The sequence below is a fragment of the Rattus rattus genome, chromosome 1 (genome assembly GCF_011064425.1).
Source record: "Rattus rattus isolate New Zealand chromosome 1, Rrattus_CSIRO_v1, whole genome shotgun sequence".
Lineage (NCBI taxonomy): Eukaryota > Metazoa > Chordata > Mammalia > Rodentia > Muridae > Rattus > Rattus rattus.
Genome location: NC_046154.1, coordinates 157,093,069 through 157,164,793, shown reverse-complemented (window position 1 = coordinate 157,164,793; position 71,725 = coordinate 157,093,069). Strand labels below are relative to the sequence as shown.

Sequence of the window (71,725 nt, the reverse complement as noted above, 5' to 3'; positions counted from 1 at the left end):
GAGTAGCTGTTGCACTACTCCAGAAAAGAATATTTGAAACTAATTTTAAGCTTCTAAGGATATGTTAATTGCCAAAGTACCTCACCTTACCAGAGGACTTAACTTTGTTATCCTCATTGGAGATAAAGCTTTTGTCGTATTAGTACAAAATTGTAGGCTAGAGTCATGAAAGTATTTTAAAAAGAAACCTGGTGAAACATATCTTATTCCAAACAAGAGTTAATTGGTTATTACAAAATACTGATATTTGGCCTATTACTTATACAAATTTTTCAGACAAAATTGATAATTTTACTCTTTACATGCTTTTGTACTTCCTACATATTTGTGCATACTACCCATAGGAAATGAGCTTACTATATTTATAGGTGGTTCATCTAATGAAAAGGCTACATGTATGATTGGATCACTTGTTTATTCTCTTGAGTTTCTGCTGCTTCAGCACAGATTATTAAATTACGTGTTGTAGCCACTGTTTAAAAAAAATAAAAATCAAGCTTTCAATTCATATACTGATAGCCAATGTATGGCTTATGGTTTACAGTTGATTAAAAAGTTTCCCTTTTTAGATACTACTAGCCCTCAAAATTTACAATTACTTAATGCTTTACTAGAGACACGTTTTCTACTTAAAATCAGTGAGTGATGATTTCAGTGTGAATGTCTGACAACTCACTGTCCTTTCAGTGCTCTGACTCAGACAACTAAACAAAACCATAGACCCAGCTCTTTGAAAATGATAATGGAGTTGATAACATTCCCTCACAAATAGAGGAAGACTCCAGTTGCTTACATTCAACGCCCAGCCTCACCCTGCCGGCTCAGGGATTTCTAGTAAGACTGAAGCTGGACAGTATTTATAGGATTTGGCATCTCTAATTAATGCTTATGTTTAGGTAAATAAAGCTGGTGAGGGGCTGGAGTGATGGCTTAGTGGTTAAGAGCACTAAGTACTGTTCCTTTATAGGCCATTTAAGAACTCAAACTGGATTGCCTGGACCCCTTAGCAAGGGAGGACAATGATACCAGGCAGATTATAGGCCTTATATAGAAACAGTTAGTCAAAAAATCTCATTCTTTATATATCCAAAACAATAATGCTGGAGACAATAATTTGGTATAAAAGTCAATTTATAGATACTCAGTGCTCAGTGTACTCAATTTAATCCTCAAGGACTTATCTTAATAAATAATATTTTAACAATATTTTAATAAATAAAAAAGGGGAGTTATCCCTGTATGCTAAAATATGCTCCTTTTATTTCAATTTTAAAATTTGGATGCCAAGGAACACTCTGAGTTTATGGCACCTACAACTAGGCATACTTCTGCCTAGGGTGAAATAGAAAGGTCACATATTGGCATGATCCTGTTCAGATATTTTATATGGGGAAGAGGGAATCTTTGTTTTTTCTACAGGATGCTACAAGAGTATGCCAGCTGCCTGAGTGGCTGGTGAGACATGCTGATCCTGGGAGCATGAAGATTCAGCTCTCCTGGTTCAGGTCCCTGGAGTCATTCCTGTGTCCTTGGAGGAATATGGAGGATTCCCACTCATCTTTTGTCATCACAGAAATTCCCATGTTGCTGCAGTCATTGTGTCCCATCCCACTGCTGCCTGCGCTCCAACCCTCTGTGCACTACTGCTTGTTCCAGAGAAGAATGACCGATCCTGAACTGTCCTGGGAAAGACCTTGGCACTTTCGGCTGCTATTGTAGCAGTTATTACTGCTGCAGCCATTGTGTCTGCAGTGTCTGGAGTTACCTGCCCCCCAATCTATTGTTAGGCAAGCACAGTGGATGAACTTTCTGGAGAAGTTACAACAATTGGGAATTCTAAATTTTATTACAGGAGAGGCTTGACTAGGCCCTTGGTGGTATGGCCATAGCAGCTGAGGAGAACCAGATGAGGTGCCCACTACTCGGAGAGGGCTCAACCTACAATCTCTTATATTAATGCCATCTGGCTCCTACTCTTTCGCCCCTGGGCTCAAGTAAGAGGAATGAGAAGATGATCCAATGTAGCTATCCTCAGGGACGGGCAACTTCCTCTGACCCTTGACCAATCTAAGACATGGTGCCTTGGGGCTACAAGGTGATCCTATGACAGATAAGGTTAGGTTCGAGAGGTCGATCCTAAGACAGAGGTGGCTACACCCGTTTAAATGTAATGGGCGGTCAAATGCTCCTCTGCCCAGTTTCTCCCCCAATAACACACACGTATATATAGCCCAGAACGGTGTGTTACAGCATAAGTTCATTCCTAGCCATTGGGGTGCAGTCCTAACTGCAAGAGTGGCTCGCCATGGCCGAGCTGGGCACTCTGTGAGGCATGTCTGATCTATCTCAGACCACTACTTCCACCTAATGGTCCTTTTTTTTTAATAAAAGAATAACGGGGGAGATGCAGTGAGCCGTATTGGATTTGGGCCTAGCCGCTTTGTGAATGCATAGCTCAAGGTGGCTACTTGACTCTGGGCTGCATGGCCACAGAGGTTTAACTTTGAATTGACTGCCATACAGACTTGAGATTGTTGAACTAAGAGCCTCTCCCAGGAAGACCCTGGGAGCAATGACAGGATGTTTCAGCCTGAGCAAAACACCGGATGTCCTGAGCAGATTCCCTGAGAAGGGTTGACCTTTTCAAAGAACTTGTCCCCGGAAGACTGTTGCCTCTTTGTTATAGGAGGATATCTTGCAGTGTAGTGATTCACCTTATATCCTTGGGCACTTCCCAAACTCCCCCACCCTAAGCTTCAGTTCCTGCTTCATTTCCTGCCTCAGAGCTTTAAATGCTGTACATTCCTCTCAATAAACGAGACCTTGACAACAGAACTCTTGCTTGGTCTCCTTCTTCTCTTCACCCCCATTTTGGCCCACAGGTAGAAAGCCTCTTCGGGACCCTGAATAACTGGGTCCCCGCTGGCGGGGACAAGTCTGATAATAAAAAGAAAAATACGAGGTAAAAGTAATAGTAAAATTAAAACTAAATATGTATCCATGAACATAGTATCATACAGAACAGTTTTCTTACCTAAATTAGTGCATTACTCTGTAGCCTTGTAAATGTGCTTTTCAGAACAGCATTGGGAAACATAGTTTTCCTTTCTCACATACCCCACGGTGATCAGGATTAACTTCCTCCATTCCCCAAAGAAAGAACCTGATGGCCTCAAGCTGACCGGTTGCTTTTCTATCTTCTGGTAAAAACCTCCACTGATGCAAGCATGTAATATTTATCTGATATGGATTGACTTGAATATTTCTGCATTGAAGAAAGAGATGCTAGACATTGTGATACCCTTCTAATCCCAGCACACAGGAAGCAATGCAGAAAGATCGGGAGTTCAAAGTCATCTCCAGTTATGTAGGCATTTCTCAAGGCCAGTCTGGATTACATGGGAACCTATGTTATAGAAAATAACAAATTATAGCAAATAAATAGAAAAAAATGTGCTTCTATACTTCTTGTGAAACAAACAACAACAACAAAACAAAGGGCCAAAACTCCCCCAATCCATGCACAGTTTTGATCATCCTGGTTTGAATACTCAATCTTTCAACTGAGATCTTTCCAGAAGATTCCATCATTTAGGATATAGCTCAGACATTGTTGCCTTGTCTTTGCTATCACCCAAAGACAATTGCTTTTCTCTACTGAACTGTACACTGTTGAGATCTATGTAATTTGCTTTCATGTGGAATGTCTAACAGTGTACCTTCAGATTACTTCCCCAAGATTACCATCATAGTCCACCATTTGACGTGGGGTGGTGGGTGGTCCATGTTTTATCATCCTGGCTGCTCTTTGTTTAAAAATTTCATTGCATAGATGAGATAATGGTAACCTGTGTAGCTAGTCTTTGCTACTTTGTGGGTTCATCTTCCCACCCTTTATCTCCTCCCCCTGCCCCCCCACCCCGTTTCACTCCCTAATGCTAGATAAGAGAGGAGGAGGAGGGGGAGGGGGAGGGGGAAAGGGAGAGGGAGGAGAGAGAGAGAGAGAGAGAGAGAGAGAGAGAGAGAATCCTTGAATCTAATGTTTTTCATTTTGTTTCTTCTTTGACCATTGCTACTAACAAACCACAACCCACCTCCCTAAATGACTAACAACACCAGGGTTCTAGCATTTATAGACATTTTGAAAAATTTCAAACTTTTATTCTAAATGTCACGCAATCACAGAAACATGCCACTGCTAGAGCATGAGACAAATCATAGTCAGCTGCTGCAGACAGTTCAAAGCAGCCTCACATCCCACGCCTGGGATTAAAATGAAAACACATTCTTATAATATTTGTGATTTTTATTATTTAATTTAATTAATATTTAAATTAACTAATATTTAAAGAGACCAAAATTTCAGAATTCTTGCCACAAACGTTTGAGTGTTTTGCAGATTTGGAAACACTTCTAAAAGATATACAGTGTACCTAAAGGAGTGGGGGTGGGAGAGCAAACAATACAAGGGGCAAGGGACAGGCTCAGTGGTAAAATTCTTGAAATATAATGTTCTGGTCAAATGCAATTGATAACTTACAAAGTTACTGAGAAAATTCTACAACAGTTAGTGTCAGTAAATGTAAAAGAGCTGTAGGTATTCTTAGGGCTCGTGGTATATCAGCAGGCTTTCATACCCCACATTGCCCAAGTTGCCTGTCCTTCACATTACTTGATAACGAGGAGGGCCATGTTGGATTGAGACAGAAGGTCTCAAGAGGCTTTTGAGGAGGCTAAGATCCTTGTGGGACAGGCTAAACAGTTGCATGCCCTATTATCCCCAGGTCCCTTTGGGTTAGAAGCTACCATACACTCAGAAAACTATAGTTGGGGGCTACTGGAGAAACAGCTTGAGCAAACAGTTCCAGTGGGAGTTTGATCTTGCTTATGGAAAGGAATAGAAGTTCAGGCTATAGAGCTAGAGCACGATTTCTAGCAGCATACAAACCATCACGAAAGGCAGAGAACCCTTCACTCGGAGTCCATGAAAGTAGCTTATTCAGTTAAGCTGAAGACCTTCTGACCAATTGCTCTCAGTGGCATCACAGAATCAAATTCTACAAAAGTGGCATGCATGTTAATCACAGAATGGTACGGTGTCTGCATATCCTGTCACCAATACCACATAGTGTATCCTGGAGCCAGTGTCATTTCAGCCACCAAATCCCTCCGGTAACTGAGTCAATAGCTAACCTAGATAAAGGATTAGAAGGGACATCGCCCATCCCCATAAATGCCCAGCATACAGATGACAAGGAAATCAAGAAGCAGATGCCCTTGCTAAAACATGGGTCATCGGTCCTCTGGTGCCACAAAGGCTGCTCACTGGGTTCATGAAAATCCTGGTCACGGGGGAGTCAACATGGGTTAGAAAACAGCGAGAGCCACTGGCATTCCTATAAAACATTTGGACAGTCTATAACCCATCCAGTTATCATGTCAAATTGTGGCCTCAGCAGGTGGATGTTATGACCAGGCGTTATTTAAATTGACTCGCCCTGTAAGTGATTCACAAATACTTTAGAGGGCCTATGGCTGTCACTGAAGGGTACAAATATTCCCTCTCCCTTGAGGGATGTAAATACCCCCTCATTCACCCATGTGGACACTGCCATAAATCTCTTACACATAGATTTTAGAGCAAGTGGGCAACAGGTAAAGCCACAGTCAAGGGGCTCATCCAAATCAGTATTATGCATGGATGCCTATGGAGAATTGATTGAGACAGGGCAGTCATTTCACTTACATGGATGTGCAGAACTGGGCTGCAGACAATCGTGTCCAGTGGTACCTTCACCCACTGTGCGAACCTAGTGGACATGGGCTAATTGAAAGAAAGAATGGGTTTTTTAAAAAAGGTTCCTCTAAGACAATTCAGGCTATTGATATTCCTCTTGTGCTTGTACCAGGACTTGATGGTACAGCTCCCCTGCTGAAGACTCAACTCACACTGGTCTCAAGACATGGAGAAATCAACTTACTATGGACCAGGAAGCTTTCTCTGTTATAGATTAGATATCACATACTGCAAGGTGGTCCATTGGTGCAATAGTGGCACAAGTGTTACGGAACATCCAACCACTTCCTGGCTGGATTTAAGTTCTGTTCTACAGAAGGAAACACATGCCTGGTACTGGAAATCTGGACAAGAACCCACAGTCGGGAACTCACAAATCTTAGATGCTGTCTTATTTACTGTTCTAATTCTGTGACGAGACACCATGACCAAGGCAACTCTTACAAAAGAAAGCATGTAACTGGGGACTTGCTCACAGTTTCAAAGGATTAGCCCATGGTTGTCATGTTGGGAAGCCGAGAGGCATGGCACTGGAGCAGTAGCTGAGACTTTTGGCCTGGCATGAGCTCTTGCAACCTCAAAGCCTATGGTCAGAGACATAGCCTCCAACACAGCCACCCCTCCTAATCCTTCCCATCAGTCTATCAACTGATGACTAAACCTTCAAATATCTGAGTGTCTTAGTTATGGTAACTATTGCTGCGATGAAACACCATGACTAAAGCAACTAAAGGATAAAAAAGGTTTGCTCAATTTATGCTTCCACATAATATAGTTTATGATCAAAAGAGGTCAGGACAGGAACTCAAGCAGGGCAGGAACCTGGAGGCGGGAGTTGATGCAGAGATCATTTGGAGTGTTGATTATTGGCTTGCTCAGCCTGCTTTCTTATTAAAAACCAGGACCACTAGCCTGGTCATGGGCCACCTGTAATGAGCTGGGCCCTCCCCTATGAGTCACTAATTAAGAAAATGCCCTATAGCCTGATCTGAGGAAAACATTTCCTTAATTGAGGACTCCTTTTCCCTGATTCCTCTGGCTTGTGTCAAATTCACATATTAACTAGTCAGTGCAATGAGCCTATAGAAGGCATTCTCATCCAAACCACCACAGAGGTCATCAGAGAATTTTCTTTGTGTATCGAATGCTGTTATTACAAAAACTCACCACTGTCAAAGTGCAAAGAATAAGTATCTGTGAAGTGCAGCCAGCCACAAATGGGACATCTATGCCCTGCCCCCTAGGCTCAGAGACATCATGGAAGAGGTGGTGGAGAGAATGTAAGAGCCAAAGGTTGTCAGTTTCCATTTCCACTGCAGCAGGGGCCGGAACGTCAGGGAAGGCGGAACACAGGCTAGGATAGGGATCCCAGTTGATGTTCTTCAGGGCAAGCGACAGTGAGTTCTGGGACAGGTGCTGTGGTTCTCAAACTCCCGTGTACCCAGAGGCCACTAGGGATCTCGAGGAGTTGGGAAAGGGGGTCTGAGGGTGGTCCCTGAGCCTGGGATAAGGTGGGATCCTGTTTAGTTCCCAAGTGAGTGCTAAAGTACAAAGGGGTTGGAAGGAGAAGCCTTCTATGGGACATGTAGGTGCTACTCTCTATGGCAAAGGCCTCTCCTGAACCCCTGTGGAGATCCTTGAGGAAGGAAACAGTCCTTGCTTGTCTGAACTGTTTTACTCATAGAGGATGAGAATGCATATGTCTTACTCAGGGTGTCTATATCCTTCTGGGTGTTGGGCCACCTACAATGGAGTCAGGGGACCTATTTAATGAAATTTAAAAAGAGGGTATGAAGCTTAGGGGGTAGGGGGTGGGATAGATCTGAGAAGAATTAAGAGAAGGAGTTGGGAGTTAATATGGTCAAAATGTATTGTATAAAACTTTCAAAGATGACGATGCCTGCACCATCAGGATACTGAGAACCGGGCGCAAGCCTGCGAGATTTAAGAAGAAACACACAGACTCCGGTCCCTCGCGTTTCGAGAAAATGAATGGCAAAGCTTTTACTGGGTTCACAGAATATATACCCCAACCACTGAGTGGAAGCCCAGTGGAGAAACAGAAAGTGAAACAAAAGCTGAGATCAAAAGATCTAGCATTCAGGTGCTGGCTACCCACTACGGCAGACAGGAAGGCCAAGATGTTCCTACAAGAGAACAAAGGCTTTCACATGCACCAGTGAGGCTCAGCAGGGGGCAAACACTGACAGAGTCCAGGGGGCCCAACACAGAGAATTAATGACTCTTACTAAAAATAAATGTTATATTTGCATCCTGAGTCACAGAGAGCAGGCAGAGATCAAAGTATATGCACCTCATTAGTAGAATAATTTTAATGGTTTACGCATTAAAAAGACATTTAATGAAAAATGCGAGGGGAGAGGAAACAACAAAAGAGCTTAAGCTCAGAGGTGCCCTGCATATGTGGGAGAGGTGGCTCCCAGAGGCCATTAAGTTGCTGAATGTAGGTAGCCCTCATCACCAGAGGTGGGCTACATCCCTATGAGTTATTGATCAGAGAGGCCCCAGAGCCCTATAGATTATCAAGACCATTATTACCATTGAGATTGGCTGCACGCAGAACTATGCAATACAGATACCAAAGGCTTTGATAAAGAAAAATAAAGCTGGGACTGACCTAGAAGCCCCCTCTCTACTGGATGGCTTTCATGGTGCCTGAAGGGTCTCTGTGAGCTGGTAAGGGAGCATTTTCCCCAGTAGTCCTGCTTAGCTCGGGGATTTTGGGGGTGAAGATACTGAAATGCCAGGCAGGGTGCACGTGTTTATGCAATAGTCCAGTTCAACAGCTTTCCAATTTAAGAACTGCCCGGAGTACTGAATTCACATCTGGTGCTATAAGGCAGGAACGACTCCGAGGTGAGGGGTCACATGTCGCAGGGGAAAGCCACTGCTTGCTATTGCTTACTTAATAGGTGGATGTGATGTGCCTTCCAGGTCGAAGCTGTCCTCGGCCTTGTCCAATCATCAAAAGACACTTGCTTTACAGTGAATTGTGCACAACAGAGACTCATAACTACTGATAACGCTCCTTAGTTGGGACTGCGAAAGGCATCTTGGTTCCTGGTTGAGAAAGTTTGAAACCCTGGTGACCCTGAAAGGGACGGTAGGCGTTTCACCTAACTCCTAGGAAACCAGGATGGTCACTAGCCGCAGCCCTCCATAGATTTGTAGCCATCAGTCACGTAAGGGCAGTGCCCCAAGCCCCTCTACAGGTAGGGGATGTGACCTGTGTCACGTAGGCTCAAGACAGATCTCTATTATAATGAGATACCCAAAGGCCTGGAGGTTTAGCCAATAACCTTTCCTTCCCAGGCACTCCTCCCTGCAAAAAGTATTTAATCTCAGGCCCACTCTGGGAAGTGGGGTACAGTTTTACTCATCCAGTTTTCACCATGACAATAAATTTTTTTTTCCGGAGCTGGGGACCGAACTCAGGGCCTTGCGCTCGCTAGGCAAGCGCTCTACCGCTGAGCTAAATCCTCAACCCGACAATAAATGTTTTAAAACCACAGACTGTCTCTTTTTATTGGGATCCGCCATGGGAGCTGTAGAGAAGCTCCTCACCTACAGAGCTGCCATCTAATCTCTTGTAGGAAGCCTCCTGAGCTTACAGCCACCTCCACCACCAAGCCTGCTGCCTGCCACCACAGTCCAGTCAAAGACTCTCCCTGTAAGACCAGCCAGAATCCTCCCCCTCCGTCCTGGGCTAGATCCAGCCCCGTGCGCCCCAACTCTGTTCTCAGCTCTTCCGTTGCATCCCAGCGATGCCTGGATGCCCAAGAACCTGAGAACCACACGGCCCTGGCCCCCTTGCAGGCACGAGGAACCCTGAGCCAGGTCAGGCTGTGTCCCCTGCTCAGACTGTGCTTCCCCACCCCCTGAGCGGAGTGGTGTCCGTGACTACTCATAGCCCCACACCAGCCCAGGGGAGTGGGGTAAGTACAGTCAACGTCCTGCATCCGGCCTGCCTGAGCCCTGTGGTGGAGCGGATACGGGCCCTACAATAACCCTACAACTGGCACCAGTTAATCCTACACCTGAGAACACGTGACTTCTGCTGTGGCACAGCGGCCCAATGATTAAACACAGATGGCTGTTGATATCACCCCCTCCAAGGCTCAGGGAAGCTCTCACTGTGAAAGAGACACAAAGAAGGTGACAGCAGGAAGAACAGGTGGAGAGACACATAACAGTTTCCTCTAAATTCAAACATCGCCTCCAGAAGAGAGGAGAAGGCTTGGGAGACTCTAGAGGAAACCAAAACATCACATATCTTGGAAAGTGGAAACTCGCGAGATTCTTAAGACCCCTCCCCAGTTGTATAGAGAGAAAAACAGCTATGGGAGAAGACGCTGACCAACTCTACTGATGAGAGCTGTTTGTCGGCCCCTGAAAGTTGTGCAGACGGCTCTAAGGTTGGGGCTTTCCTAAGTTGCCACTCGTGTCAGAGAGGGCTTTTCGGTGATGCAGCCACTTTTGAGTCATTCCGGCTACTGTAATGTGCCCTCTACCCATACTCTTGCTAGGAAGCCCGATAGAAACTCACTGATTCACTCAGTTGGACTTCGGTGCAGCCATTGCTCTGATCTTTTGAGGGCTCCCTTTCTGTGGCGAATAGACATGTATGTTCCGCATCTCCCCGGGAAAGGTCTGTCATGTAACAGCTGGTTTTTCTCTCCTCCCGTAGATATTCGTTAAGCACCTGCTGCATGTCAAATAGTATGCAGCCGCTGGAGAAACACTTAGAAATAAGCAAAATCCATTTAGCTTTACTCCCAGTCTGGGTCCACGCCTTTCTGTGTCTCTCCGTAGAAATGACCTAGAGGAAGCTCGATAAACAGAAGCACAAGTCATCTCATCTACTAAGCGTGAGTCAGCTCCTTCTGTGCACAAAACCTGTGCTCGGGGCTGCAGACGGGAAGCAGGTCAGAACCCATTCCCCGCTCTAGAGAAACCATCCCCCACTCTTCCCCCCTCCCCCCATATGCTTTGATTAGGGACTATGCAGATATTTCTGCTTCCTCAAAGGATCTCTAACACATGATCTTAAAAAAGTCTGGGGGCTGGGGATTTAGCTCAGTGGTAGAGGGCTTACCTAGGAAGCGCAAGGCCCTGGGTTGGGTCCCAGCTCCGAAAAAGAAAAAAAAAAAAAAAAAAAAAAAAAAAAAAAAAAGTCTGGAGAAGTTTCCAAGAACAAAATAAACACTACCAGTAATCGAAAATTATCATGTGTTTATGCATTTATTTCCCAAAATCTGAATGATGTCAATTTCTATGCTAGTTTGAATAATGGCTCCCATAGGCTCATGGATTTGAAATGCTTGGTCACCAGGGAGTGGCTCTACCTGAGAGAGATTAGGAGGTGTGGCCTTCTTGGAGCAAATTTGGCTTTGTTGGACCGAGAGTGGGCTTTGGGTTTCGAAAGCCCGAGATGGTTCCAGTGGCTCTCTCTTCCTGCTGTCCATAGATCCAGGTGTTGAACTCTAAACTACTTCTCTAGCATCACGTGGCGTCATGTTTCCCACCATGACAATAATGGGCCAAACCCCTGAAACGCTAAGCGAACCCCAATTAAATGTTTTCTTTCATATTAGTTGCTATGATCACTGTGTAGTTGCTATTGTAGAACTAGAGTTTTAAAAAGGTTACTCATTGTCAGAGTCCGGATGTGCAGGGCCGGAGGTGCCTGAGGGAGAGCCAGAGATAGGACTTGCCAAACCAGCTATCAGCCCCAAGGACATTGATCATCTGTAGCCACCCCCGCCCCTTCCTTCACCCCCCCCTGAGTGAGATGAGCCACCCTACCTGCCTGCCGAGCTGCTAGAGAGCACGTACTCCTTGCTGATGTAATTTCGCGCCGAAAGTAACTGTGCACCTTTTGAATTGACCAATCATGTGTAACCGCGCGAATGCCCCTAACCTCCCCTATATAAGCCCCCGAGTTTGGAAGCTCGGGGTCGATTCCTCTGTCTCCTGTGTGAGATACGTGTCGACCCGGGATCCCGCTAAGACCTGGGATCTCGTTAATAAAGCTACCTCGTGCTTTTACATCAAGAATGGCTACCCGTGGTTCTTGGGGGCACCCCATCCCACGATTGGAGCGAGAGACACGTCCCCCGTTTTGGGGTATGCTCTTTCATTTGGGGGCTCGTCCGGGATCGGAGCGTGACCCCCGGAACCCCGAATGCCACTTGGAGGTACGTTAGTGTGAGTGCTGGAAAGCAGCCGCTGTGTGTGAGTGTGTGTGAATTAAGTCCTGTAGTCTGTGTTTTTCGGTACCGGTTTAAGGTCTTAGTGCACTGTCTGGGCAGATGAAGGATTCCTGCCCTGTGCACAAGAGTCTTAGTGCACTGTCTGGGCAGATGAAGGATTCCTGCCCTGTGCACGGGTGGAAGAAGGATTCCCACCCCGTAGAAAGCTAGCTTGAGAGTGCACTGTCTGGGCAGAAGAAGGATTCCTGCCCTGTGCACGGGTGGAAGAAGGTTCCCCACCCCGAAATGGCGCCTGTGAGTAGATGAAGGATTCCTACTCCGAATAGTCTTTTTCTTTCTTTTTTCCTTTTTAGAAAGCGCACCGGGGGACGCCCCAATCGCGCAGGCTCTGGGACGTGTGAGAGACGTTCCGCGAGCCAGCCTTTGTCGGGAGGACCCGGCAACTGGCAGTCAAAAAGATCTGACTGTGACTTGACTTTGGAGGTCGCGTTCGACTGCCTATTCAAGTATAGGCATGGACAAGTGTGCTTAGATGTGTTAGTGTCTGTTGTCTGTATTCTGTTTCTGTGTTTGGTATCCCAGAAGCAGCTAAGGTTAAGCTGCAGTTTGGGCCAGGTACTGAAGGTACCAGGCATCTGTGGAAATTGGTTATAGGATGCTTTGTCTTGGTCTTGTTTGTCTGGATTGTTTTCTGTGGTATTGTCCAGTGTCTTTTTGACTTTTGTTTCGTGTTTGAATTTGGACTGACGACCGTGTTTAAAATCTTGAACCGACGACTGTGTTTGAAATCATGAAACTGTTTGCTTTGTTCGTCGAAGAGTTTTACTTGGTCCCCTTAATGCTTTGTGAGTAAGAAACTTAATCTTATGGACCCCGCTCTAGTGGTGGTGTGTTGGTTGATAGCCAAAGTTAATTTTTAAAACAGTGTTTTATCTGTGCTTGTGCCCGCAGCCAGCGGTGATGAGTAAAAAAAAAAAAAAAGGGACAGGCTGGACAGGCTGTTAGAAATGTTACAGGAGGAACTATCTGAAAAGGCTGAGAGCTAGGTGGGGCTATAAGGAAAACAAGAACAAGAAAGGAATTTCTGACATTTGCTCACAGCAGGAGAGCGCTCATTTAGAGAAGTTCCTTAAGGGAGCCTGCCTTATCAGACGGTGGCCAAGGTCAGGATTAATGTTTTCTTTTCCATGGGCCTTTAAACCCAGTGAGACAGTTTGGTAAAAGGGCTGCTACTGAGGTCCTGATAGCCCCAGGTGAACTGGTTACGATTCTTTTATCAGCCACCTGGCATCAAGCACCCAGGTTCTAACCATCTCTCCATCCTTTTGTTATTAGCTGTTACTAGAAGCCTAGTGTCATTTGGAGGCTGGTTCTCTTGAGAGGCAAAGCCACGGAGCTGATACTCCGTGAGGGAAAAATCTAAGTCTAGAGAAATAGTCGATAACAGATCTGCTGCCTCTCTGCTCACCTTTCCGTTTCATAGACAAAGCTTGTGCTTATTTGTACAATGACTTTTTGTCCAAGAAGGCCTCCTGGTTTAGCTGTGTGACTAAATGCTGTTTGCCCTCTTCACAAGATTCTCCTGTTTTCTCACCATCCCATTTGAGATGCTTGTTAGTAACTGTTACAGGTCTTCTTTACCACCGAGGAAAGATGGGATCCTACTAGAGGCAAGAAAAAATGTTCCAGACACGGATAGAAGGCCCTCACTTCTGCCTGTTCTCTTCAGACGCCTGAAGGTAGGGAGTGCTACAGGTCTGCCGCCAGGCTCCAAGGGTGGGTCTCTGAGGGGCTGGAAAATGCCCCACCAATCTGGCTAAGACAAGGAAAGGATATGAAGAGAAAGTTACAGAAACTTGAAGGGTTAAGCTAAGTCACTGAGAGAGTTATTGTAAGTTGCAGAGAAAATAAGTTGATGCGTGGTTCAGGGTCTGTGCAGATAAAAAGAGCAGGAAGCTAGAGAAGAAAAGAGACAAAAAGAAGAGGAAGTTAGAGAGCTAAAGAGAGATAAAAGATGAGAGAGAAACATATACTGGCCACAGTAGTTAGGGAACCTAGGAAGATAGTACCTGGCAACAGAAGAGAATTCCTGGCTAAAGATCAGTGTGCCTAATACAAAGAAAAAGGACATTGGGTCAGGGACTGCCCCAAAAAGAACAAGAGGGGCCACTGGAGAGCCTCTCGGTCCTAGAGTGCTGGCTATGTACAGAGATAGAAGGGAAGTGTGGATACAGGGATCCAATGCTCTGTGCTCCTATGCCCCCCAGTGGGCCAATATCCAAAGACCTTGAGTGCAAGGGGCTACTGGCAACGAACAGTACTTATGGACTGCCCGAAGAACAGTGGACCTTGGCGTGGGCCGGGTAACCCACTAGTTCATAGTCATCCCTGACTGCCCCTATCCCTTGCTCATGAGAAAATTGCTCTCCAAAATGACTTGCGTGGGCTGAAATGGCTGGGTGAGGCCATGTGTATACATATCTACAGACTGTGTATGTGGAGCTTAAGACCTGTCTCAGTGCACCAGTACCTGATGCTGGGAGATGAATGGCTTAGCGCTGCTCTGCTTGGAACATATCACTCCTGCCAGCCGGGCACTAACAATTATCACCCAATCCAGGACTTAAACTGTGATAGAGTGGCTGATGTTTTAGAGTGTCCCAAAAGATGGGACCACTGGTCAGCTGCCATGGACTAGATTCTCCACCGGTTGGGGACAATCTGGTCACCTTGCTGCCCAATCCGGACCTGGAGCCACCACTGCACGAGTGTCAAGTACTGGCAGAAGCCCATGGGTGGAGGAAAGACCTCTGCGACTGGCTGATTGACCCCTGCTGAAAGCCGAGGACCTTGTCCACAGACGGGAACAGTTCTCTTCATGAATGAAGGTCAGAGATAAGTGGGTGCTGCCATGGTGGACAACACAATGTCATCTGGGATGGCTGAACCTCAACCCCCCAGTACATCAGTGCCGCAGATGCCTTTACCATCTCTTGGATGCCCTGGTGAAGCCAACAACTGTGAGTACTATTCATTGCTCAGGATATCAGGAGGGAAGAGATTCAGTGGCATGGGGCAATAACGAAGCAGATCAAGTGGCTCGAAAAATGGCTATGCAGGAGCCTATCCTGGTTGCAGGCCTGCAAGAGACAGCCACTGAGAACTAGGATCGGACTAAGGGATGGCCTCACTTAGAAAAGGCCCAAATTGCTTAAAAGATAAAGGACAATGGCACACTTGAGGGGAAAGCTATACTCCCCAGAGAACAAAGAAAAGACTCACTTTGCCAAATACAGAAATGGACTCATTTAGGAGATAAGAAGTTTGTCCAAATAGTTAAGGTGTATGTAATAGACTTCAAGATTTTAGCCAGAGAGACAGTAGAAAGTATAAGGTATGTCAATAAGTGAATGCTTAGCAAGCAAACAGGGCAAAGAGACCTAGAGAGTTTAGTGAAAAGTCGAAGTGAACTACACTGAGATAAAACCAGAAAAATATGATCACAAGTATCTCCTAGTGCTTGTAGATACTTTTTCAGGAATAGATAGAAGCTTTCCTCACCAAACAAGAGACGGCCTCTGCAATCATCAAGAAGAAGAAATCTTCCCCTGATTTGGAATGCCCAAGGTAATCTGGTCAGACAACGGCCCTACTTTCGTTGCCAAGGTAAGCCAGGGTGTGGCCAAGTATTTAGAGGTCAATTGGAAATTACATTGTATTTACAGACCTCAAAGTTCAGGACAGGTAGAGTAAATAAATAAAACTCTAAAAGAGACCATGACCAAATTGACCATGGAGACTGGCACAGACTGGGTGGCACTCCTTCCCTCTTGCTCTCTTCAGAGCAAGAAATACCCATTCCAGATTAAGCCTTACCCCCTTTGAGATCTTATGTGGGGCCTCAGCACCCCTGACTGTATTAGATGATGTTACTGAACCAACATGTCATAGTGCCATAGTAATAATGATTTGTGTGCCAGGCTAAAAGACCTACAGGTGATACAGAAAGAAATCTGCTCACAGCTAACAGCAGCCTATGCCCCGGAGACCCCTGAGTTCCAGGTCGGAGACTGCAGCTACACTGAGCCCAGACATTCGAGCCTCGCTGGAAAGGACTGTACCTGGTGCTGCTGACCACCCAGACAGCTGTCAATTCTCAGCCCTCACCAGCTGTGTACTAACTGTTGGGGCTGAGAGCTGGGACCTAGAGGGAAATTCAGTCATGTTTGTCCTGGGTTCTATCAAGATAGGTGTGGGATAGGCTTGATTTCCATTACAAATGATGTAACATTGCATATGTTAGTACTCTTAACACTTCTTGGGACTGTGCCTCAGGGATCACAGTCTGTATAAGCTTAGAAGTTCTAAAAGCTAGTCATGACCTTGGTGTATAGGCTTGGATAGTGTCCAGATTAGAACCCTCGTGTTAAGACAACAATACCAAGCTGCTATGCTAGATGAAGCTGAGTTCTCCATGCAGTTCTAAGATTAGAACTATTAACAAGAAAAGAAGACGGGAATGTAGAACTAGAGTTTTAAAAAGGTTACTCATTGTCAGAGTCCGGATGTGCAGGGCCGGACCTGCCTGAGGGAGAGCCAGAGATAGGACTTGCCAAACCAGCTATCAGCCCCAAGGACATTGATCATCTGTAGCCACCCCCTCCCCTTCCTTCACCCCCCTGAGTGAGATGAGCCACCCTACCTGCCTGCCGAGCTGCTAGAGAGCACGTACTCCTTGCTGATGTAATTTCGCGCTGAAAGTAACTGTGCACCATTTGAATTGACCAGTCATGTGTAACCGCGCGAATGCCCCTAACCTCCCCTATATAAACCTCCGAGTTTGGAGGCTCGGGGTCAAATCCTCTGTCTCCTGTGTGAGATACGTGTCGACCAGGGATCCCGCTAAGACCCAGGATCTCGTTAATAAAGCTACCTCGTGCTTTTACATCAAGAATGGCTACCCGTGGTTCTTGGGGGCACCCCATCCCATGATTGGAGCGAGAGACACGTCCCCCGTTTTGGGGTACGCTCTTTCACTATGATCACTATTGTTCACAGCAATAGAACACTGACCAAGACATCTTCTTTTGCCTGGGATTGTTAAAGGTGGGATTAAGTTCTAAACACCTTTCATCTCTAGCACATAGTACGTATCCCATAAATATTTTAAAACAATGCAGACTTGGTCGCTCATGGCTATAACCCCAGTACTTGAGATGCCAAGGCAAAAAGATCTTCCAAATCTGTCTTGGCTACATAATTATTCTCTCTCTCTCTCTCGCTCTACACATACACACACACACACACACACACACACACACACACACATCACATCACATAATATTAACTTGATGTGGAAATAAAGACTATGCCCTAGGTAATCCTTATCTCCCAGCACCAGCAACCATACATAGCTCATTCACTCTCTCTAATGTCATCATCATCACCACCATCATCATTTATTTACTTATTTAAGCTTGGCGTAGAGGTACATGTAGGCACTCATGCAAAGGTTTGGTGACAATTTACAGGACTCAGTTCTCTCCCCAACCATATGAGGTGTAGGTATCTGAATTTTAAGGTTAATGGCAAGATAATCTTCTAAGCTATATTTGGATCCCCAGGGTTTTTTTTTTTTTTTCATTGTTTGCTTTTTTGTACAGGGTTTTATATAGCCTAGGCTGGCCTAAATCTCATTGTAATGACCTTAAGCTCTTGATACTCTTGCCTGCCTCTACCTCCCAGAAGGTGGAATTATAGCCCAGGACTGTAAACCTTGCCAATACCCCATGGTGAGAGAGGTCAATGGGCTTTAAAAGGAAACCCAGTACTGACCGCCATATTGTCAAACTACCTTCCTTCCTTCCCAATGTTTGTATTCATGTCCATGGATTAGTGCTGCTCTCACACTTGACCAGAGAAGCTTCTTCTGCAGTAGACAGCGGTTAATGCTTACATGTAACTAGTCAAAGTATTAAAAATAAGTGACTGTTGAGTGTTTGGCCCTAAGAGGGGCAGCCGTATCAGCCCATCAAGGCTCAAACAAGGATCTATGTTTACTTTAATTATGTGTGTCCTTGTCTGGGGGACATGTAAGGGCATCGTGTGCCAACATGTGTGGGAGTCAGAGTCCTTGGGTCCATCTGGAAATGGAGTTACAGGCAGTTGTGAGCTGTTCTGTGTGGGTTCTAAGAACCAAACGTGGGTCCACTTCAAGAGCAGTCTGTACTCCTATCCACTGAGCCGTCTCTCCAGGCCCTGTCTGAGGATTTTCTTTTCTTTCTTTCTCAAATTGCATCCATCTGCTTATTTATTCATTTATTTATCATTTATTTATCTTCTGGATGTGTGCACAGGTGAGTGGGTGCTCATACCACAGCATATGTGTGGAACCGGAGGACAATTTACAAGGTTTGGGTCCCACCTTCCACCATCTGGTTATCTGGGAGTGAACTCAGGTCCCAGAGCCCATAGCATTAGGCAGCAAACACCCTTACCTCCTGAGCCTTCTGGACAACCATTGTGGAGTTTTTGGTTTTGCTTTGTTATGTTTTGCTCTGTGCTGTTTTGCCATGAGGAGATTAAACCTTTTACCTGCTAAACAAGCACTCTCACCATGGGCTGCCTCAGCCTCTCACCTGCTCCCCTGCCCCCAACACACACACACACAGTTACTAAGCACAGCATCTATTGAGGCAGGGAGAACACATCTTTGAGGAAACCCACTGTGATCCAGCCCTCTTAGGCCAGTGCTGAATGAGTCTTGTCCATGACAAGGTGTTGAACCCTACAGTGGAGGAAGAGGTGTCAGAGCCCTGCGTGACAGACTTCCCTGTGTACCAGAGACATGGAAGGCACATGGAGACCTTGCTGTGCATAGCAGAATGTCACAGTGCTTTCTGTACCTTTTGGCTGCTTGGGACTCTGGTACTTTTGTGCCTTGGGGAAACAGAGGGTCACCTCCAATACTTCACGGTAGGATTTGCTTCCTAGGCAGACACTAAAGTTTAGGGTTGAAACTAAGGGGGAAAAAACCACCTGGGGAGCATTGCTTCAGGGTGAGTAGCTGTGATTTCTCCATTCTAGCCTGCGGCTGCGTATGCATCAGCCTCAGATGCCTGCATCTCTGGGGCTGCTCCTCAGAGGCTCTGTAATTTGTGCAAATGAGCTGGAGGCTGGAATTGCCTGTCAACTTTTAATGAGGCCCCAAGAGTCACTAAAGAATTTCCTGCTGTGAGTCTTGGCAAAACTTAGAATTGGTTTCCTGGGGACTGTTATAGCAGGGAAGTTTGGCAGTTTGCAGGAAGGTGTCCCATTTGGCTTTTTAAAACCAGTAAAAACAATTGAACTTTGTTTATCTCTCTTGCGTCTTCAGGAAAGAAGCCCAGGGACTTGACTGATAAGCACGGAAAACTTCTGAGCAGGGCTGGAGATGTCAGGTTCTTACAAAACATTGTATCAAGCCTCACAAATGAGCACCACCGCATCACTTGGGCTGGATTCTCTTGGGGCTTTTGTGTTTACACAGAGACCCGGCTGGCAAGTGTTTCTCTTCATGTTTTTCTTTTACTTTGTGGCATTAGGTTTCAAACTCAGGACAAAGAATTTTGGCTACACCTTGAACTACCTTCTCCGGTTCTTAAACACAGATCAGTAGCCAGGCGTTACTACAATAAATCACATTCCAGCTTTAGAACAACTGAGACTCCTATGCTAAAGGCATACACAGCATGCAAGACCAGAAAGGAAGGGGTGGGGTGCAATTTTTTCCAGTAGTGTAGCCAATGGTAAGTAACCTATGCTCCAATAAATGGCTCCTAGCTATACTCACCAGAGCAGTCCTAAAAAAAAAAAAATATATATATATATATATATATATATATATATATATATCATATATATCATAAACTCTACTGAAATGTGTACGTATCTGAAATGTCTTGTGCTCTCTGTCATTTCCAGCTGATGGGAACAGTAATGAGAACATGAGCAAAAGAAGACCAACTGAAGTGAGGTTATTGGTCAGTGATAGGACAAGGCAGTCTAGTTTGAAGACAAACCTCCCCAAAATGTAACAGCTACATGGCAATCCTTTAATTAAGGACACATGTTTCAGGAGGACTGGTGAACCAGTCTGCTTTCATAGTGGATTTGAAAGCCATCTTATAGTAAAAACAAACGAGGTTCATTCCTGCTTATGCTTGTCCCATCTGCAACCTGGACTACAAATGATTCCGACCTGCCTGCTCCAGGAAAGGCCGTCGTGTCTTTGTTCCACACAGTTATTATGACCAACTGTTGTTATGACCTTACGGCCATCTTGCAATCAGGTCCTTGTTTCAGAAGGCCATTATGGCTAACTGGTTATGCTTATATTCTGTTTTTGTAAGGCCATCTATTTGTCTGCCAAATCTCCCATTTGGAAACCCCTCTAGCCCTGGGATTTAAAACCCTTATCTTGTCCACATCCAACGCTGACATCTTGAACCCCACCATAGCAGGAGATTGCTTGTGTACATGAATTAAAAGAAACTTACTTTAATTAATTGCTCGCTTAAATTAATTTAGCCATGATGATTTGAGTCAATGGTCTTTCTCCTCGCAACTTTGGGATTAACAAGTCAACATAATAACAGCAGCTAACAGAGAAGCCTGTGAGGGAAAACAATGACCCCAAAACTGAGTTATCTTGAAGCAGATGTGATGAAGATGTGAGAGGACTTAGAAAGTAGGAGGTAAGGAAATAAGTGGTACCAAAGATGATAGCATTGCTTGGAGCCATTATGAAGAGTCTACAATTTCACTGAACAGGAAGACCATAGATTCAGTTAGGAAGTATGAGGGGCCACGGGTAGGACTGTGAAGTAAGGTGGTCCCTTCAGGAAACTAAGACAACTGAGTTTAAGGGGCAAAAGACACTGTATATTAGAAGAGTTGAGTACAGTGATTGAAAGCTCATGGCTACAATACAAGGACCATTGTTTAGGTCTGAGTGATTGGTGAACTCATAAGTACCTGAGAATTGTGCTAGTCTGTAAGGTGACGATAACAATAGCAATTGCCCACTAGATTCAGTGGAGGGATAAGAGCATGGTGTGTGTGTGTGTGTGTGTGTGTGTGTGTGTGTGTGTGTGTGTGTGTGTGTGTGTACGCACGCATGTGTGTGTGTGTAAACGGAAATTAGGATTATTATTACAGGTATAGGATTGGGTCAGTGCCTAGTACATACATTTCCATGAGTCATTTGGATTCCACTAAGATATATGAAATCTTGATTGGAATCTAGACTGGGTTATGGTATACATGTGTGTCACACGCATGCAGTGCCTTCAGGATCTATAAGCGAGAATCAGATCTATAAGCGAGAATTATTGAGAAATTTGAGCTGCCAAGTGAGTGCTGGAAACTAAACCTGGGTGCTCCGAAATAGCAGTTTGTTGAAGGCACAACGGTCCTTGAACCTACAGACCACTAGTAAGCCATGAATGTTAAACATATAGGGGCTTCTCCTCATTGAAGGAGGTAAAATACCTATTTTTCCTGCCCAGAAAGCTGGGAGTAAATATTGTTCACAGCCTGGTGACCTTTTTGCAAACCTAACTTAAATTACTCAGAATACTTATCCCAGACTCTCCCACCCTAGACTGTTATCTTTAGCTCCCAGTTAAACCCATCCTTAGGAGAGATATCACATGTATTTTATAGCCTGCTGTCCTCTATGCTATCTGTCAGAGACCACACTATATTCTAGGCCTTTTAACAATAGAACCCACCCTCATGGTCACATGTTCTTTGTAAAAGGAGTTTTTAAATAATCACACATTAAGCTTTATTGTATAGCTGGAATAGGAATGACTGTGTCTTGGAAAGTTTTTCCCAAATTGTACTGTTTGTACTGTGTTTAAATATGTTGACAATGAACCACCTGGAGTCAGACTCCCCAAGTATGATGCAGGTTGATGAAGTCAGTATGAATTATATATATATATGTGTGTGTGTGTGTGTGTGTGTGTGTGTGTGTGTGTGTGTGTGTATCTTCATGTACCTTGTTTAGGAAATGTTCTCCCTGCCAAGGTAATAACACTATGATAATTAGAAGCAGCACAAGTCCAGGAGGCAAAAAAGGGTGAGCATATGTCTCAGAAAAATGGTAAATGCTGAAACCTTCAGGACAGATATTAAGGCTGTGGAAAAAACTCTGAAAACATTTATATATATATTTTTTTCAACTATGAAAAATATAAGGATGCAGTATGAATTGTATAAGGAGTCTCATAGATCTAAAAGATCAAAGGCAGCTGCACTATGAGCCAGCTTATGAGGCAGATTCCAGAGTTCAAAGTCATCCTGGGACAGAGGGAGTTTGGGTCCAAGCCCAGGTGTGTGGTAGGAACAGCAATTTCAGGGCAGGATCCCACTGAGCTAGCTTATTGTCTGTGCTTAACAAAGGCAGGCAGATCTTTGAATTCTTTCGCAATTAAATTAAATGGGCTTGTTGTCTCCTGAGAATCAAGAGGCTGGGATCATGGGATGCTGATTAATGAAATTATCAAAAGAGAACCTTTTTATAATTGAGATAAAAAGAAGAGACTGGACTTGCAAGAGATGAGCTATCCAGAGAGTTTTTACATAGCAAGAGAAAGCTTTCTGGAGACGCGCGCACACACACACACACACACACACAGAGCTGTCTCAGGCTGTCAGCTTGTAACCCTTGATTTGATTTTGAGTCGTTCTTTCACTGCTCCCAGACACCCCATTCTCGGGGCTGTTTGACAGCGGAGGCTGGACCTTGGTAGTACAGCAATTTTCCCCCAACCCAAAACATTTGAGTCTAGAGAGAGGCTTTAAGACTTAAGAAGTAAACAAATCTCAATTATCAGCTCATATTGTTGCTGTAACAGGCCTGCAAGTCACTGCTAGAGAAATGACTTGGCTCAAGGACATCCTGACCACATACCCTGCTATGTTCTGTATGCTCTGAATGTTCTGTATCCTCATACAGATTTGCTAATCTTAAGAATTACACAGCTTTATGTTGGACCCATCGAGTCAAAGGACAACATGAATGGTTATGTCTAAAATACCTTGAATCAGAGCTGGCCACTGGGCAGCCCTTCCTGCACATATGAGCTCACTGAGGCTTTTGTGGCTGACACTGAAGAATGCTACTAAGAAGCCAAAGAGTTATGATTATAATATTTATTCTCTGTTACCTCAATGTTCTGAAATTCCCCTGTCCACCACCCAACTTACCTTACTCAAGACTCAGGCTTAAAGGGAAGCTGACAGTACTTTGCCTAGCCAACTGCTCTCCTCCTTTCACTTTAAACTTTTGAACCTGGTTTTTCCTTTTAAAACCCTACATTGAGAGCAGACTAATACTGCAGTTGGGGGTCCAGAGTTTTTTTTGAGGTCCTAGTTATCCAGTATTGAGGTAGTATTAAGGTGTGTGTTCAATAATCTATGCTTACTTAACAGATCAGTATTTGTTTGGTTCGAGTGGTGATTTCAAACCCAAATAAACACCTCACAAATGTCAGGAAACTCCTGAAAGTTGCAAGATTCATAACATTATATAAGTAGTAATGAATAATTGAGAGAGAGAGAGAGAGAGAGAGAGAGAGAGAGAGAGAGAGAGAGAGAGGAGAGACTTTATAAGGAGCACTAAGGATGCAGCTCTCACAGCCTGTCAGAAGTAGGGCGGGTTTTTCCCTGAATAGCTAGCTGTCTGTGTCCTCTATGCTTCTGTAAGTAGCCCTCTCTCTACCCCTTGTAAGTAGGGTCAACAATCTCACTAGTTTTCTATTCGAGGCTTGGACAAATCCTTTGGTCTGTCCTTGTTTCCCTACCAGGGGGAACAGATGATTGTTCAATTCTCAACCAACCACCCATCACTCTGAACTCCCTTGCCCTCGGTGATGCACAGCAGCTAAGGCTAGCCCAATACAGTGCCCCACAGGCTTTAGTCCCAGACGTCTGGAAGGCTGGGACAGAGGCCACTCTGAGGCTAAAAGTTTAGACTCCCTGGGGAAGCAAACCACTCTTATGGGCAGGCCTCAGGCCCAGCAATAGACAGCCAACACCTAAGGAACTCAGTAGACTCTTAGGATAATCTTTGTCTCATAGTCTTCCCAACGTCAAGGGAACTCTACAGTATCTCTGAAGGTTCTTTGTCTGTAATGTTAAGTCAGGAGATTTTTTCTTTCCTTACAAGTCATCTGTACATAACTTATGGCTTGCAGTTTCATTTTTTTATGGCATTCCTCTCTCTCTCTCTCTCTCTCTCTCTCTCTGTGTGTGTGTGTGTGTGTGTTTCTTGTGTTATTTCTTTGTCTCTTTTTCTTCTCTGGTTGTTTTGTCTTATTCTGATTTGTTTGTTTTTGTTTTAGTATGTTATTTTGTGTTGTACTATTATATACCTCTATGTTTTCTAATGAGAGACAGAAAAGGATTGGGTCTGGATGGGAGGAGGAAAGGTAGGTAGGGGTAAGGGAAACCACAATCGAAATTCATTGTATGAAAAAAAAATCTATAAACGATAAAAGAAAAAAACAAAGGAATGATAGAAAAAATATAATAAAATGAGGCATTAACGATTGGGGGGTGTAGGAATTTGAGAGCACTCAAGGCAGTGCAGTGAGACTCCTATTAAAAAAAAAAACAACCAACCAACCAAAACAAAATAAAACCCAGCAACAAATGGCAGACTTGTTAGGTTTAATAAACCTAAAATTTTAGTTTTCACAGAAACACTTCAGAATCCCAGAATGAGAGTTTTGAGATTAGAATGGAGGTCAAGGCAATGGAAATGTACCTCAATTTAAAAGGTTCTGTGAGCTCGAGCCTGCTTAGACACTTACCTTAGCTCTCTGTCGCCCAAGAGAGTAAGTCCAACTAGGCTAAAGGACAATGTAGAGGCCCATGAACGGCCAGATGAAGTCAGGAATTTGGGCACCAACCCCATCTCCCGCCCTGCCACAACTGCTGGTTCCCTGTTGTCCTCCAGAGCCCCCTACTGGTATTCAAGGAGCCTCAGGCACAGGTGACATCTACAGAGGTATGTGGGTGGGTGGGACCCGTCCAGGTGTATGTGGTCACTGTGTGCTTAGTGGCTCCACGCGCAGCCATAGTCCGCCTTCCGCGCGCAGGATCAGCTCCGGCTTCCGGCGCGGCTCCTTGTCATCCGGCAGGATGCGGAAGCGCAGCAGCGTCAGCGCCAGTGCCACCTTCATCTCGTTCATAGCGAAAGTCTGTCCTATGCAGTTCCTGCGTGAGGACGGAGTGGGGACTCTGACTGTGACCTGAATCCCATACAGGACCCACCTATCATTTCAGTAATTTCAATCTGGCCTAGGTACCTTCCTCCACTGGTCAGCCAACTGGAGGGCACCCAGGGGGAACTAACTTATTTGGGACCCCTCGCCTGTGTCGCATCGGGTGAACCTCAATCAGACCTCAGAACCCAACTATCATGAGCACATGAGCCCAGGGTTGTGTTTCTTGGACTTCTCCAAGCCTTGCTCTGTACCTCTTAACCTGTCAAGATTAAGGAACGGGATCCAGATCCATACTGTCCCAACTTTCCATCTTTTCCATCTTGCCTAAACCTTTGCCCCCACCATCTCAAGCCTCCTGGCATTACCTGGGCCCAGCGGAGAAGGGAATAAAAGCCAGAGGTGACCTGTCCTTGATATTCTCTGGGTCAAAGCGGAAGGGATCATAGACCTGAAATAGACAGTGAGTGGCATCTCATAGCACCGTCAGAGACAGAATCCCGTATTGCTAGGGATGCTAAGTTCTGATTTCCCAGCCCCAAACTGCTCCCCCCCTTCTAGGATCATTGTGATGAAGAAGAACCAGAGAAGTGGGCTACAGCACCTCAGGGTCGGGCCACACAGTTGGGTTGTGATGGGTCGCAAAAATATTGATGATGCAGATGACACCTGTAAGTGGGGCAGGAGGGTAAGCCTGCTGCTGAATAAACCTTGCTGTGTGCCCAGGACCTTCTTTCCCTGTCCCGTGGGCACCTTTAGGGATGACCCGGCCATCTGGGAGCATGATGTCTTGGGTACAACGACGGGAGATGACCGTGACTGGGGGATGCAGTCGCAGACTCTCCTTGATGCACATGGTCAGGAAGGGCAGCTGGGCCAGGTCGTCCCTAAGGAACACAGCACACGATTATCCAGGAGCAAAACAGATCATCAGGCCACATCACCTTTCCTCACAGTGCTAAAACATTCCCAAGGAAAGAAGAGATGTAGGATAGTGCTGGAGAGAATTTAGCCAGGTATCTTTAGAAGATTTTTTTTTTCTGAAGCAAACACATCCAAATGTCCATCATAAAAAGACAACTCGAAAATTGCTTAAAGAAATCTTCCTTTGGTAAGAACAAAGACAAAATGAATTAAGAAGTAACACAGACACAGTGTCCATCTTTATCACCCTTATCTATTTCCATTTCTACTCCCCATGTGTTTGAGAACCTTCCTCCTTTCCTCCCTCCTATCCTCCTATCTTCCCTCCACACCGTCTTATTTTTCTTTTTCCTACCCTACTCTTTCAAAACACACAAACTCTTTGTCTTCTCTTTTCTCCTATGATCTTCTTTCTTCCTTCTCATTCCCTTTATTCTCTACTTCTTTTTCTCCTGTTCTTTCTCCCTATCCTCCATCACTCCTCCTTCTTTCTCCTACACTCTCCTTCCTTTCTCCAACATCTTTTCTTCACTATTTGTCCTCTTTCTTGTCCCCCTTCTCCTCTCAACACCCTTCTGCCTCACTATGCAACATATTTGTCCAAACTAAAACATTCCATCCCAGAGGACGCTTCAAAAGACTCAGGATGTGCATAAAACTTACAAGGATCAAGGTGTGAACAATTCACAAGTCTTAGGAAATTCCTGAAACCTATGAGACCCACAAGAGCCAGGTTAAATAAAAGGTAATAACTACTGGACAGAGATTCTCCAGGAGCTCCAAGAATGTGGTTTTTTTGAGTCCTTATCTATGTTAGGGTGAGATTTTCAGTGATACAGCTATAAACAGCCTCTCATCATTACTCAAGTGAGCAACCCTAAGAAACACATTGTTTTGATCATTTCTTTGGTCTGTTGTCCATAGGACAAGTAGGCATTTGTTCACATCTCCCCAAAAAAAGTCACAAAACACCCCTCTTCCTATCTCTATTCTTTTCTGCCATCTCCTCTTCCCTGTATCTCAGTCCCAATCACATGTCTCCCAATCCTCATTCAGAGTCCTAAATTGAAACATATCCTTGCTCCTCTTACTTTAAACCTCACGCCTGCCAGTGTGTCCTGGGAAGTGTCCTGATGCAGGACTGTACTCCCATCAAGCTTGGAGCTCCTGAAAATATTTCTCTTAGCCGCACCCTTAGAATAGGATGGACTTCTCACAAAATTGTTATGGGAATCCATTATGGGAGGATTTGTTGAATGGATGCATGACAATGCAATGGATTGCACAGCACACTGACTGATTACTTGTACCCCAAATATCTATATCTATATATCTATATATTGAACATTTGCAAAGTGACATCATCTGCCCTCATACACAATTATATTGTCAGAAATTCTCTTGGAAGTTTAAATCTTTCTGCCCCAAAGCATAAAATTTCCTCTTGTTTATGAGGCAGATAGTACTCCCATCAAGTAATAATGGAAGAATCATTAAAAGAAAGAAAGAAAGAAAGAAAGAAAGAAAGAAAGAAAGAAAGAAAGAAAGAAAGAGCCCCCTCCTCTACCTGAGGAGCAGAGCCAGGAGAGAGGCCCAGTAACACACCAGGACCTATGCTCACCACTCAATCTCTGTAGACTCTCGGTCCCTCAGCAGCTCCCGCACCTCCTGCCGGCAGCGCTCCTGGTATTCCGGGTGCCTTGCAAGGTTGTACAGGATCCAGGAGAGCCCACTGGCTGTGGTGTCATGGCCTGCAGTTCAGATGGGTGGGCTTAGATCTCACAGCTACTTCAGTACCACAAAGTGGGTTAGCAACCAGGTAGGAAGAAGCCCAGGAAAGATGAGAAAAGGGGATGGCAGATGATAGTGGGATGAGAGTTGGATAGGGCCCATTGAACATGTGCCCGAAATGGAGGTTTCCTGTTCACTCTGTAGTCCCACACTAGGAGCCTCACCTTCAAACATGAAGGTATCAGCCTCAGCTCTAATGTCTTCATCTGACAGCTCCTTTCCATCTTCATCCTGGAGACAAAGCAAGACACCAGATCGCAGCAGTCCTGAGTCTATGTCTAACTTGAGACAGCTTCTTAGATCCCAAGCCCACTGCGCCTCTGTATCTCCCTTGGTCACCACCAGAGGTCTCCACCTCCAGACATAGTTCTTGACTGTCTGACTCCTCTTTGTTCATTTGCTTTTCCTTGTTGAAGGAATTGGCAACCTCTGAATATTTTCCCGTTTCTGCATGATGATTTCTAGGAAACAAAGGAGCGAGTAACCTTGCATATAGGATGATGTCATGGCCATATTCCTTTGAAATTGGAGCTCAAAGATCACTCTCATTACAAAGATCTTCTCCTTAGGAAGGAGGTGTGGAACATTTTCTGTTAATTGTTCCATAATTGTGTGGTGGGAATGGTGTCTATCTACTCCCTTGTCAGCAAGGGAATGGTGCACACTTTGTGGCAGAATGTTGCACTGGCAGGAGAAATACTGACAACGTGACAATGTGAGAGCACAGATAATGTCATCTTACATATGACCAAGAACTAAACCTCCCCTTTTCTTTTTTTCCCTCACTTTTAAATATTTTCGTATGTTTTTCTCCTATGACTGTTTTATCCTGCATCCCATTTCCTATTGTGTCCTCAACGATCCATGGGTGCTACATGCAGAAAATGTATCTTATGCCCTCTGGAGTCTATTACACTTGCATACCTGTAGAATTCACCTGTGATTGGAGAAAACCTGCTTACGGTCCAGAATAAAGTTCTCTCAACTCGAAATGGTATATGTGCATGAATATGACATAATGAAACACATTCGTTTTCACACTCAAAAATTAATTTATAAATTTCCTCTTCAGCTCTCTCATCTCTTATTCTCTTCCTCCCCGCTTCCCATCTCTTCTCCTTATTTCCATATCCTTCTCCTCTTTTATCTCCTGCTTTCTAGCTCTTGCTCCCTTCCCATCTGTCCGTACTTCCCGAAACAAAGAAGACACAGATGTGCCAACTCTCCTGTGAAACTCGCGAGGTTCATAATGTATTGGTCTTTTTCTTGCGGTGTAAGACCTGCAGAACAGGCAGATAAAATCACTACATCACCCGAGAAAGGAGGAGCTGGGAATCGGGAGTCATTCTTACAATCCTAGTCTGGCTGCTATTATTGTTGGAGACAATGGATAGGCGGCCCTGATCTTGCAGTTACACAGTTCTAGGCACACATACAGATACAGACATGTTTTCTCAACAACATATTAAGTTATAAATAGAGTAAACTCTGAGGTCTTTCGGCTTCAGCTCTAGCAGGGGTATGTTGAGTGGACTCTGCTGTTATCTCTATAATTTTTCTTTCTGTCTTGTCCCTCCTCTCCTCAAATGACTTCCATAGTGCCCTTAGGTATCCTCTACATCAAGTCCCAAATCAGAACTGTCTTTTGATCCCATATTTGATATTGTTATTAATTCTACCCTTAAAGCTGAGTTTGTGGCACAGACATGTAGTCCTCGGCTTGGGAAGTTGGGACCGCAGGATCCATTCATTGACAACACAGTGAGACTCGTCTTAAAAATGCTAACTATACCTGGCATACATTTGTAATTCCAGAGTGTTCAAGGTGAGGGCAAAAATCCCATGAGATTGAGGTAAGCCAGGGTTGTTTAGTAAGATTCTATCCTAAAAAATTTTTCCCTTGCTAACACAAAAAGAGCTACTTTGATGAATTGATTAATCTTTTATTTTGAGATGTGGTTTCACTGGGTAGCCTTGACTAGCCTGGAGCTTAATATGTAGACCAAGCCAGCCTCAAACTCATGATGATCTTCCTACTGCTGCCTGTGGAATACTGGGATTAAAGGTGTCCATCATCGCACTCAACAAATTAAGTTTAAGCAGCCCCCTTCCACCCCCTGAGAACCCACCTTGGTCAGCAGCAGCACATCAATGAAATCCAGAGTTTTGGACCTGGCCTTGGCCTTGAGGATATCATCCTCATGCTGACTGGGGAGAGCGCGTCGTCGATCCTGGATGACAGCATCTGTGAAGTTGTGTACCAGTTTGCAGGCCTTATGGAAGCGCCGACCATTATGGGTGAGCTGATAGAGTGAGTCTGTGTGTAGAAGCAGCTGCTGGTACCGTTTGGCCACTAGGGCACTGAGCTCCAAGATGGCAGAAATATACTCACTGGGCTTCCTGCATGAATACAGCATGAAGGAAAACAAGAATTCAGCACAACTGATGCTCAAGATTTCCCAACAGGATCCTCAGTAGTCCGAAACAGATGGCCACACAAATACATGAGCACCACTAGTAGTGATATTTGATATTTGACTGTGAAGTCTCACTTATCTCTCTATATCCCATCCTAATGAGCCTTGGAACCTGGAGGCATCCAAGAGCAGCACGGCCATCATTCCTTTCTTTCTTTTCCTTCTCCAGATCTAGATCTCACCCACCTACTTGCTTTTCCACTCAGCTAGGTGTAGGATGATGTCATTCTGCAGCAAGGCAGGTCCAGGATAAGGCAAAGCCTGTCATTGGATGAGAAGGAAGGGTAGGCGTGGAAAACGTCGAGGAAGGAGAGAGGAGGAGGAGAAGCGAGGGAATCAAAATGGAGCCTACGGAGCAGGATGATCCAGATCCAGGTGGGCTAGGTCATTTTCTCTTCTCTAGGTGGACAGTTTATATCTTTATTACTTGGCAGTGAATTCATTGTGTAGATGTATTGTGGACTGAGAATTTAACATAAATCATATTGTTGGGTTTCAGTTTGTTGAGTCTTGATTTTACCCTGTAGTTGGGAGTTTATACGTTGACTACCAGAGGGCGGGTGCTGGGACTGTTGGTAGAGTCCGTGGCAGGGAGCCGTGATAAGCCAGCCACTGCTGGACTTCTAGAACCATGATTTTACCGGGTAGCTGGAACCAGAGAGTTCGAGGCTAGCCGAGAGTCGCTGGGAGAGATACTAATCTGAGATAAATTAGTGCTAGTTCCAGTGGCCCGTTGGAGCTGGGAGCTGGGAACCGGTTCTGCCTGTTTTGTTTGTTTGTTTTTGTTTTTTAACCAAAACAGCTAGGAACTCTTTTTCTTCGAGTAATGCAGGCTTTCTATAGGGTCCCTGCATTCAGTGGCAATGCCACTGTCTACAAGACAGTGTTTACGAAGCTGATACCATCAAGTCCACTCACTGTGGTTTGCAGCTGTCTCCCAAACGCCCATCTCTGGAGCTCTTAGGAACCATTAAGAGGGCTTAATAGAGGGTGGCTAGGCCACAGCAATGTGCCTTGAGAACATTAAGACCCTGACTGATTCTCTTCGTAACTGACATGAGGAAAAGAATTTCCTTAACATATGCTTCCACCAAAACAAGAGTCAAAGAACCATCAACAAAAGATTCCAAAACTGCGAGCAAAAAGGAAAACAAAAACAACCCACCAACCAAACAAACAAACAAACCTTCTTTTTTCATTAACTCGATACACTCAAACACTTTGTGACAGCAACAGAAGTGACTACAAACACAAACACCATTGGTAGAAATTGTAGGAGAACATTCCCACCTTTGGCTGGGTTTCAATGTCCTCATAGTTTAGACACTATGTTGCTGTATACCGATTGTCAGCTTGACACCATCTAGAATCATCTTGTAGATACATTTCTGAGCACATCTGGATTCTCAAGACTGGGTTAATTAAGGTGAGAATACGTGCTTTAATAAGAGCAACACTACTCCATGGCTGGATGTTTCAGAGTATACACTAAGGAGAAAGCTAGTTGAACATAACCGTCCATTGCTCTCTGATTGCTCGCTGTGCGTACCATGTGATCAGCAGTCTCACATTCCTACTACAGTGGCTCCCTTAACTCGATAGACTTCCCCTCAACTTTAACCCAAAGCAAGCCCTTCCCTCTTTTAAGTTGATTCTCATTGCATGAACAAGAATCACATACATCAGATTGGTACCAGAAGTGGGATCATAATTGTAATAAACAAAAGCAAAACAACAAAGCAAAAACAAGTGTTAGACTATTTGAGTGAAGGAAATTTCAAGGTAGCATAAATATTCAGGTGGTGGAATGGCTACTGCTGTCTGCCCTCTTGTTTGTATTTAAAATGAGAAGTGAAGCTGGAGAGAGATGGCTCAGCGGTTAAGAGCACTGACTGCTCTTCTAGAGGTCCTGAGTTCAAATCCCAGCAACCACATGGTGGCTCACAACCATCTGTAATGAGATCTGATGCCCTCTTCTGGTGTGTCTGACAGCTACAGTGTACTGATAATAAATAAATAAATCTTTAAAATGAGAAGTGAATTTCAGAGTAGGCAAAAAAGAGAAAGCTGGATGAGCCTAAGCACATTCATACACTCATCACTTTGATTCCTCACTGCAGATACATTGTAGCCACCCTGCTGCCTTTCCTTCCCCGCTATGATGGGGTTTCCCTCAAACTGTGAGCTAAAATAAACTCTCCCTTAATTGCTTTTATCAAGTACTTTGTTGCAGCTGTGAGAAAAGTATCTAATTCAGTGTCAACCTGCCAATCCCATATCTAAGGTGTCTCCTCTATTCCAGATGAATATGATCCCCTCACCTACATCCCTGGTCCTTGTTCCAAATCACCTCCTCCAAGAAGGCCCCTCTTTTCCTACTAGCCACCCATCCCTACTATACCACAGCCCACGTCCATAATCCAGGTTCTCAGGCCAAAGGCAGAAACTCACTCCTGGCAGTTGCTATCAAAACTGAAGACACATTTCTGCAGACTGTCCAAGGTCATCAGGCTGATGTTCTTAAACATGTCCAGACGGGCGCTGCCTCCTGAGGCCAGGTGCTGCCATTTGGCCTTCATAGAAAAAGAATCGGTATCATAACAAGGTCTGAGCTCCCTGGGGTTCTTCCCAATCACAACTACAAGAACTGGTACCCAAAGTCAGCCTCCCACATCTCAGTTAAACACTTGACCTCAGGGTTAACTGGGATCAAGTGGGAGTGAGATTATTATGTAGGACATGAAGACCCAAGAATGAAGACCAAAAGCCTTGTGGTTAAGCCTCAGCTCTGACTGTCATGCTCTGTGCACCCTCAGTCAGCTCATTGTCCTCTGTATCACTTGATATGTCTTCAGCAACAAGGTGATCTGACCGTGTCTGATAAACCATGACGGAGTACATGTGCCATTATTTCTAGATCACTTACTCTCTGGCATAGTGGGACAAGCTCCCTAATGCTTCTGAACCCTCAGGTTCATTCTTAATTAAGGAAAAGTAACATTTATCTCACCATTTTTTAAAAATTAAATTTGCAACATAAATCCTGGAACTGGGTCATGACCATCAATTCCACAACATGTTAAGAATTCAATAAATGGCATTATTCCTTATCTTGGGTGTCATAAGTTGGCCTTAAAGCTACCTATATGTCAGATGTGCCAGATATCCATTGTTTTCTAAACGTCCTCTCTAAATGTTCCAAGCAAAAAACATCCCAGGGTTCTTCACCTGGACTATTTCACAGATATTTCAGAAAGCATTGAGAGATCCAGTAATAGCCTTCCATGGACAAATATCGGGCTTGTTTCAGCTTGCTATAAAAGCAGAGTCTCTAAATCTAAGTTACACAATGTAGGGCATACATTGCATCCTCTAAAGGCCATTCGTAATGCCCCATGGAATTCACATGCTTTCATACCTGAATAAGGAATACTATAAGTACCTGACTGCTTTCCATATCTGAATAAGGAATCTCATATGGACTGGCAGGATCCATAAGTGTTGGGGTGAGTCTGGTGCTGCTATGGATTCAAATGTTAAATTCTGTACCCTAAGATCTGGTTACCCCAAGATAATTGAATTCTCGAGTATACCAGCTTTTGTTGTGCAATCAATAAAAGGCTAAAGCCAATTATTGAGCAATAGAGAGAGGCAGGACTTGAGGATGAGTGAGGGGTCTCAGGAGAGACCAGGGGAGGAGAAAGGAGAAGGCAAATGGAGGAAAAAGCCTCCATGATAGGAGAGGGACAGTGAGCATGGGGCCAGGAGAAGCAACAAGTAAGAAGGGACATATGGCTGGAGCGTAAGTTAGAATAGCTCAAAACCTGCCCAATCTAGGCTTACCACTTGTAAATAGAATACCAGGATCGTGCGTCTTTTATACAGGCTATCTATAGTACAAAAATATCATTTACACATAAGTAAACAAGCTGAGCGATCAGCTAGCGAGCGGAAAAGAAAACCGTCGGCCTTTCACACAGCACTCATGCGCATGCCTATCTTATTCCTCAGCCCAGTGTAACGTGAGTTCTCAGCACAATGCATTACTATGCCGAGTCTATTCTCCCACCCATTGCCCTGGTGCTAGAGTGATGACTTTGACTAATATATTCTGGAAAAAGGAATAGTCTACAACTTCAATGAAGCCCAAGCTTCAGGTGACTTTCAGCTTCTCTCCTATGGAACTCTGTGTCATAGGAACAAGCCCAGGATGCTGAAACTATGCTAAACTAGCTTGACGTTGGTAAAATTCCAAGCATCAAGGAATTATGCTGGTGTCAGGCAAGCTGACTGACAGCTGATCACATGTCACCCAGGAGTGACCTAAACTCTGTCCAGAGAGGTTAGCCCCTGCCCCACACTCCTGTTAGCAACATCAGACCTCATTGTTTCAAAATCAGTGTGTGTGGAAATGCTTTGCTCCTTATTGACGGTTTCTAGGTAGTCATCAAGTCATCAAGTTTTCAGGGCAACCATCTGAGAAAAATAGAAACTCACTCATTATAAGCGCCCATCATGTATGAAGACATGGCTCTATGGTATTGTCTTGGGTACAAAACGGAAGGGAAAATAATAAAATAAAACAATGGCCTATTGTGGTGGTTTGAATGTGCTTGGCCCGTAGAGTGGCACTATTAGAAGTGCGGCCTTGTTAGAGGAAGTGTGTCACTGTGGGAGTAGGCTTTGAGACCCTCCTCTTAGCTGCTCATAAGACAGTCGCTTCTGACTGCAGTCAGATCAAGATGTATGCAGAACCCTCAGCTCCTCCTTCAGCACGTGTCTGCCTGGACACTGCCGTGCTTCCTGCCATGATGATAATAAACTGAACCTCTGGAACCGTAAGCCAGCCCCAATTAAATGCTGTCCTTTATAAAAGTTGCCTCGGTCATGGTGTCTCTTCATAGCAATGGAAACTTTAACTAAAACACCCATCTCAACCTTTTAGAAACAGATCAGATCGACCTGAAGTTCCTTTGCCTCAGACTCCAGCCGAGAACCTGGGTTTCAGAGACTCACATGCATGATGTTGGTGCTGTCGTTGAAAATCTTCACATAGGGTTTCAGGATGTTGAAGTGGAAGGCAGGTGTCAGCATGCGGCGGTGGCGGCTCCACTTGTCACCATCACTCAACAGGAGTCCATCCCCTGGTAGGGTATCATGGCAGTGAGCATTGGATCATATTCCCCTCCACCCCTGGGGATTTTCCTAGGCGCTTTGTCTGTTGTACTCACCCAACCAGGGTTTCAGAAAGCTGTAGAAGATTACTTCCTTTAGGGCAACCGAAGCTGACATGAACAAGGATGATCAGGAGCCATGAAGAGGCTAGGAAATGAACTTGCAGAGTGTGTGGGGGCAGGGCTCAGTGAGATGTGTGCATATCTACCCCAAAACCAGCATGACAGGGTTAGAGAAAGGGACATAAGATGCAGAGGAGGAGGAGGAGGAAGAGGAGGAAGAGAAAGAGGGGGAGGAGGAAGAGAAGGAGGAGGAGGAGGGGGAGGGGAGGAGGAGGAGGAGGAGGAGGAGGAAGAGAAGGAGAAGGAGGAGGAGAAGGAGGAGGAGGGGAAGGAGAAGAGGAAGAGGAAGAGGAGGAGGAGGAGAAGGAGGAGAAGGAAAAGAGGAGTAGGAGGAGGAGGGGAGGAGAAAGAGGAGGAGGAGGAGGGGAGGAGGAAGAGGAGGAGGAGGGGGAAGAGGAGAAGGAGGAAGAGGAGGAGGGGGAGGAGGAGGGGAGAAGAGGAGGAGGGGGAGGAAAGAGGAGGAGAGGAGGGGAAGAGGAGGAGGAAGAGGAGGGGGAAGAGGAGAAGGAGGAAGAGGAGGAGGAGGGAGGAAGAGGAGAGGAGGAGGAGGAGGAGGAGGAGGGAGGAGGAGGGGAGGAGGAGGAGGAGGAGGAGGAGGAGGAGGAGGAGAGACAGAATACTAGGTAAGATAAAAGCAACTCACCTCACTGTCCCTTCACTTGGCTTCAACATAGTTTACCATGACTGTCCTTCAAATACAGCATGACATTCTACAGACCTAGCATACCTGACCATCCCAGCATGCTCTGACATCTCCTGATATAAATATGTGTCGTGGATATATAGGCAATAACATGGGCTTACACAGCTGAAACACATGTGACCTACCCTAAATGACCCCATCTGCTTTAAAATGGAAATAGATGATCTGATACATCTTGATGTGCCCCATATGTAGGTCCCAGATACCATTTAAAAATAGTCACAATCATCTCACAGATATGGCATCGATGTGGTCCAGTTAGATATCAGACCTGCCTCAAACAAGAAATCTCAGCCATGTTTCTATTTCAGTAGGATTCTAAGTGTCCAAGGTCATAAACCTCTCAAATGGCAAAAGTGTTTTCATCAGGAGAAAAATATAATTTCAAACAACTGCTCAGGCAAGAAACAGATGTGCTCCAAATGTCCATAGCTCTGTGTGAGCCCTAGATAAGGCCATATTCATTTGATTAAACTTGGTTCATACCTGGGACAACATGTACCAGTTGTTAGAGTGTGAATATGAAACACCTTCAACCAGCTTGTGCTCTGAAAGACTTAGTCCTCAGATGCTGCCTTTAGTTTGGAAGATTCTAGAAATCTTAGGGAGTGGAGCTTAGCTAAAGAAAGTAGGTCACTAGAGTAATCCCTTTGAAACATCTTGAACTGAGTTTCCTTCTTCCTTTCCTCCCCTCTTCTAGCCAGTTATGTGTCAATCTCTCTTTTATCACTATGAATCCTGAATCACAAATAAAAACAAATCTTTGCTCAATGATGTTGTGCTAGTAATAGAAAAAAAAAGAGCAAATACAGCAGGTGTGATCAGGAGATGGCCATATCAATCATGATACTGAAGGTGAGGCAGAGGCAAGGGAATAACTACAGTAGTCTCATCTGCCTGCACTCTGGTCACCTGCACAGCTGGAGACAGCATAGAGACCTCAGCAGTAGGCAAACAGGCTAGTCTAATGTCCACTTGGATCAGGAAACATAAGCCTCTTTGATGTGAGTGGAAGAGGTGGATAACCGCTTGCCAGGTCTCCATCTACCAGTAGCATACACCCCCGCCCCCAGTGGTGCACACTATGCAATGAGGGCACCAGACACCTTCCTCTCAGCTCTGAATGGAGGTGAGTAGAAAGGAATCCCAAGATCTCTAGGCTTTCCAAGAAAAGGATTATTGAGAAAGGGGACCGGAGTGAGCCCTGAAGATTCTACCATCCTCTGGACTGAGCCCTGCCTGGGCTTCCTTCTGACATCTTCAGCAAAAGCGGAGAAAGCCAAGGGAAAGGAGGAGTGAGATACTTCAGAAGTCACAGAGAAGCATGAGCATAGAAGGCCTGTTTCCCACAGCCACACCACCAGCAGCTTCCCCTAAGTACCTGAGGCACTGAGAACAGATCGAATGACGTCAGGGTGGCACAGAGTGATGATAGGGAGGATAGGACCCAGCCATGTCATGAAGCCCTGGGGGTAGGTGGCCACGAGCTTAGTCACCTGCTTCAGACCTTGCTCTGTGGGAGTGATCTACGAGCAAGAGAGGAACAGTCACCTCCTGAGTTACTTTGTTGGGAGTCAAGCACATTATGCTATGAGATGGTCAGAAAGAAGCCGATACGGCATGACTTCTGGATATCTCTAGGATGGTGTTTCCAGAAAGCACTAGCGTTTGCATTCGTAGACTCAGTCAGGATGAACCGCCCTCTACAGGGTGGGGCAGCACCCATTGAAGAAACATTTAGAGCAGTGGCTCTCAAACTTCCTAAATGCTGTGACCCTCTACCACAGTTCCTCATGGGGTGGACCCCAACCAGAAAATTATTTTGTTGCTACTTCATAACTGTAATTTTGCTACTGTTATGAATCATAATGTAAATGTCTGATATCTGATATGCAACCCGCATATCAACCTGCGTGTGGAGACCCCTCGGTTGACTGGTAACATTAGATAAAGGAATCTCAATCTCATTTCCAGACTGCAATAGCCATCTTCTTCTGCCCACAGACATTACAATGCAGATTCTTGACTTAAGGACTCTTGTTGCAGGATATTTGATTATACTGTGAACCCTAAGTTAGTGTTGTTTACTGAAACAAAATGTTTCTAATTGTAGTGTGGCCCAGCCCTTCGAACTCACCTTTAATCCCTCTACTTAGAATACAGACACACTCTTAGCACACATCTTTAATTCCAATCAATGAAGGTAAAGTTAGTTTGTAGAAAGGAGCACCCATGTTTGAAACTGATTTCTAGTTGAGTGGCAGACAGTGTGATGAATCAGAGAAAGAGTTGACAGAATAGGATATGCCCAACCCTCACGAGAAAAAAGAGGAAGGGGAAGCTTCTTAAGAGAGTGGTGCAGGGAAGAAGAGGAGGAGGAGGAGGATTATTGATGGCATATTGCAGCTTGCTTAGAATCCACAATTACATAAGCCAATGACCATAACACAATATACCCCCTCTCTCTGCCCTCACTCACTCATATATACATACATACATACATACATATGCACTGTATAGAATTAATATATGTATCACATATGTCTATATACATATGATTAAATAACCATATGAATACAATCATGTGTTACATAATGATGTTCTTATCACTGACACTGTATATATGTCCTTGAAGCTCATAATGGACTTGAAGAATTTCCTATGCATAATATCTTTTATTATTGTTATCCTATGTATTTAGATACAGAAACACCATTGTCTTACAAATACCTACAATATTCAGGACAGCACCATGCTGTAAAGATTTATGTAAGTAGCCTATACCATATGGGTTCGTGCTGAGTCCTGCTCCATCTGTGTCAGGGTTATGGTTGAGTTTCAAGGGTCTATCCCAGGGCCAATAGAGAAGTTAAACAGCCTACCTCAGACATAGCCACCTTGGCTTGAGAAGATGAATTTTCTCAGATGGTATTAATTTCAGCCCCAGGAAAAGCCATTAGGGAAGGTCTCAAATGGGCCATAGGGCCATGTCTAGGCAACATTGTAGCCTGTTAGTTGTTATTGACAGGGTCTCTACTCACCTGAGAAGGGAGTGTCGGTTGTGTGGTATTGCCCAGATCAGAGTGGACTGTGGGCATGTCTTTGGGGCACTGTCTTAATTGTTAGTTGACTTAGAAGGGCCCAACCATTTCTATGTGGCACCATTTTCTGCAGAGAGTCCTGGACTGTATTTTTTAAAAGCTAGCTAAACATGTGTTTGAGCAAGCAGGCAGTGTTTCTCCATGCTTTCTGCTTCCAGTTCCTGCTGGAGTTCCTACCTTGACTACCCTTAAACAAACTCTTTCCTCCTGAAGTCACGTTTGGTCAGTGTTTCATCACATCAACAGAATGAAAATAAAACATGGGTTCTCCTACATGTTTATGTCTGTATGCTCTACAGGTCTGCAGTTCCAGCTATGCAAAAGGTTTATAGAGCAGGGACTGGTCAACCCCAGAGGACAAGAGGTGAGCACTAACTCTCTAGGAGGGCAGCAGCTCCTACCTATAAGCCCCCACGTTATTATCAAACATTTACCCTGTGGATGATTTCACTGACATGTACAGATGTTGTGAGCTTTGCGATTTTTTTTTCTTTTTTTCGGAGCTGGGGACCAAACCCAGGGCCTCGCGCTTGCTAGGCAAGCGCTCTACCGCTGAGCTAAATCCCCAACCCCGAGCTTTGCAATTTGCAAATGGAGCAATGAGACCAAGTCACCCAAAGGCAAGAATAGACTTGGTCAACATCCAAGGTGTAGCGTCAAGGGAAGCTTACAGGAAGATGAATGGACAGCTTTTATCCTGGTTTCATAACAGGACCAATGGTCCCTCCTAGCAGAGAATTGCCAGCTTTTATAAAAGTGCTTCAAGAACAAGAGACAGAAAGACAGCCCATAGCTCTCCTGCTTGTGTGTGGTAGGAGAGGTATACCAGAGATCACTCCCCAGAAAAACATGGAAGCCCTCATATGGATTGACAGAAAAATGTCACTGCCCTTGGACAGAGCTTCTCAAGAGGCCTCAAGTCCAGCAGACAATGAGGGAACACCAGGGACGCTCACTCTGTATGGTTCACCCTGGAAGACCCTCAGTGTCTACCAGTGTAAGAAAGACAGACTAGAAACAAATCCAGAGCAAAGTAGGGGTGGAGGGCAGGGATATGAGAAAAGCTAGTGAAGGGTGCTGGAGGACTCCAGAACCCTGTCTGTCTGTTGCTGTACTCACCATGCCCAGGTGACCCAAGAACCAATTCCATTTGGGTGGTTGAGGGAAATCACAAAGATGTTGATATGTTCTGTAGAAGATATAGGTTTGAGTCAAGACACGGACCAAGAGCCAGGAAGCTCCGATCAGCAGCAAAAGTAGCCATGGTAAGGATGTCTCCATCCTCAGTCCCAGCCAGGACAGGTCCAACTGTGGCATCCTGTGGGACAGATGGAGAGAGAAAGAGAGAGAGAGAGAGAGAGAGAGAGAGAGAGAGAGAGAGAGAGAGAGAGAGAGACAGAGACAGAGACAGAGACAGAGACAGAGTACCAAAACGCCTGAATAGTGATGAGGTTGGCAGGAGATGTTACCTGGAAACCCCCATGTCTGAAGCCAACAGGATCACTCTGGCTTTTTGGCTTCAGATAGTTGGTTATGGAGAAATAAGCAACCAGGCTCAGTGCTCTGTCTAACTTAGTATGGGTGGTCTTAGGCAGCCACCTTCTCTCAGGAGCAGTAGGTTTCCCACAGTTCTCCCTCCTCCAGAGTTTCTTTGTTCCTGGCTTCTGCTCTGAAGGAGGCAGAACTCAATTGTGTCAGCCAATCCTTCACAGGCCCATCTACCTCCTCCCCTCCTGGGCAGATGGCCAAAAGAAGGGGGTTGGGTCGGCAGGGTACAGAGTGGAATCAATTCAGGGTCACAGCATGAACACCAGATACTTAGAACTTGGTCTCTCTTGCATCATGGGGGGTGGAAGGGGGCTGGGGGCTGGGTGCAGGATAGAAATGGGAGTGGGTAAAATTCTGAGGTTAGCAGAGGTTAAGTCTCAGCCCCGCATCCAGAGCAAAATAGGGGTATCCCTACCCTTCCAAGACAACAGGTGTATCTAGTAAAACCACTAACAGGAGTTCAGGTGCCAGGGGAATGCAGCCAGGCCAGGCCCGGTCACAGACCATCTCCCAATGACCTCTGCACTGGACTGCACTGACAGCATGTACCATTTAAAACACACACACACACACACACACACACACACACACACACACACACACACACACACACAGTGTTTTTATTTGTTGAGAATTTCATACATGCATAAAATGTGTTTTAATCAGATTCGCCACCTACTCTTCCACTTAGTTTCTTCCACATCAGCTCCTTACCCACACCCCTCCTTTTTTAAAAAAGATTTATTTATTTTTTATTTATATGAATACACTGTAGCTGTCTTCAGACACACCAGAAGAGGGCATCAGATCCCATTACAGATGGTTGTGAGCCACCATGTGGGTGCTGGGAATTGAACTCAGGACCTCTGGAAGAGCAGTCGGTGCTCTTAACCACTAAGCCATCTCTCCAGCCTCCCCCTCCCCCTTTTTAATAGCTTACTGATTCCAATAGGTGTAGTGCCTGCCAGGGACAAAAGGCTTGCCAGTGGTCAGACCCTCAATGAAAATGGACTCTTCCTCCACTACCAGCTGTCAGTAGCTCCTTAGCTAGGGACTGGGGCTCTCGAACCCTTCCCCGGGGCTGGACTGTTGGCCATCTTGAGCTTGCTAGGTCTTGTGTATCGAGCTGCAGCATCTGTGAGTTCTCTAGAGTAGAGGTCCTGACCTATCCGGAAGGCATTGTTTGGTCCTATCCTCCCAGACTTCTGGCTCTTACGGTCATTTTTCCCCAACTTCCACCAACTTGGATCTGGTGGTGCGTGGTCGTGGTGTAGTTTCACTTCCACCTACTGTGAGTCTCTATGTTAAGTCCTGCCCACTACACAAAGAAACCTCTCTGATGAGGTCTGCATGCAGACTTTCATGGCACAAAACTGGGAGGCTCTAGGATGCCTCTGTCTACCAGCTGCACAAATTCAAATCCCGCTCTGAAGCAGCCCAGGGTCTCTCTGGAGCAGGAACAAAGAGTAGCGCGCAATGATTGAGTCCCCGGGTCAGATGCCAGGGGTCAGCAGCCCAGTTGGGAGAACGCAGCTTAGGTTGATCCGGATATGAACAGAGACGCGGCAAGAGGGAGGAGACATGTGGTGGTGAGGTAAAGAGCAGCCCTGAGCAGATGGGTCCAAGCAGGGGAGAACATAGCACTGCTCAGAAGACCGCCGTGGGTGTCAGTCTGCATAGGTCACCTTTTTTGAGGCTCGCTTATTAATTTTGCAGCTGTGTAATTTAAGGTCAGTGACTCACTCTCTTCCAGGGGTTCTCCCATTTCCACCTCCTCTTCTACAAAAGTACTAAAGTTATAGACGTGTGTTATTCAGCCACACTGTCTGTGGGCTCTACGGACTTGAACCCAGGGCCTTATGCTTGCACAAGTGCACACCCTCTAGGGTTGCAGGAACAGTTTTTTGTTTGGTTGGTTTTGGTTGTTGTTGGTTTTTTTGTTTGTTTGTTTTTATTAAAGGTTTAAAAGGCAGGGAAGAAATGCTACCAAAAGAATTGCTTTCTCATGTTTTTTGTTTGTTTTTTGTTTTGTTTTGTTTTTTGGTCTCACTTGAAGTATTGTTTTTTTCATTGAGAAACATCTCCCATAGTCTAAGGCATTTGAATACTTTGTTGTTGCAGGATATTTGATAACACTGTGAACTCAGGGATAGTGTAATCTCCTGGGAAAACCTGTTTACGGTTGTGGTTTGGCTCCCCCTTAGCACACACCTTTAATTCAAGAGCTTTCTGCTTGAATATTGTAAACAGGATTGAATAAAGTCAGTCATAGGTCAAGAAGCAGAGCAGGCAACCAGGTGACAGGAAGTGAACACAGGATTTCAAAAAAGTCATAGAAAAAAAAAAAGTCATAGAGAGTAACAGGAAGTCAGGAGGATGGATAGAGAGACACATCGCAAGTAAGAAGGGCGGGAGATTCGGTTAAGAGGAGGTTTTCTGAGATGGTGAGGGAAGAGGTTTTTGCTTCAGGGAAGCTGGCTGAAGAGAAAGGTCAGGGGGGACTTTCTCTGCCTCTCTGAGCTCCCAGCATCTGGTTTCTAAGTGTTCATTGGCAAAATCAAATGATTGAGATCTTGTTAAAAACAAAATTTTGCGCTCACTTGGTGGCTTGTTTGGGGAGTGTTTTTGTAAAAATATAAAAAATATATAAAGTAAAGGGTTGCCTTTTACCCCGCTAGGTCCGGCACCGCGGTGCCCCAAGATAATCTGCTAGATATCTTGGCGGAAACACATCCCAACTCCTCTGCGGCCCAGTGTCTCCTGCGGCTGCACACTTTGCTACACTCAAATTGTCACACGAAAGAACACACAACACAATAACCTTTTGTCCAGTTGATAAGATATAATTGCCCACCTAAACATACAAAGCCCGGTACCACCATCCCTTAAGAACATTGATAATAACTTGTAAATACACAGAGCAAGATCTTTACAACAGCCTCCAATCGTCCTGCCACGGCTTCTCCTCCTCCTCTCTTCGTTCCAGTCTCCTCCTCTTCCTTCAAACTTTTCTCCCACCCATCCTTCCTTCTCATCCAATGGCAGGCCTCCTTCTATCTTGTACCTGCCTCACCTGTGACATCATCCCACAGGGGAGGGTTAGGAGGTGTGGCCTTGCTAGAAGAAGCATGTCACTGGGAATGGGCTTTGAGAATTTAAGACCCCACCCCACTTGCAGTTTGCTTTCTCTGGTGCTTGTGGTGAGCTCTCGGTTTTCTGCTCCAGCCCCATGGCCACCTGCCATTATGGGTTTTGTCCCTCGGGAGCCATAACCCAGAATAAAGTCTTTTATGGCCTGCCTTGGCCAAGCTGCTTTATCACAACAACAGGAAAAGTGGCTAATACAAAGAAACTCAAGGACGATAACAGACTCAAGCAGATTAAGGGTAATTTGTTAGAGGTCCAGAGGACATTGCCAGGGCCCGCTAGCTGTTATTCTCCATGGAAGTCAAGCCAACAGGAAGGTCAACCGCGTCATAACTGGCAGTCACTCGGTGAGGAAGAGAACTTCAGAAAAGGAGTTAGGAAATCCAGAGTGTTCAGGAGTTTTAAAGGCATAGTTAAACTCTTGCAGGTGTCCAAAAGAAAGAGGGGACATCACTGACTCAGAAAGGTGAGCAGATCAGATCAACACCCATGATGGTTCCTGGGCATTGCCCTAGGGTCTAGGAAGAAAGAGAGCATTATCTTAAGGTGAGCCTCCCTTCCTGTGACTGGGCATCTAGCTAGAGCCCCGATCCACCCTGTTGGATTAACAAGAAGACAAGGGCACGTCTCCACCTACAACTAGATCACAGTCACCCACCTAACTGTCTCCGCAGCCCTCCTTTCTTATATGAAGTGTAGATAGCGGTTTGCACAACATTTATTATTCTGTGCGGCTATCATTTATATTTTAAAAAGGAAACTAGTGGAATTTGGGAATTTTGTTGTTGTTTTTTTTAGATATGGTTTTCATTTTAACCCCGGGTGTGGGGCCTGGGACTACTTTAGATTGTCCACAGTAGCTGACTATGATTTGCCTAGTGCTCTATCTAACAGGGATGCGATTTTGCCAGCTGCAGAGTTTCTGTGATTGTGTGATGCTAGGAATTCTGGGGATTTTAGAGGGTATGTAACTGCTAGAGCCCTGAGGGGCATGTCGGTTGGGTGGCCGTTATTGGTTGCAGCTTGTTAAGTATTCATGTGCAAAGAAGAAACAACAACAAAAAGTAATTAGATATCCTGACTTTGAAGATTAAACTTGCTCTGAAGAACTCCACACCCTTAATCAGCAGGAAGTGTAGCCTAACGACGGCATCACCTGCCTTTCGACCCCTGACTCATTCAGGCGTCTTTTTCCTCTCTCTCCTTTTTTTTGTTCTTTATCTAGTGTTAGGGGATTGATAGGGTGGATGTAAAGGGGTGGAGAGTGGGGGAAGAAAGAAAAACTCACAAAGTAGCCAAAGAATGGCTACAGGAAACTGTTACATGTCATGTGTATGACTTTTGAAAATCAGCATCCTGTGTGTGGGAACATGGCACCTGTCAACTCCAGCTGTGACATGGGGCAATTTTCTTCAGCTTAGGGCACTGCCGTTTTCTCATACTCTCCAGAGGAAATAACAGGGCTGGTGTGGAGATTAGATACATAATATTGAGCAAGGAATTAAAGCAATACTCCCTATTTTTTTTTTTTTTTTTTTATTTTATTTTTTTTTTTTATTAACTTGGGTATTTCTTATATACATTTTGAGTGTTATTCCCTTTCCGGTTTCCGGCAAACATCCCTTCCCCCCCCCTTCCTTATGGGTGTTCCTTCCCACCCTCCCCCATTGCCGCCTCCCCCGACAGTCTAGTTCACTGGGGGTTCAGTCTTAGCAGGACCCAGGGCTTCCCCTTCCACTGGTGCTCTTACTAGGATATTCATTGCTACCTACGAGGTCAGAGTCCAGGGTCAGTCCATGTATAGTCTTTAGGTAGTGGCTTAGTCCCTGGAAGCTCTGGTTGCTTGGCATTGTTGTACATATGGGGTCTCAAGCCGCTTCAAGCTCTTCAGTTCATTCTCTGATTCCTTCAACGGGGTCCGTTCTCAGTTCAGTGGTTTGCTGCTGGCATTCGCCTCTGTATTTGCTGTATTCTGGCTGTGTCTCTCAGGATCGATCTACATCCGGCTCCTGTGGGTCTGCACTTCTTTGCTTCATCCATCTTGTCTAATTGGGTGGCTCTATATGTATGGGCCACATGTGGGGCAGGCTCTGAATGGGTGTTCCTTCAGTCTCTGTTTTAATCTTTGCTCTCTCTTCCCTGCCAAGGGTATTCTTGTTCCCCTTTTAAAGAAGGAGTGAAGCCTTCACATTTTGATCATCCGTCTTGAGTTTCATTTGTTCTAGGCAACTAGGGTAATTCAAGCATTTGGGCTAATAGCCACTTATCAGTGAGTGCATACCATGTATGTCTTTCTGTGATTGGGTTAGCTCACTCAGGATGATATTTTCCAGGTCCAACCATTTGCCTACGAATTTCATAAAGTCGTTGTTTTTGATAGCTGAGTAATATTCCATTGTGCAGATGTACCACATTTTCTGTATCCATTCCTCTGTTGAAGGGCATCTGGGTTCTTTCCAGCTTCTGGCTATTATAAATAAGGCTGCGATGAACATAGTGGAGCACGTGTCTTTTTTATATGTTGGGGCATCTTTTGGGTATATGCCCATGAGAGGTATAGCTGGATCCTCAGGCAGTTCAATGTCCAATTTTCTGAGAAACCTCCAGACTGATTTCCAGAATGGTTGTACCAGTCTGCAACCCCACCAACAATGGAGGAGTGTTCCTCTTTCTCCGCATCCTCGCCAGCATTTGCTGTCACCTGAGTTTTGATTCAGCCATTCTCACTGGTGTGAGGTGAAATCTCAGGTTTGTTTTGATTTGCATTTCCCTGATCACTAAGGATGTTGAACATTTCTTTAGGTGCTTCTCAGTGATTTGCATGTCCTCAGCTGTGAATTCTTTGTTTAGCTCTGAACCTCATTTTTTAATAGGGTTATTTGTCTCCCTGCGGTCTAACTTTTTGAGTTCTTTGTATATTTTGGATATAAGGCCTCTATCTGTTGTAGGATTGGTAAAGATCTTTTCCCAATCTGTTGGTTGCCGTTTTGTCCTGACCACAGTGTCCTTTGCCTTACAGAAGCTTTGTAGTTTTATGAGATCCCATTTGTCGATTCTTGATCTTAGAGCATAAGCCATTGGTGTTTTGTTCAGGAAATTTTTTCCAGTGCCCATGTGTTCCTGTCTTCTATTAGTTTGAGTGTGTCTGGTTTGATGTGGAGGTCCTTGATCCACTTGGACTTAAGCTTTGTACAGGGTGATAAGCATGGATCGATCTGCATTCTTCTACATGTTGACCTCCAGTTGAACCAGCACCATTTGCTGAAAATGCTATCTTTTTTCCATTGGATGGTTTGGGCTCCTTTGTCAAAATCAAGTGACCATAGGTGTGTGGGTTCATTTCTGGGTCTTCAATTCTATTCCATTGGTCTATCTGTCTGTCTCTGTACCAATACCATGCAGTTTTTATCACTATTGCTCTGTAATACTGCTTGAGTTCAGGGATAGTGATTCCCCTGAAGTCCTTTTATTGTTGAGGATAGTTTTAGCTATCCTGGGTTTTTGTTATTCAGATGAATTTGCAAATTGTTCTGTCTAACTCTTTGAAGAATTGGATTGGTATTTTGATGGGGATTGCATTGAATCTGTAGATCGCTTTTGGTAAAATGGCCATTTTTACTATATTAATCCTGCCAATCCATGAGCATGGGAAATCTTTCCATCTTCTGAGGTCTTCTTCAATTTCTTTCTTCAGTGTCTTGAAGTTCTTATTGTACAGATCTTTTACTTGCTTGGTTAAAGTCACACCAAGGTACTTTATATTATTTGGGTCTATTATGAAGGGTGTCGTTTCCCTAATTTCTTTCTCGGCTTGTTTCTCTTTTGTGTAGAGAAGGCTACTGATTTATTTGAGTTAATTTTATACCCAGCCACTTTGCTGAAGTTGTTTATCAGCTTTAGTAGTTCTCTGGTGGAACTTTTGGGATCACTTAAATATACTATCATATCATCTGCAAATAGTGATATTTTGACTTCTTCTTTTCCGATCTGTATCCCTTGACCTCCTTTTGTTGTCTGATTGCTCTGACTAGAACTTCAAGAACTATATTGAATAAGTAGGGAGAGAGTGGGCAGCCTTGTCTAGTCCCTGATTTTAGTGGGATTGCTTCAAGTTTCTCTCCATTTAGTTTAATGTTAGACACTGGTTTGCTGTATATGGCTTTTACTATGTTTAGGTATGGGCCTTGGATTCCTATTCTTTCCAGGACTTTTATCATGAAGGGGTGTTGAATTTTGTCAAATGCTTTCTCAGCATCTAATGAAATGATCATGTGGTTTTGTTCTTTCAGTTTGTTTATATAATGGATTACGTTGATGGTTTTCCGTATATTAAACCATCCCTGCATGCCTGGGATGAAGCCTACTTGATCATGGTGGATGATTGTTTTGATGTGCTCTTGGATTCGGTTTGCCAGAATTTTGTTGAGTATTTTTGCGTCGATGTTCATAAGGGAAATTGGTCTGAAGTTCTCTTTCTTTGTTGGGTCTTTGTGTGGTTTAGGTATAAGAGTAATTGTGGCTTCATAGAAGGAATTCGGTAGTGCTCCATCTGTTTCAATTTTGTGGAATAGTTTGAATAATATTGGTACGAGGTCTTCTATGAAGGTCTGATAGAATTCTGCACTAAACCCGTCTGGACCTGGGCTCTTTTTGGTTGGGAGACCTTTAATGACTGCTTCTATTTCCTTAGGAGTTATGGGGTTGTTTAACTGGTTTATCTGTTCCTGATTTAACTTCGGTACCTGGTATCTGTCTAGGAAATTGTCCATTTCCTGCAGATTTTCAAGTTTTGTTGAGTATAGGCTTTTATAGTAAGATCTGATGATTTTTTGAATTTCCTCTGAATCTGTAGTTATGTCTCCCTTTTCATTTCTGATTTTGTTAATTTGGACACGCTCTCTGTGTCCTCTCGTTAGTCTGGCTAAGGGTTTATCTATCTTGTTGATTTTCTCAAAGAACCAACTTTTGGTTCTGTTGATTCTTTCTATGGTCCTTTTTGTTTCTACTTGGTTGATTTCAGCTCTGAGTTTGATTATTTCCTGCCTTCTACTCCTCCTAGGTGTATTTGCTTCTTTTTGTTCTAGAGCTTTTAGGTGTGCTGTCAAGCTGCTGACATATGCTCTTTCCTGTTTCTTTCTGCAGGCACTCAGCGCTATGAGTTTTCCTCTTAGCACAGCTTTCATCGTGTCCCATAAGTTTGGGTATGTTGTACCTTCATTTTCATTAAATTCTAAAAAGTTTTTAATTTCTTTCTTTATTTCTTCCTTGACCAGGTTATCATTGAGTAGAGCATTGTTCAATTTCCACGTATATGTGGGCATTCTTCCCTTATTGTTATTGAAGACCAGCTTTAGGCCGTGGTGGTCTGATAGCACACATGGGATTATTTCTATCTTTCTGTACCTGTTGAGGCCCGTTTTTTGACCAATTATATGGTCAATTTTGGAGAAAGTACCATGAGGAGCTGAGAAGAAGGTATATCCTTTTGCATTAGGGTAGAACGTTCTATAAATATCCGTTAAGTCCATTTGGCTCATGACTTCTCTTAGTCTGTCTACGTCTCTGTTTAATTTCTGTTTCCATGATCTGTCCATTGATGAGAGTGGGGTGTTGAAGTCTCCTACTATTATTGTGTGAGGTGCAATATGTGTTTTGAGCTTTAGTAAGGTTTCTTTTACGTATGTAGGTGCCCTTGTATTTGGGGCATAGATATTTAGGATTGAGAGTTCATCTTGGTGGATTTTTCCGTTGATGAATATAAAGTGTCCTTCCTTATATTTTTTGATGACTTTTAGTTGAAAATTGACTTTATTTGATATTAGAATGGCTACTCCAGCTTGCTTCTTCCGACCATTTGCTTGGAAAGTTGTTTTCCAGCCTTTCACTCTGAGGTAGTGTCTGTCTTTGTCTCTGAGGTGTGTTTCCTGTAGGCAGCAGAATGCAGGGTCCTCGTTGCGTATCCAGTTTGTTAATCTATGTCTTTTTATTGGGGAGTTGAGGCCATTGATGTTGAGAGATATTAAGGAATAGTGATTATTGCTTCCTGTTATATTCATACTTGGATGTGTTATGTTTGTGTGCTTTTCTTCTCTTTGTTTTGTTGCCAAGACGATTAGTTTCTTGCCTCTTCTTGGGTATAGCTTGCCTCCTTATGTTGGGCTTTACCATTTATTATCCTTTGTAGCGCTGGATTTGTAGAAAGATATTGTGTAAATTTGGTTTTGTCATGGAATATCTTGGTTTCTCCATCTATGTTAATTGAGAGTTTTGCAGGATACAGTAGCCTGGGCTGGCATTTGTGTTCTCTTAGGGTCTGAATGACATCAGTCCAGGATCTTCTGGCCTTCATAGTTTCTGGCGAAAAGTCTGGTGTGATTCTGATAGGTCTGCCTTTATATGTTACTTGACCTTTTTCCCTTACTGCTTTTAATATTCTTTCTTTATTTTGTGCGTTTGGTGTTTTGACTATTATGTGACGGGAGGTGTTTCTTTTCTGGTCCAATCTATTTGGAGTTCTGTAGGCTTCTTGTATGCATATGGGTATCTCTTTTTTAGGTTAGGGAAGTTTTCTTCTATGATTTTGTTGAAGATATGTACTGGTCCTTTGAGCTGGGAGTCTTCACTCTCTTCTATACCTATTATCCTTAGGTTTGATCTTCTCATTGAGTCCTGGATTTCCTGTATGTTTTGGACCAGTAGCTTTTTCCGCTTTACATTATCTTTGACAGTTGAGTCAATGATTTCTATGGAATCTTCTGCTCCTGAGATTCTCTCTTCCATCTCTTGTATTCTGTTGGTAAAGCTTGTATCTACAGCTCCTTGTCTCTTCTTTTGGTTTTCTATATCCAGGGTTGTTTCCATGTGTTCTTTCTTGATTGCTTCTATTTCCATTTTTAATTCCTTCCACTGCTTGATTGTGTTTTCCTGGAATTCTTTCAGGGATTTTTGTGTCTCCTCTCTATGGGCTTCTACTTGTTTATTTATGTTTTCCTGGAATTCTTTCAGGCATTTTTGCGATTCCTCTCTGTAGGCTTCTACTTGTTCTCTAAGGTACTTCATCATGTCTTTCTTGAAGTTCTCCAGCATCATGGTCAAATATGATTTTGAATCTAGATCTTGCTTTTCTGGTGTGTTTGGATATTCCATGTTTGTTTTGATGGGAGAATTGGGCTCCGATGGTGCCAGGTAGTCTTGGTTTCTGTTGCTTGGGTTCCTGCGCTTGCCTCTCGCCATCAAATTATCTCGAGTGTTACTTTGTTCTGCTATTTCTGACAGTGGCTAAACTGTCCTATAGGCCTGTGTGTCAGGAGTGCTGTAGACCTGTTTTCCTCTCTTTCAGTCAGTTATGGGGACAGAGTGTTCTGCTTTCGGGCCTGTAGTTTTTCCTTTCTACAGGTTTTCAGCTGTTCTTGTGGACCTGTGCCTTGAGTTCACCAGGCAGGTCACTTGCAGCAGATAAGTTAGTCTTACCTGTGGTCCCGAGGCTCAAGAGCTGTGGGGTTCTGCCCACGGGCTCTCATGTGGCAGCAACCAGGAAGATCTCGCCGCCTCTTGGGGGCCTCCGTGCACCAGGGTTCCAGATGGCCTCCGTGTTTTCCTCTGGAATCAGTAATGTGTGCAGAGAGCAGTCTCTTCTGGTTTCACAGGCCTGTCTGCCTCTCTGAAGCTTTAGCTCTCCCTCCCACGGGATTTGGGTGCAGAGAACTGTTTATCCGGTCTGTTTCCTTCAGGTTCCGGTGGTCTCTCAAGCAGGGCTCCTGCTGCTCCTGGGCCCTCCCCCACAGGAACCCAGAGGCCTTATACAGTTTCCTCTTGGGTCAGGGATGTGGGCAGGGGTGGGCAGTGTTGGTGGTCTCTTCCGCTCTGCAGCCTCAGGAGTGCCCACCTGACCAGGCGGTAAGGTATCTCTCCCACGGGATCTGGGAGCAGAGAGCTGCTGCGAGTTTGGATCTGCGGGTGGGGGCTGTCCGTTTATCACAGGACGTGCCTGGTCCTAGAGGGATTCTGCCTCTGTTGTCCCGATTCCACCAGGCAAGTCACTTGCAGCAGATAAGTTAGTCTTACCTGTGGTCCCAAGGCTCAAGTTCGCTCGCGGGGTTCTGCCCACGGGCTCTAGACTGGGCTTTTCAAGGTCACCTTTGGGACAGAATGAGGACATGGCTTCTAGCTAGGATTCTTGGGAACCTTTCACACACTCACCATGAAACTTGGTAGCTATAAACATCCATTGAGCATCCTCTTTGAAAAGACTATGAACGTCTGGCTTGGGATCCAGTAACCCTATAAAAAGCTGGCTTCAGTCATTCACCAGCTGTGTGGCCTTGAGCAAGCAAGTTACCTTCTCTGAACCTCAAATTCCTAAGTCCATTATCACATATATGCCTGTGAGTGTGTGTTAGCCAGTCACCATGCTTGTCCTATTTTAGGTTCCCTAGAAGTAGGCTGAAAGAACAAAATGAAGTTCAAATTCTATTCTTTGCAGGTGACCCTGAAACAAGGTTTTAACTGCTGGGTGTTAAAAGATGACCTCTGGAAACCAGCAATGCAATGGGGTTGTGATGGGAAGGGAGGCAGAAGAGGAGGTGGGAAAGTAAAGGCATGTGTTGAAGTTTACACGGTGTCCACATGGGCTCAGACATACTGAGAGCCTCTGGGAGACAGACACTACCAAGGACATCCTACAGTCATCTCTGGAGCTGGGATAGTTACCCACCCATGGCCATCCTTCAGGACTGAAGACTGCTCTCAAGAGCTATGTTTGTCTGGGGTGTGTGGCCTGCACTGCAAAGAAGAGGGCTAGGGGGCTCTAACAGAAGCAACACACACACACACACACACACACACACACACACACACACTCATACCATAGAGTATGTAAGCACACATACACAAACAGGCACACCTAAAAACCTCCACACTTTACACATTTGTCTCCATGTGTACACACATGCACACATTATAAATACATTTGCACACGTGCACACAATCACACTCAGACTTAACCATCAAACACATCCCCAAAGTTTCTCACAAGTTGAATTAATGACCCAAGAGCCTGATATTCTCATACTGGCCAGCAGAGGGAGTGTCATCCATTCTCAGACCCACGGGCTCAGTCATTTCCCATCCTTTCTGATCTCACGGCGTGTTTGTTCCCAGCAAGAAATGAGACATTCAGGACCCCAGATATCAATTATGAAGCAGATCTGCAAATAGATTAGCTGGTGAGAGAGAAAAAGGGAAGGCCTTTTCTTTTTTAAATTGAGGTCTCTACTTGTTGCCTGAGGGTGTGTAAACAACTACAAACTCCTTATAAAGCCCCAACAACACAAAACACAGTTCCCCTAAAGCTCACCGGAAGGAACCATGAGTTTATTGGGCTAAACTACAGAGCATGAATAGCGAGAATGAGAGGCTGTGCGCAGGAGTGTGGATGTCTCCAAAGCAGCTTCCCCATGTGAGGGCTAAATGTTGGTTGTCACGTTGACTGTGTATGGAATCAACTAGAACCCAAGCCGCTGGCAGCCTATGGGGGACTTTCTTGACTGAATCACGAGGTCAGAACCCATCCTAAATCTGGGCCACACCCTGTGGTGTCAGCCCCCAGGGGAGGTCACAGAGGAGGAAGCTTTGCTTTGTGCCTGCTGTGCCCTCACTCGTGCTGGCGGGCTCATCTCCTGCTGCTGAGCACTCCTGCTCCGCTGTGAGCACCTCCTTCCTCAGGATTGCCAGGCAGACTGAAGACAGCATGGAGAGTCCTCTAGGCATCAGTCCTCCGGGACCTCTGCGCCAGATTAGGACACATGAGACATCCAGCCTTATGAACTGAGCAACAGCTATAGATGGCCACTGTTGGACCACCCAGACCTCCATTGTTGGACCATCCAGGCCACCATTGTTGGACCACCCAGAGCTCCACTGTTGGACCATCCAGGCCACCATTGTTGGACCACCCAGAGCTCCACTGTTGGACCACCCAGACCTGCATTGTTGGACCACCCAGACCTGCACTGTTGGACCACCCAGACCTCCACTGTTGGACCACCCAGACCTGCACTGTTGGACCACCCAGACCTCCACTGTTGGACCACCCAGACCTCCACTGTTGGACCACCCAGACCTGCATTGTTGGACCACCCAGACCTGCATTGTTGGACCACCCAGACCTCCACTGTTGGACCACCCAGACCTCCACTGTTGGACCACCCAGACCTCCACTGTTGGACCACCCAGACCACCATTGTTGGACCACCCAGACCTCCATTGTTGGACCTCCCAGACCTGCATTGTTGGACCACCCAGACCTCCATTGTTGGACCACCCAGACCTCCACTGTTGGACCACCCAGACCTCCATTGTTGGACCACCCAGACCTCCATTGTTGGACCACCCAGACCTCCACTGTTGGACCACCCAGACCTCCATTGTTGGACCACCCAGACCTCCACTGTTGGACCACCCAGACCACCATTGTTGGACCACCCAGACCTCCACTGTTGGACCACCCAGACCTCCCTCCACTGTTGGACCACCCAGACCTCCACTGTTGGACCACCCAGACCTCCATTGTTGGACCACCCAGACCTCCACTGTTGGACCACCCAGACCTCCACTGTTGGACCACCCAGACCTCCATTGTTGGACCACCCAGACCTCCATTGTTGGACCACCCAGACCTCCACTGTTGGACCACCCAGACCCCAGACCTCCACTGTTGGACCACCCAGACCTCCACTGTTGGACCACCCAGACCTCCACTGTTGGACCACCCAGACCTCCACTGTTGGACCACCCAGACCACCACTGTTGGACCACCCAGACCACCACTGTTGGACCACCCAGACCTCCACTGTTGGACCACCCAGACCTCCACTGTTGGACCACCCAGGCCACCATTGTTGGACCACCCAGGCCACCATTGTTGGACCACCCAGACCTCCACTGTTGGACCACCCAGACCTCCACTGTTGGACCTCCCAGACCTCCATTGTTGGACCACCCAGACCTCCATTGTTGGACCACCCAGACCACCATTGTTGGACCACCCAGACCTCCACTGTTGGACCACCCAGGACCACCCAGACCTCCACTGTTGGACCACCCAGGCCTCCACTGTTGGACCACCCAGACCTCCATTGTTGGACCACCCAGGCCTCCATTGTTGGACCACCCAGGCCACCAGTAGACCACTTGAATAAACCCCTTTAAATACATACACACACACACACACATATACATCATATATATATATATATATATATATGATATGAATGAATTTTCTATCAGTTCTGTTCTTTTAGAGAACTCTGACCAATACACCATAGCTGTGTAGGTGAACGTCAGTTAACTTTCCTGAGTCTGTACACTCTAGCACTTCCTCTAATTAGAACAGAATAGTTGACAAATACTAGGAAGAGTGGCTTGAGTCTCAGTGAGTGTCCAGTGGCCCTCCCTAGCCTGCCTTCCATGACAGGATGTCTCAACAAAAGCCCCATTGTGATGATCACTTGCAAATAGGCACAGTCAATATAATGAATGCTGTATCAGTTTTTCTTAGATGGCCACGTTCTCCAAGACTATTCAAAAGGGAATATGGATTCAAACTGATTAGAAGCTGTGTCTGTGAGGGAAGAAGAAAAAAAAAAAAAAAGATTGAAAACACAATAGAGCTTATTCAAGTTAGAGCCGAAGGAGACATTACAAAGTGGGTGTAGATGTTTCTCTGCAAAGTGAGTCAAGCGCTGGCACGGTGTTTCACACTGCTCCCAACAGGAGCTGCCATGTGTAGTCCCCACAAAAGTACTCTCATGGGTGAGTATTTCAGATCCAGAGATAGAAGGTCCAGACCAAAGAAACCTTAGGATATAGTGGATGAGGCCTATGTTCGAGTGGCCAGTAGTGGAGAAGATGCTGGAGAAAGCACAAAGGTATGGATTGGGTATTGGAAATTGAGACCAGCAGAGAAAATGATCACCTCTATCTGACTGTGGCATTATGAACAAGAATGGCCCCATAGGCTCATGTATTTGAATTTAGGAAAGATCAGGAGGTGTGTGTTGGGGTTTAAATCTCGGCTCATGGGCTGGAGGGATGGCTCATGGTTAAGAACACTGACTGCTCTTCTAGAGGTCCTGAGTTCAAATCCCAGCAACCACATGGTGGCTCACAACCATCTGTAATGGGATCCGATGCCCTCTTCTGGTGTGTCTGAAGACAGATACAGTGTAGTTACATATAATAAATAAATCTTAAACAAAAAAAAAAATCTTTAAAAAAAATCTCGGCTCACGTCTGGACAAAGCACACCAAGCCAACATGGTTCCATGTGGAGAGGTTTAATGAGAGAAGAAGAGTAGAAGAGGGGAGGAACAAAGGCTGGCCATGAGCATGTGGAAGAAGGGAAGGGTGGGGAGAGCAGGGAGAGGAACAAAGAGGGCACGAGAGCAGAGAAGAAAAGAGTAAAAAGTAAGAGAGAATGAGGAGGCAAGGACCCCCTTATACAGTGTCAGGCACAGCTGGCTGTTGCCAGGTAGCTGTGGGGGAATTAGACAGAATACCAACAGCGTGGCCTTCTTGGGGTAGGTGTGTCACTAGGGGAGAGCTTTGAGTTTCAAAAGCCAATAGCATTCTTAATTAGCTTTCCCTATATCTGCCCCAATTGTAGATCAAATGTAAGCTCTCAGCTATTGCTCTAGGGCCATGCCTGCCTGCTGCCATGCTCTACTCCACGATGGGCATGGACTAACCCTTTGAAACTATAAATCCCAATAAAATCTTCTATAAGTTGTCTTGGCAGAAGAACTTGGTTCTGGCTTTAGAGTCAAGAAAGAGTCAGGATTAAGGGGGTTGTAGAAGCCTCCTCCATGGTTAAGGAAAGGCACTGAGACCAGGCATGGGACAGGGAACTCCCTGCATGGAAGCCCTGAGAGGCCATTGTGTGAAGCTCTGAAAGTGAAACCTGGATTGTGTTGGAGACCCCAAGATGCTGGAGATGCCAGTGCCATAGGTTACCCACCAAGGAAAGCTGCAGACAGAAAGTGGAACCAACTCAACATGGACAAGTGTTTGCCATCACTAGGCATAGAGCTGCAGGGTTTGTGGTTGACTCTATGGATTTTCATCTTCCTTGGGTCCAGTTCCTCACTGTGCTGTTATTCTTCCATTTTTGGAACGGTTGTGTATGTTCTATGCCCTTGTGTCCTGGAAGTATATAAGTCTGCCTTGGACTTTCCAACAGGTTGCAACTAAGAGATTACCTTGAGTCTTGGAAGAGACTCTGAAACTGGGTTGGAGACTGTGAAAGACTATGGAGACTTTCCATATGGACTAAATGCATTTGGACTTATTATATAGCTGTGAACCTATGAAGACGAGGGAGTGGAGTGTGGTGGCTTAAATGAAAATGACCCCAATAGGTTCATAGACCTGAAGATTTGGTCCCTCAGCAGGTAGACCCAACACAGCCTTGTTGGAAGAGGTGTGCTACTTGGGGTGACTTTGAGATTCAAAAAGATACCGTGTGTGTGTGTGTGTGTGTGTGTGTGTGTGTGTGTGTGTGTGTGTGTGTGTGTATCTAACTTGTGGATCAAGGAATAAGCTCTCAGCTGTTCCTACCATCATACCTTTGCTCTGCCAGCACGGGCTGTATTCTCCAAAACCATAAGCCCCAATTAAGTGCCTTCTTTTATAAGCTACTTTGATCATGATATTGTATAACAGCAGTAGAAAAGTAACTAATACACACAGAGTTTTAAAAAGATCTTTAATTAAATGCACTAATACCAAGGATAGTCCCTTGAAAATCGATTAGGTTAAAAATAACTAATACTATAATAACATGGCTTCGGTGTTACCAAAAAGATTTTAAAGATGATTAATGAGGGTTCATAAAACAATTTAGTGTCATGACAGGATATTCACAACATTTTGTGTGAATAACTCAACAACAAAAACTATGTATAATAAAAATATTTTTTGAGGTGGAAATCACATAATATGAACATGAAGTGTTTAATGACATGGGACCTTCTCCATGCTCTATTTCCAAGACATTTCATCAGTCCATGAGGGAATTGTATTCCCATTCAGCAGTCTTTCCTCCTTCCCCATCCCCACAGCTCTATCGACCACTCACAGGCTTTTGGTTGCTATGGGTGTTTCTACTCTAAACATCCCATAAAAGAAATGGTAATATGTGATTTTGGTGTATGGCTTTTGTGACTTGTGCAATGTGACGGCTCCACCATGAACTATTCCTGTTATGGCTGAGGAACACCTCATTGTATAACTACAATGCTATGTCCATTCATTCATTTGAAAGTAGGTGTTTGTACTGTTTCCACAATTTTGCAATTGTGAGTAGGGCATAATATAGTTTGAATATGAACTACCCACACAGGCTTAAATGTGGGTAGTTCATTAAATGTGGTTGGTTCAGGAAAGGAGCTGAAGCAAACAAAATTACCCTTCAAAAATTAACTTTACTAGGGAAAGGGGCATCATAACTTTGGTTACCTTGAGGTAAGAAAGCATGAAAAACAGTAAGTCAGAGACAACATGATGATGCCCTTAAAGGAAAGACAGGCTTTGCTGTAAAACAAGGAGAGGAATTTCGTTATGAGGTATAGGTAATAGTAAAAGTAAGAGAGATGGCCGCCATAAACATAACGGAAGGGGAGTCCCAGGGGTGAGCCTTCAAAAAAACCCTGAACAAAAGAAAATATCTAACTTTTGCCTATTTTCAGGGGGTGGTGGGAAGTGCGACGCCACATGATTTAGTCTGGTATAGCTTTGTTGGCAAAGAGCACAAAGGAACCAAGTGCCATAAATTAGGGGCTGTTGGTCATTCAGAGGAAGTCAGGGATCTTTGACTCAAATCAACCAGCTGGACTCCATAACTCTGACCACTGGATGAATTCCTTGCAGCCCCTGGTTGCAGGGTGACAGCGCTGCTTGGGCTTTGCAATCGACAAGGGCAGAGTCATGCCTATTTACTTACTAAAAGTCCAGGACAAAGTAGACAGGTTATGCTTGGGCGCTCAGAGGCTCCACCCGCAGCCACAGCCCGCCCTCCGCACGCAGAATCAGCTCTGGCTTCCGGCGTGGCTCCTTGTCATCCGGCAGGACACGGAAGCGCAGCAGCGTCAGCGCCAGTGCCACCTTCATCTCGTTCATGGCGAAAGTCTGTCCTATGCAGTTCCTGCGGGAGGATGCGGTAGGGACTCTGACTGTGCCCTTTGCTAGGACCCAGATAGGGACCCTCAGACCCAACCTGACCCGGTCCCGTCGGGTTGAGAGATGCTAATATACAGAGCACACCACTAATGCTTAATTCGAACCCTGCCCAGAGTTTAGGCCACAATACAAACCAGCCAGAGGGAGCCGCAACACCACCACTATCCCTGGCAGCTCTTGGAACTTCCAAAGAGGCTCTCCAAACCTTGGTCAAACCTCTACCATCTCCATCGACCTTTTCTCACTATCAGGCCCAGATTTTGCTCCACGACCCTGAGCTTCCTGGACTCACCTGGGTCCCGCCGAGAAGGGAATAAATGCCAGAGGCGATCTAGCCTGGATGTTCTCTGGATCAAAACGGAAGGGGTCATAGATCTGCAAAAGACTAGCCATGGTGAACGGGTGATATCTACCAACACAGCCAGAGTCAGAGTCTTGAGTGTGCTGGAGGTCTGACATCCTGGGGCTATTGGGGATGAACAAGAGTGGGAACACTGCGCACCTCAGGGTCCCGCCACACAGTTGGGTTGTGATGGGTTGCAAAAATATTGATGATGCAGATGATACCTGTGGGGAAGAGAAGCGAGCGGGGTAAGCTGCCTGATGAGCTTTGCTGTGTACCGTTTCCTAAGTTCTGTGGTTACCTTTAGGAATGACGCGGCCGTCTGGCAGAGAAATGTCCTGTGTGCAGCATCGGGAGACCATTGTGACTGGGGGGTGCAGCCGCAGACTCTCCTTGATGCACATGGTCAGGAAGGGCAGCTGGGCCAGGTCGTCCCTGAGAAGCACACCACACAATTATCCAGGAGCAAAAGCAGAGGCTGCCAGCCGCGGGGCTGCCCATTTAATCTTTCCTCACAGTGGTAAAATAATCTTGAGAAGAACAGAAAGTTAGGAAAGTACTAGAGGAAATTTAGCTAGGAATCTTTAGAGAAGTTTGTTTGTTGTTTGTTTTTCTGAGACAACGAATTGTTCAAAAGCCCACCATTTAAAAAACAACAAATTTCCATTAAAATGAATATTTTTATGGCAAAAAAAAAAAGCAAAATGCGAAGAGAAAGAATAAATGGATCTAAATTGTTTGGTCTTCTGTCTCTCTCCCTCACATATCCCATCTACCCTTTCCCTCCTCCCTTGCCTTCTCTCAGAGTTATTTTTCCTGTCTCAGGTCCTTCCGTCACCTTACCCCTTCTTTATCCTCCATGTCCCCATCTTCCTTCCTCTTTACATATTTCCTCTTTTTTGTACCCCTCCTGCTACCAGTCATCTTACTGACTTCCTCTTTCATCAGTCAACACCATCCTTAGACCTACCACTGTGTTCCTCAGTCCCACACAGATATTCAGTGACTCTCCCAATAAAACATATCCTTTCTTCTTGCACTTGCTTCTCTTATACTCTCATTCCAATGTCTTCCCATCGGTCCTGGATGTGCCTGTTAAGACTTAAGACTTAACTTAAGACTGTTCTCCCACCAAACTGAGAGCCAAGGAAGGCTGGTCTCTGAGCTGAGTCTTTAGCACCAAATTGGGGTGGAATGGGAGAGTGGGAGAGTTTGATGAGTGAAGAATAGATGCATGGATGACCCAAAGTTTCAAGAAAACATACATGACTTTTATTTCCAGATGTCTCCTATGGATCCCTAGACAGAATAGTAAGGAAGTAATTAAAGAACAGACGAGCAATCTATCAGGAAGGGATTAATGGGGAAATGTTGAATAGGACAGAAGTCCAGGAGAGGAAAGGAAGTTCATTTTTGTTCAATGCATGCCAAGTAGCATCATCTGCTTTCACATAGTGTTATCTTGTCAATAATTCTCTTTGAAGTCCATATATTTCTTTCCAATGCATAGACCTTTTCCTTGTTGATGAAGTAGAAGCCCCATCCACCAGCCAACAATAGAATAATCATTTAAAGAGTTCCCTTCCCTACCTGGGAAACAGAAGCAGGAGAGGGGCTCAGGGACAACCTACCATGGCCTATGCTCACCATTCAATCTCTTCAGAATCACGATCCCTCAGGAGCTCCTGCACCTCCTGCCGGCAGCGCTCCTGGTATTCTGGGTGCTTTGCCAGGTTGTACAGGATCCAGGAGAGCCCACTGGCTGTGGTGTCGTGGCCTGGAGAGCAGATAGGTAGACTTGGGTTTCTGGGCTGTTTCAGCACCATTGAGTGGACAGCACTCAAGCAGTGAAGTTTTAAGGAGGGTAGGGAAAAGATAGAGCACAGAGAATGAGAGACCCAGGTTCCTGAGGTAGAGAGACTCCTATCCCTTCCCTCATCTTACACTGATGCCCTCACCCTCAAACATGAAGGTGTCAGCCTCCGCTCGGATGTCCTCATCTGACAGCTCCTTTCCATCTTCATCCTGGAGACAAGGCAAGTTCTTATATCACACAACTTCTGACGGCTCCCATGTCTAACATAACATCTAGAGATCCTTTTCCAACCAGGCACACAAGACCTTCATATTACTGCATTTCTCTTGGTCACCGACACACAGGCGTTTTCTTGGCTTCCTGTTTTTTCCTAGTTGAAGGAATCAAAGACTCACAAGGTATTTTCTACTTCTGTACGATGAGTGATTTCTGTGGGAAGAGTGACTAGCTACCTTGCAAATACAATCATTGCAGAGCAATTAGAGATTTAACATTGCTCTAAGTCAGTGTTTCTCAACATGTAGCAGACCACTATCTCCAAAAATATTTACATTGCAATTCATAGCTGTAGCAAAGTTATAGGTATGAAACAGCAACAAAAATAATTTTATAGTTCAGGGTCAGCACAACATGAGGAACTGTATCAAAGGGTCACAACGTCAGGAAGGTTGGGAACCACTGCTCTAAGTCTTTGACTTTGCTCACTAAGTAAGAAGAGTGGACTTCCTCTGCATCATTCTTCCGTTATTGCTGCTTGCTTTGTCACAAGGGTTGTGTCTGCAGGGTGGGAAGATTAATGCTGACGGGAGAAATAGGGACAGTATGTGATTGTGTGCGGACAGATGACGTCACAGTGTCTGGTTGGTAAGTGAGCTAGCTTCCCCTTCTCCCTTCTTTCTCAATCGCTAGTTTTCAAATGTGTCCCCTCTCTGACTTCTCTCATCCTGCTTTCTGATTCCTTCCCTGCTCTCCTGTCCCACTACTAGGTTGAAATATAGAGAATTTATCTTATTTCCTTTAGAAGCTATCCGGTTTACAAACCTGCAAAACTTACCTCAGCACTTGGTTAAAATTGTTTATATTAAGAAATAAAATCCCCTCTTTATTTGAGAAAATTTGAGAGAAATACAGGGTGATTTATGTGCATGAAAATGTCACAGTGAAATGCATTATTTTATAGCTAAAAAGTAATCTTCTATTCCGTGCTTGCTGTCCTGTCTCCTCTGCCCCTCCTTTCCCATCATCTGTTCACTCTTCATTTGCTTTACCTCTCCTGTTTTCTTCCCTCCCCTTCTCTAATTGTTTATCCTATTGCTTTCTCTGAGACTAAGAAGACATAGATGTGCTGTCCTATAAGCCTCCATGACTCATAATATATGGGTCTTTCTCCTGTTTTATAAATCGGGTTGTGAATGAGAATGGTCCCATAGGCTTACATATTTGCATGCTTAGTCCTCAGTTGATGAACTGTTTGGAAAGGATTGGAGGTGTGGCCTTGTTGGAGGAAGTGTATCATTGGTGGGCTTTGAAGTTTCAAAAGGCCACTCCAGGCCAGGCTCGCTCTCTCTCTCTCTCTCTCTCTCTCTCTCTCTCTCTCTCTCTCTCTCTCTCTCTCTCTTTCCTTGCTGCCTATGAATCAGGATGTAAAGTTCTTAGATAGTACTCCAGCTCCAGCCTGTCTGCCTCCCACTATGATAATCATGGACTAATCCTCTGAATCTGTAGACCAGCCCACAATTAAGTGCTTTCTTTTATAAGAGTTGCTTTAGTCACGGTGTCTCTTCAGAGAAACAGAACAGTAATTAAGATATCTGCCATCAGGTTGCTTCCCTCCTACAATGTTTTCCCTATCCCCTTCCCTTTCTCCTCTGAGTAGGTAGGGGGTACCCCTGGGTTTTCCCCCAACCCTGGAACATCAAGTCTAAGATTGATTTTTTAACTATAAAATAATTCATTTCACTGTGACATTTTTGTGCACATAAATGTCAGGTAAAAATAATCAAATCACCTGGGAAGGGAAGATCTAGGACTAGGGAGGGAGTGTTACCTTCCTAGTATGTATGATTGCTATGTGTGATCTACACTGACTATGAAATTATGTGCAGCATCTCCCAAATCCAGATACTATAATTCACTAACTTACCAAGTAAGGCCCTTTGGTTTCAGACCTAGAAAGGCTGTATTGGCTATATCCTAGTGTGCTCTCTATAATGTGTTTCTCTCTGACTAGTCTCTCTTTTCCTCAAATGTTTTCTATGGATTCTAGGTGTTCTCTACATCAAGTCCACGTCATTACTGAAACATAAAATGTTATATGTCATCTCACATTTGATACAAACATCCACTCTATTTTTTATAAAATCATAAAGACTTGGGGCTGGAGAGATGGCTCAATGATTAAGAGCACCCATCACTCATATGGTGCCTCACACTCATATATAACTTCTGTTCTAGAAAATTCAGTGCTCTTTTTTGGCCTCTGCAGTCACCAAGCATGCATTTGATGCACATACATGCATGCAGGCATGCAAATACTGTATACACAAAGCAAAAATAAATGAATCATTTTTTTCCGGAGCTGGAGAACGAACCCAGGGCCTTGTGGTTGCTAGGCAAGCGCTCTACCACTGAGCTAAATCCCCAACCCCATGAATCATTTTTTAAAGTCATGAGGAGTTGTACAAGCAAGTAATGCCAGACATTGGTACAGGAAAATCTATTTACCCAGTCCCAAAGATGAGCCTTGCAATATAGTAAGACACATCTCAAGAAAGCTACCTAAAGCCAAAAGAGAGCGCTGAGGGAGCTGAAGCAGGAGGAGCACAAGTTTAAGGCCAGCCTGACCTACAGGGAGACTCTATCTAAAAGAATAAAACAAAATGAAAATCTCAACTAATTAATTAGTTTTAAAGTCTCCATTGCACCTCTTAAGGAGCCAACCTTGCTCAGTAGCAGTATATCAATGAAGTCCAGAGTCTTGGACTTGGCTTTGGCCTTGATGACATCATCACCACCATGCTTGGGCAGAGTGCGACGTCGCTCCTGGATGACGGCATAGGTGAAGTCATGCACCAGGCGGCAGGCCTTGTAGAAGCGCCTTCCATCAGGTGTGAGGCGGTAGAGCAGGTCCATGTGCAGAAGCAGCTGTTCGTTTCTTTTCACGATCAGTGCACTGAGTTCTAAGATGGCGGCAATGTACTCACTGGGCTTCCTGCGCAGTGAGAACTCGAAGAAAAGAAGGAATAAGACAGACCTAAAACCCCGGGGGCATCTCTCAGCAGAAAGAGGGGACTATTTCCTAATAGGATACCAAGTAGCCCAACTCATCTAGAGATGATGGCAACACATGATAGCCGTGGGGCTTGATGGCAACATAGGAGGACAAATCTCAAAAGAGCCATCTCAAGCCAAAAGGGCTTGTTACATAGGGAATCTTGCTGCATATGTAATCCAAGCCCTGAATACTCAGTTCCTTCTCTCAGTTCCGAGCCTATGCGTTTCCCTAAGCATCTACCACTGCAGAGTGGAGACACCTTTCTAACACAGGGTCCAGTTCTACTCCTCCCGCTGCCAATGCTGTTCACCCAGATGAAAACTCACCAGTTCTTGCCATTTTCTGTGGCCAGACTCATCTACGTACCCCTTTGTACAACACCAACTCTATTTTCTTTTAAAAGACAGTCACTGTTTACAGATCTCTTCCGTATTATGAGTGTGCCTTTAAAGGGGTGTTAAAACCCTGGCATTTTCTGTCCCTCTTTGCTTCTTAGCTGCCTGTGTTTCCTTCAACACATGGTCCCCTCCATGATACAACTTTGGGCACAGATCCAAATTACACTGAAACCATAAGCTGAAATGAATATCTCCTCTATTTGATAACCTTAGATACTTTGTTACAGTGAGAGAGAGATAATGAAGACATCTCATAATTAATTCACAGAATGAAGTTCCACACTCTTGTGGCTTTCATTGACTGTATGCTTTAGTTTGTGTCTGTTCTCCCAACTTCCTTCCAAAATGCCCCATGCCAGATGCCCATGATCTGTCTCATCTGAATCTCTTGGACTTTTTCTAAATAATTCCACCTTACAGGAGGGGCTACTCTATCCCCCATGGGGTTGGTTCAGTGCCAGTTCTGAACCACTTCCTCCGTAGAGTCTCTTCTGCTTACTCTGGCCAACCTTCCCTCCTCAACCTCTTGCCTTGAGTCTGTGGACCAGATTCCAAGGCCTGAAGTTGAAACTTACTCCTGACAGTTGCTGTTGAAGCTGAAGACACATTTCTGCAAAGTATCCAAGGTCATGAGGCTGATGTTCTCAAACATGTCCAGACGGGCGCTACCCCCTGAGGCCAGGCGCAGCCACTTGGCCTTTGTTGGAGAGGTAGGGGAGGGAGAGAGAGGGGAGGGAAGTGGGAGGGAGAGAGAGAGTTGGATCTTGGCTTCTAGAGGCTCTGCCCAATCCCAACCACTCAAATGGGTAACCTTAACCAGCCTTCTGGATCTCAGCCCTAGATAACTGACCTCAGGGATAACCCAAACTGATAAACAGTGGAAGTGGTTATTATAGCAGATGAGGACCCAAGACTGGGTCAGAAGTCCTGAGTTCAGGTCCAAGCTCTGATTCCCATGTTCTGTACTGCCTCAGTCAGTTAATTCCCCTCTCCTAGTTCTTGGCTGTCATATCTTTAGGAAGTTGGTCTGATCTTAGTTTAGTCTGCTAAATGTACACCATTTTAAGCTCACTTCCTGCAGGATAATGTGAACAAGGTCTGTGATATATTTGACACAGATTTATCACTAATGAGGAAAAGGTATCAGTGTACCTCATGGGCTTCTGGAAATTAAGCTTCCCCACATAGATTATTGAACTGGGGCTTCACAGCAGGTCTAGCCTATGACAAGCACTCAACACACAGTGTTCTTCTCATTATCACTTCTGTAAATTGATTTCAAAACTCTCCCTTTGCTGGGATTGTCAGACTTCCATTGTTCCCTGTGAAACTTTGCTAGACATGCCAAGAGTGAACTATCATGATGTTCTTAACTTGGGCTACATCTCAGATGTTATGGCAGAAAACCTGTGGTTACAGTGACAACTCTCCATGAGTAAAAATAAGACTGAATTCTGCTTGTTGTAGAAGCAGATTCCATAAGACTCAGATATACTATTGCATATAGTAATATTTACCATTGTAGTTTATTATTAAAATTCCCTAAGACTCATGAGGAGCTCCCACTGCAGCCCACTGGTACTGTTCTCAAGGACTCTGAGTACCTAAAACCTGGAGTAGTGCACATGCTGCTTGTTGTGCAGTGAGTAAGTGACTGCATTTCCCATATGACTCAAGGATCTGGTATATTCTAGCAGAGTCCATAACCAGTAAACAAGCTAACATACCAGCTCACAAAGTCAAGAATCATTCTGTGACTGTTACCCAGTTCTTATCTTGTCCAGATACAACAACTAGTACAGTGTGATGATGAGGCCACCATCTCAATTAAATCTAAGCTTTACAAAGTATCCTGCTTCTCACATTTCAGTGGAACTCTGTCTGTGCCACAAGCCTTGGGTGCCTTGTAGGGGGAAAGAACCATGGGAACACATGCTGAGTTCTCCCTGCCAAGTCCGGTCAAATTATCTTGAAGTCTGCAAACTTCAAACCTGAGAGAACTGAGCTAGATCAGCCAAGCTGCCCACCTGATCCACAACTGATCATAAAACATCAGTGATCTAGCACTTGTCCAGAAAAGGCAACCAGTGTGTTTGGAACTGCCAGACCATGTCTGTGTTTCATTTTCAGGCCATCGAAAACTAACACCTGAGCACCTACCATGTAAGGGGTCATGACCCTGTGATATCATCATGAATACAAAGCAAAAAGTTTAATACTAAATCACACCTCGGAAATCAAGTCTAGGGGAAAACTGCAATGGGCCACCATGGTCCTTCAGAGCCTGTACTGTGGACTATATCTGTCTGTAGTCCCTTACTCACCCCTCCCCAGACTCCAGCTGGGCACATGGGTTCCGGGGACTCACATGCATGATGTTGGTGCTGTCATTGAAAATCTTCACATAGGGTTTCAGGATGTTGAAGTGGAAGGCAGGTGTCAGCATGCTACGGTGGCGGCTCCACTTGTCACCGGCACTCACCAAGAGCCCATCCCCTGGAAGGGTGACCATTGGCAGTGGGCAAAGGTGACACCTTCCCCTGGGCCCCAGGGCTGTTCCCAATCACCTACCCTTTGAGGACTCACCCAGCCAGGGTTTCAGGAAGCTGTAGAAGATGCCATCCTTTGGAGCAACCGCAGCTGACATGAACAAGAATCATCAGGGGCCAATGGAGAATGCAGAGGATGAACTTGGGAAGAGTTTTGTGCCCTGATCAGAGGTGTGCATGTCTAGCTCAAGCCAGAATGGCAAGATTGTGGAGAAAGATAGAGGAGGCAGGGAGTTGGGGAGCAGTAAGCAGGAGCCAGACTAAGCTATAGGAGGAGGTAGGACAAAAATGTGGCCTGACACTGCATAGCACACTCAAGTTTGCATTCACATGGCTCCTACATGGCCTAACATGTCAACACTCTGAGACCTTTACATAGACCTAGCACAGCCATTCATTCAAGACTCTGTCATCTCCTGACATACACATGTGACACAGACGAACACTACATGTGCACTGTCTTAGGGTTTCCATTGCTGTGGCCAAATACCATGACCAAAAAAGCAAGTTGGGGAGGAAATGGTTTATTTGGCTAACACTTCCATATTGCTGTTAATTATTGAAGGAAGTCAGGATAGGATCTCAAACAGGGCTGAAACCCAGAGGCAGGAACGGATACAGAAGTCATGGAGGGGTGCTGCTTACTGGCTTGCTTGCTCATGGCTTTCTCAACCTGCTTTCCTATAGAACTCAGTACCACCAGCCCAGGGATGGCACCACCCACAATGGGCGGGGCCCTCCCCCCTTGATCACTCATTGAGAAAATGCCTTACAGCTGGATCTCATGGAGGCATTTCCTCAACTGAGTCTCCTTTCTCTGTGATGACTCTAGCTTGTGTCAAGCTGATGCACAAAGTCAGCCAACACAGCATCCTAATACCTAACATGTGCTAACATAGCTAAACACACATAGTCTTCCGTGACGTGGCTCTACCTAATGTAACATATTGCTGTGAAATGACACCATGACCGCAGCAACTCTTATAAAGGAAAATATTTAATTGGGGCTGCTTACAGTTCAGAGCCTTGGTTCATTGTTGTTGCAGGGAACATGGCAGCATGTAGGCAGACGTGGTGCTGGAGAAGGACCTAAGACTTCTACATCTTGATGCACCAGCAACAGGAAAATATTGCCACATTGGGCATGACTCAAGCATCTGAGACCTCAAAGCCCACCCCAGTGACATACTTTCCCTGACAAAGCCACACCTACTCCAACAAGGCTACATCTCTTAATCATATGGGCTTGTAGAGACCATTTTTACTCAAATACATATATAGAGAGGGTCTGATGATTCTCAGGGTGCACCGGAAGTTATCTTAAAATGGGTACTGTAAGGTGTAGAGAGACTTCATTTGTCAAATGCTCACCATGCAAACAGAAAGACTTGAGTCCCATCCACAGCACCCACATAAAGAGTTGACTGTGTGGCACGCACTTCTCACCCTAGTTCTGAGGATGCAGAATCCAAGTAGATTCTGGATCCATCACAGACTAATCAGTGATTGCTAAGTCATAGTGAGACTTTGTTCCCCCAAATGAGGTGTATAGTTCATGAAGAGTGACATCCAATGTTAGCCTCTTGCCTTCACACACATAGGCACACAAATGCCAGAGTAACCCATAAACACACACACACACGTACAAATATATATATATATATATATATCATAGATAAAAAGAATAGTCATGTTATCATCTCAGATGTGTAATAGGTATGATGTAACATCAGACATGGATATACCCTAAGATCTACCTTACACAAATCTCAAGGTCTCAGTCATGTCTAGATGCAACTCTGGATGACAGATATCAAACAACCCTAAACTTGGTCAAAACGTTATCAGAAGGATAAAAATACAATCCAAAACAACTGCTCAGCCCCACAGAATTCAACATTCCTCCTATGTCCATGGCCCCTTCAGAGTTCCAGACAAGGCCATCTTCACATGATCCCAGATATAAACCATGCTTAGCCAGAGATAATGTATATTGCCATGGCTATCTAGCAAGGCAATTACTACTACTGCCCAATCACCTTGCTTTGGGTTACCTGCAGTGAGCAATAAACTTATGATGGGCAAACTGGAGGAAAAGGAAAAATCTAGAAATATCAACTGGATCCCACATTAGTATACACTGGCTCATTGCTTTGCTTGGGAATGGGATGGGTTGTAGCCCTACATAGGCCCTGCACATCCTGCCCCTACTTTAAACATTCCTATTTTCAGGGTAGATTTGTCTTCATTCCAGATGCCTAGCTTTGTCTCTCTTAGATCTTCACTGATTTAGCATCTGGTCATGTCTGTCTGGTCATGGTTCCTCCTCCAGGAAGTATCCCTATGTGTACTAGCAGACTCACTTCTCCATTCAACCATCACCCATCTTCCTTAGGGCCATTCCTGAGCACAGGTAGTTGGAGTGTCTTTGTCAGGACACATGTCTTCCAGATTGGGTTCCACTAGGACAGAGCCTTGCTCATGATCTCCTGGCATTCCAGGAGTACCATGAGTGCTAGAATGCTAGGAGGAAGGAAATGACTGAAGTAGAGGAAGAAGAGATTGACATGGAATGGTAAGTACATGAAAAGGCAGAAAGCCTGAGAGAGAGATAGGGAAGGAAAGATTGGGTTGCTGTAGGGGCACACACAGATGAATGGAAGTCAGGACTAGAAGTTCTCACATTCCCACAGACACACCACCAACAGTTCCCATGGGTACCTGAGGCGCTGAGGACAGATCGGATGATGTCAGGGTGGCACAAAGTGATGAGGGGAACTATAGGGCCTAACCAGGTCATGAAGCCCTGGGGGTAGATGGCCATCAGCTCAGTCATCTGCTTCATGCCTTCTTCTGTAGGAGGGGACTGGGGGCAAAAAGACAAGGGCAATCCCTCCTGAGACGGCTCTTTTCAAGGATCAAATTGGCTGATACTCACACAAGCTGATGCAAAAAATTAAATGAAATTAAAAATCATTATGTATCACAATTTCTGGCTGCATCTGTGATGTTCTCAGAACACATTAGTATTCACAGCAGCAGACTGAGTCAGGATATCCCTCCCTCCACAGTGTGGGTGGTACCATCCATCCCAGTAAGGATCCAAATGAAGCAAGACACAGAGGAAGGGGAACTTCATTCTTCCTATCAAAACTGGTACACTCAACTTCTCGTGCCCTCAATATCAAAATTCTGGTCTTTGACCTTTGGACTCCAACGTTTATGTCTGACACTCCACACTGTACCTTTGTTCTAAGACTAAATTGTTACAGGACCAGCTTCCTGGTCCTCCAATTTGCATGTGGCATTGTGGGATTTCTCAATCTCCTTTATTACATAAGTCCAAACTTTATCTACATATCTATCTACATATCTATTGATCCCTACCTTCTTCTCTTTCTCATTTACATACCTGTACATGTTATATGCATATTGTATTCATTTGTATATCTGCATAACTATGTATAGAATTGTGATACATAATGATTTTTAATTTCATTTAATTTTTTGCTTATTTATTTTACATCCTGCTCACTGCCCCCTTCCCAGTCACTCCCTCCCACAATTCTTTCCCAATGCTCCCTCCCCTTCTCCTCTGACAGTCTGTATATACTACTGTGGTCAAATAAAACTATAACACACCTGAAGATTGTCTATGTCTTTCAATTTTCTATTATTCTTATGTTTAGATACATTTGGCTAAATAAATACCATGATCTAAAAACTACCTGCAGTCTTCTCAATAGTAGCATGAGGTACAGGTTTGAATGCTGGGACCAATAAGTGGTCTCTTGTAACCTAGATATGCAGTAGGCT

At 44.9% G+C, this 71,725-nt stretch overlaps 2 protein-coding genes across 2 annotated transcripts in view; both read right to left on the bottom strand.

The window, feature by feature from the left end:
• Window positions 1-24,730: 24,730 nt before the first annotated feature.
• Window positions 24,731-41,256, bottom strand: LOC116906877 (cytochrome P450 4F4). Its single transcript, XM_032909792.1, has 13 exons — window positions 41,070-41,256; window positions 40,720-40,918; window positions 37,881-38,025; window positions 35,731-35,784; window positions 35,516-35,643; window positions 32,951-33,072; window positions 30,152-30,422; window positions 28,187-28,253; window positions 27,853-27,982; window positions 26,061-26,194; window positions 25,912-25,976; window positions 25,676-25,758; window positions 24,731-25,299 (listed from the first exon to the last, which is right to left on the bottom strand). Exons 1-13 carry the CDS (start codon window positions 41,081-41,083, stop codon window positions 25,128-25,130), a joined length of 1,584 nt encoding a protein of 527 aa, XP_032765683.1. The 5' UTR covers window positions 41,084-41,256; the 3' UTR covers window positions 24,731-25,127.
• An 18,063-nt stretch (window positions 41,257-59,319) lies between these two features.
• LOC116906746 (cytochrome P450 4F4-like) overlaps window positions 59,320-71,725 on the bottom strand; it is a 14,084-nt gene continuing 1,678 nt past the window's right edge. Inside the window, exons 2-12 of the mRNA XM_032909577.1 lie at window positions 70,631-70,775; window positions 67,947-68,000; window positions 67,729-67,856; window positions 65,936-66,057; window positions 64,629-64,899; window positions 61,831-61,897; window positions 61,520-61,649; window positions 60,174-60,307; window positions 60,032-60,096; window positions 59,822-59,904; window positions 59,320-59,494 (exon numbers count right to left, since the gene is read on the bottom strand). Of these exons, the coding sequence (XP_032765468.1) occupies window positions 59,320-59,494; window positions 59,822-59,904; window positions 60,032-60,096; window positions 60,174-60,307; window positions 61,520-61,649; window positions 61,831-61,897; window positions 64,629-64,899; window positions 65,936-66,057; window positions 67,729-67,856; window positions 67,947-68,000; window positions 70,631-70,775 (1,374 nt within the window). The remainder of the gene's footprint in view (window positions 59,495-59,821; window positions 59,905-60,031; window positions 60,097-60,173; window positions 60,308-61,519; window positions 61,650-61,830; window positions 61,898-64,628; window positions 64,900-65,935; window positions 66,058-67,728; window positions 67,857-67,946; window positions 68,001-70,630; window positions 70,776-71,725) is intronic.

What these genes read in the sequence shown, in the direction of transcription:
- LOC116906877 (XM_032909792.1), bottom strand. An exon ending in CTTTCTGAAACCCTGGTTGG is followed by an intron (nt 35,644 to 35,730) that starts GTGAGTACAACA and finishes ATACCCTACCAG; the next exon opens with GGGATGGACTCCTGTTGAGT. An exon ending in CCCTTCTCCGCTGGGCCCAG is followed by an intron (nt 25,300 to 25,675) that starts GTAATGCCAGGA and finishes GTCCTCACGCAG; the next exon opens with GAACTGCATAGGACAGACTT.